We start from the raw sequence: 60,948 nt of genomic DNA on the forward strand, positions 1-60,948 counted from the left end.
AATGAAATGAAATTTAAAGAGTGGACTTCTATTTCTGTATTATTTGCCACAAGTGTTTGCGTTGGAAATATTGCTGAAAAACATATTTATTTTCCTAAAAGAAGTGTTCAATTTTTTTTATAATAACAGAATTTCTTTTGTAATTTCTTGAACGATTAATATCAGCTACATACACATTGATGATTATATATTTGGATTGAAGATTTGATTAATTACTGACACAAGAATAATGAAAATTAAAATCAATTTGTGATTAAAGTTTAGAGTCTTTTAAAGTAGGCATGACTATTTGTTGTTAGAGTTGTTAGTGGATTAATTGTTCATTCGTAATACGTTGCTAGCATACAATATTGATATCAAAGTAGTGTACATTTTTGTAAATTTTTGGAATCTCTCTGCAAAAATCAAAGTTTCTTCGCGATTGTTGCTAAGCTTGACAATTAATGAAAAGCTTGCAGTTGAAAAAATATGCAAATGCAAATTCGATACTTCATATTGATAGCAATTTTTCAAGTAGAGTCGCCGTTAATTCGTTATTGCTATCTCTATACGAGTATAATTTCAATTTCGATATGGTAAAATACGATTATTTCGATTTAAATGTTTTTATTATGTTAAATATTGATTATTGCATGTCACAAATCAACTAACAGAGTCGCGATAAAAAAATCTATTCTTGTTTCATCTTTGCACAGAGACAATTCATTTTTTGCTAAAATTAATATTTTGCTTAAATTCATTTCTTGCTTAAATTCAATTGATTAATAGTAGATTCTACCGTTCTAGTAAATTCGTTTTTTTCGATAATAAAGACTGATATTGTTAATATTTTGTGTGTACTAACCCGTTTCCTTTTCAGCTTCTAACTCAATGAATTAGTCTGTTTCAGATTATCTACATAAATTCCTACAATGAACACAAGTTTGTCAACATGAGAACATAATACATTGAATTTTCTGTTTCAAATTAGGTATCGTCGTGGGATTAAATTTCAATTTGACCAAAATAAAATGTCTACAAAACTATGTTATTATATTATGTATTCTTATTATGTATATGTTGTTATTGAAATTCTTATTGAAATTTATGCAAAATGAAATGTCCGTAACCATGTTTTATTGTGATATACATTTTGAATATCGATTATACAACCAAAATATGTATAAAAATATATCGATATACTTTTATGCTTATTACATGTTGTTATTAAAATTGTTATTGCAATTATTATTTAAATTTGTGCATAATGAAATGTCCATTAACATGTTTTGTTGTGATCCTCTGAATTTCTATTTCAGGGATCGCCGTATTATCAAATTTCTTTGACTTTTCTGTTCCAGGAATCATCGTGGATTCAAACTTGTAGTACCCACACCTAATAATAATGTCTCGTTCTAATCTTTCAGAGTCTGTTTCAGAAATCATCGTAGTAGTACCCACACCTAATAATAATGTCTCGTTCGAATCTTTCAGAGTCTGTTTCAGAAATCATCGTTTGAAGACATCACATATGAAGACCAATAATAATGTGTCTCGTTCTAATCTTTCAGGGTCTGTTTCAGAAATCATCGTATGAAGATATCACATATGAAGACCAATAATAATGTGTCTCGTTCTAATCTTTCAGGGTCTGTTTCAGAAAGCATCATATGAAGACATCCCTTCATTTGATGATCACATATGATGAGTTCACGCTTCACATGAACTTCATACGACGATTTCTATTATCTAATATAAAGTTCACGTGACGAGTTCTCTTCATATAAAGATCGTGGGGGCTGTTTCGATTAAATCAACAACTAGAATTCGATGGGGAAAATGTTGCAAAAAGCACAAAGGGTGGGGCGGTGTAGGCGCGATGGGTGGTGGGTCTCCATTCGCAGCAACCTCCACGTGGTGAGACCTGGGCAATCATTATTATTTGGTATATAATTGACAGTCATAATCACCTATGAGTTGACGAGTTATATAGCAAATGGTATGAGCTAATTGGCTGCGAGGTTGTTTCTTTTGATCAATTGATTCTTGTTGGTAGCTTCTTTACTGGCTATCTGTAAACGGCAAGAATCTCTTGTTCTGAATATGAATCCAGCATGATATGAAATGTAGTGGATTTTAAATAAAAAATCTAAAAACCTTCACCCGCATTTTCTGGAATGAATAATATGTGAGTCAACCGCGACATGTATTGCGTCCTGGACGTAGGGTTGAATCGATACCATCAAGGTATTGATACTTTTACTCATAACTATCTTTTTAAGTATATTTCTCGTATACTTTTCTAACTTTGATACCCAACACAAAAGTTGTTTCTGCGTTGAGAGAGAATAAAATACAATACTATACTTTATATATTTATTTAAATATTTAATATAAAATATAAAACATATAAACATAATCGTATGTATAAACAATATACGATATACGTAATATAAGATATACATGATAAATAAATATGTACATGTATTTCACACACACGGGGTCTCTTCCGCATACTCCAGGGGTTCTATGACCCCACTCGCTCACCACACGGTGTCTCTTCCGTGTCCTCCGGGGGCTCTGTGACCCCACTCTCCCACCCACGTGGTCTCTGGCGCCTCCACCGGGGGTTCTATGACCCCCCGCTCTCGCCACACTGGTCTTTGGCGCCACCTGTGGGGGTTCTGTGGCACCACCCGGGGGCTCTATGACCCCACTCTACCGCCGCATGGGTCTCTGTCGCCTCCACCGGGGGGTTGTATGACCCCACGCCCTCACCACAAGGGGTCTTTGGCGCCACCTGTGGGGGTTCTGTGACACGACCCGGGGGCTCTATGACCCCACTCTCCCGCCGTATGGGCCCCCGGCGCCTCCACCAGGGGGTTGCATGACCCCACGCACTCACCACAAGGGGTCTCTGGCGCCTCCACCGGGGGGTTCTATGACCCCACTCTCTCATTACACGGGTTACTTCTACATGCTCCAGGGGTTCTACGACCCCACTTTAAAATACACACGGGTCTCTTGCGCATACTCCAGAGATTCTGTCTATATCAAATTTCCTGTACAAAAATCCTTCTCGCAATCATCATTTTTGTTAAAAATCAACCTATTTCGAGAATTCATCCGATTTGGAGCATGGGGATTTTCGGAAGTACAGCCCGAAAACGCAATGTTTATGTTTTTACCGCCAGATGAGATCTCTAATTCGTCTACCGTCGCGGTTTCGCTACCAGTTTGAACATTTAGCTACAGATGGTGTCATAGTTCAAAGGTGCTACTTTTATCGAACAGATAATTCTTGTCATTATCAGCATTGAATCTAAAGATAGTATCGGAAAACATTACCGATCTTCAACTACTAATAGTCTCCAACTTCGAATATGTCATAACACTGATCACTGATGTTTTTTGTATTTTAATATTTTGAGATCTATAATATTTATTCAATCAGAATGCAACTGAAATACATGAATAGAAGGAGTGTGTGTAAATTGTTTCAAATACGGGAAACACATGCCTGAGTTGAACTTATTTATTTTCACTTTTTTGAATTCCCCTCCGCACTTAGAATCGAATTACGCAAGGTCATTCGCATTGTCGAAGGTCATTCGGTGTAAGGGGTCAACGGCCCCGGCGTGTCACCGATCCCACGGTGAACCACATAATCGAGGACTATAAAATTCTATCGCGGCCATCCGTCCGAAGATCCTCGAGAGGTGGCTTGGATCCGTGACTCGTCTAGTTTGTCTGGGGAAAAGAAAAAAGACAAAAAGAAAGGAAAAAGACACCGACGAACGTATTAATTGACGAACCGCGTACGTGGCAAATTTACGAGGCTATTACGGATGAATATGATCGTCTGCAATATTTAAAAAAAAAGAGCGAATTTACGACCTCGAAGATGTGTTATCGCTCGCGAGGGCATATAAAACACGTAACAGTTACTCTCAGAAATATTCCGCCCGGTATGTTTTCGTCCCGGACACGAGCGAACGTAGTCGCTTAATTAAAACTCGTGTAAATCGAGAAGCAGCGCGCGCGCCACCGCTACGCCAATTAACTTTACACCGGAACCGGCGAAGAGACCGGGAGGACTCGGGGGAAAAATAAGCGGACGCGCGCGGCACGAGAAAAAGGGTTCCTTCGGAAAAAAAAAATGCTGCAACAAATTGGTCCGGTGACGCGAGACGCGAATCGTTTTTCATAATCCACGAAAATCGCGGAGCAACGGGGGCGACTCGATTTACATACTGTCAATCACTCCGAAGCCACGTTATTTCCTACTCGTCCTGCTTTCTGACAGTAATCGAAGAGATTAAACTCTGAGAAACCTGGCGGAACGAACTTTAAGTCAGCCATTGTAAAACAGTCGAAAATCTGATCGAGAAACATTGGTCGACTTGATCTCGTGCGTTGTCCATTGTTGAGTAGGATATCCTTGTTCATTAATACCTGTAAAATGTAACGTTATATGGTATACCTGTATTTCCAAGATTAGTCGAAGAAACCTTCTTCAACATCATAAAAAATGTTAGGGCACCTGGACGTTTTGTTGCTTCTATTCTAAAGAAAATGGAAAATTTAATACCATTCTTCAAAGCGGACCTGGACAATTTCCTGGTCGGACAATGCCGCAAGGGTTGAAACTCGGTAGAACAGAGCAGCATAATTTTCTGCTTTCTTTTCTCCAGGATATCCAACGAAAATCTGGCACGGTATCTTTTGTCCTTTCGAGAATCTGGCTGGAATACAAACCCTATCTAATCTCTCCCTTCCGGATTCCGAGGGTTCAACGTTGACGGGGTCGGACAATACAATTTCTCTGCCCTCGCTTCCACGATGATTCTCCTGGGATTTTGAAATAGTTCGGGGTATCTCGAACGGAATTAATATCGATCCTATCTTTCTTAATTCGCCGCATTTTGAACGGTATTAGACCGAAAACCTCGTGTCAAGGAACTTTCACAATTTTCAGAACCACCCCCACCTCTCGTGAATCGGTCGACGGGGGTATCGATCGAGGCGAAAAGAAAATCACCGGTCTCGAGACTTCCGGTGCGCAATGACGAACGCGCATACTGGGGACCGAGGTGAAGCGAGGTCGATGGAAAGTGGCATAATCGCGGATATGAATCGACTCAAGGAGAGCAGAAGAGATCCTTTACCTTACTTATGTAACGAGAGGCCGGTCCGTGTCCCCCGTGTCTTCGACCGTCGCACGAGGAACACGCAGACCCTTTCTCGACCATATTCCCCTACCTCGATCCCCACCTTCGTCGAGTCCACTCTCCTCCCTTTTCTCACTGTCCCCTTTCCACGCGACTCTGACTCCGCTCTCGAAGCTGGTGTCCCTGAAAATCCCTCGGTCTTATTGGGTCACCGCTGCGGATCACCTCCGTTTCTTCTTCTTCCGTCACCTTTTTTTTTTTTACAAACCTTTCCACCAACCATTCGCTTCGGTTCGAGCTCACGATCGCTTCCGGAGGGACCAGAAGGGATTAAAGGCAGCATGATTATATTTCGAGGGGGTTGAACGGGGGATATTTCGAGAATAGATAGCTATCTTAAGATGTGTGATACTCTTTATTGAAAGATTGTACAAAATTATAGTACACGAGTCTATTAAGATTTTTGGTTTTTGATTTCGATGCTTGAAGTAGAGATATCACCCCATGTTTTTGTACAGAGGGAAGGGGTTGAAACGTAGGTATCGAACATGCAAATGCAGAATGATCAAGGGCATTGTCCTGTCGTCTTTATTTCTCCAAACCGTGACTCACAATTGATGCAAATGCATCCGAGCTCAGTCACCGAATTCGTTCACGAACCTCGGTCAAGATCATTCGACTCAATCTGATCCTCCCAGAATTCACCAGACGTAACGCTACATCTCGAAGGGGTCGCTTCCTCGGACATCCTAACCCTCTTTCCGTTAGTTTTTTTTAGTCGAATATTCACTTTTTCCGCGATCGATCGTGGATCGGTGACTAATTGGGCTTAGTCACTTGGGATGTTCGAATACGTTATTCTTCGAAGTCTGCTTCCTGGATCATGGTATGGTCCGTTGCTACCTGAAACATGACAACAACACAATGAACTTTCACCGATGAAGTTTTGTATTAAAATGTGAATAGTAATTCGGCCATTGACGCGTTGTTAACACGTTGACTGCCACAGTGGAAAGGGTCGTACGTAGCCAGACACATATTCCTTTCGTTCTTTAAGTCATGAATCATTGAAAATATATGCGTTTAGTTAATAGAGGCTGGTGGTCTTACTTTCAATTACACTACAATATTAATTATACAGAAAAATTTCTAACGACGTTTCAATAATTCAATCCCCTTTGCAACGTACGTGTCATATTTGGGTGTCGTGGCAGACAAAGTGTTAACGAGAGAACTTTACATCTAGACCTCAAAAACCAATGCGATCAATTTGGTTATTTAATTCGACAAAACGACCCAGTCATTGTTTCGCGAAAATCTTTTTCACTGCATTCCAGTGACACATCCCGCGAGTCCACAGTTCTTTTTTTCTCTCTGATTTTTGCATCCGAAACGAGCTTGGAAGCTCAGGTGGGCCGAGACGGGGATTCGTTTAACGGCCGCTCGTAAAAGTCACGGGAAGCACGAGGCCGTAAAGGCGCGTGTATTTCGGCGCACCGGTGATTTCGACATCGAAAACCGAGGAGGCCTCCGTTGTTGTCGGAGGTCATTCGTCGGTTCAACGTTCCCGGCCGTTTACCCGAACCCGTCGCCGGCCTCCGAAACCTTGGCCATTGACGTACGTTCCGCCATGCGTCGGCATTACCATTTCTTCCGCGATCGTGTATGTATTTATAGCGTTTCCGCGCGAATCTCTTCGATCAGCCATCCATCGAAAGAATAAAAACGGACAGGCATGGAATCGAAAGGATATCGAAGCGATGATCTGTCGCGAAATCATAATGTGAACCTAGACCGAGTAACCTAAACGATGGACCATGAATTTTTTTGCGAGTACTCGAAGTGATCACGGAGTACCTTGACCCTGACAGAGAAATCCGTGGTGATGAAAAGCGCGAAGGAACCGATGACTCGAGCGCGATTCAGGCCGAGCCACGTCGACTTTCCGTGGCGTTGTTCGCGCAATAACGCGAGAGGAAGGATGGATGAGAAGGATGAACAGTGACGTAACTTTGGTGGAACGTACCCTCGGAGTGCCATCCGAGACTGTAAAAAATCGACCGTGAAAAGAAGCAGCGTGAGTCGACTCGTGAATTCGAGAACGATCGGGGGGGGGGGGGGGGGGGGGGGGAATGTATCATCCCTTTCGATCTTAAAAGCGTTCAATTTTGTCGTTTAATCTTTCTCTGAACGATCGTAGACTGTAGTGTTTGACTTGTTTCGCGTAACAATTCTAATTTCCTCGATCCTGCAAAAAAAAAAACCGATTTCAATTACGTTCATTCACGATAAGTAAGCCTGTGTCTGATTACGTTCGTCGATTGGATACCACTGAATCGAAAAAAAAAAGTTCATTCCGTTCCTCTTACCGAACAGATTCTAAACTCCTCCGGTACGAGGGGATCAAAGACCCCGAGTACCGGAACGAAAAGAAGAAGCGGCGATGTTACGACTTATCGTCGGCTAACGCGGAACCATTTCCCTTTTCCTCGATCACCGTTATAATAGCTCGTCGTCGGAAGGTCGATCGAGCGGGTAGGAACGATTCGATCGGCTTTCGGAATTCGAATAAGTCACGCCAATGAAAGAACAGCGTCGTCCACGCGTACGGGAGGAAGGGGAACGAGAATGCCGAAGAAGGAGAAAAGAGCCAAAGGAGCGCGCGGGTGGGGACCGACTGGACGTTGTGGAGGTGGCGAACCGAGGAGGAGGGGGGAGGAGGAGGACGACGACGGAATCAGAAACGAAAGGAGAAGAAGACAGTGGCTGAGGAGGAGGAAGAAGAGAAGCCTGGGTGGCTGGGGAAACGTGTAGAGGTGGCAGGAAGAAGGACGAAGGAGACGAGGAAGGAGAACCGAAGGGAGACGACCGGCGAGCCGAACGAAGACACAAGTTCATATCCAAGGAGATGTGGGACGATGGCCCGGAGTAACCTCCATCAAGGATGGACTTCCATCCACCGACGGCCGGGACGTACTATACATCCAGGCCTTTCCTCGCCAGTTATGCGAGCCTGGATAATCATCCTGTAGCGAGCGGCCCCGATCCTTTTCTCGTGCGTTGCCTCTGCACGTCGAGGCAGCGATCTTTGGATTTCTTGTTTTTTTTTTCACCCCGAGCTTTTTTCGCCAGACTTGTTTATTAATGAAAATCGAGGTTTTTTTAAAGATGTTGAAAGGGAGACCGATTTCGATGATCGTAGCGAAACGTTTGTCCTGGGTGACATTTGTGGAAGCGATTTTTTTATAATGACGAGTCTAATAGGAAGCGAGTAATATAGAGAGCGGAACAGGGGGAAAATATTTGTATTCTAGAAGCGGGATCAATTTCTATTTTCAAGACAGTTTGGTAAGGAGACCAGAATTATTGGACCTGAAAATGGTCGTCGATCGTCGCTGCGAGCAACAAGCTGCTGCAGTACGGTCGATGCACCGTGCAGAACACACGTCGTATCGTCGATTAATAATTTGTTTATCGACGGCACGAGACACGCGGGTTCGACGACCGTCGAGAAAAAAGTATTGTTGTTTTCTTTCGACGGTCGCCTCGGGCGAGAAACGAGCGCCGAGAGCGTGGTCGGTTGAAATGTGGAACAGGAATCGTAGAAAACGAGGGAAATTCTCGTTTAATCTTTAGACCACCGATCCGTGATCGTTCGTTCCAAATTTTCCGAACAACCACGCGCAGGGCATGCTCGGTTAAAGATCGAAAACAATGATTTACTTGGGATGCATCGTCGAAGCTGTCGAATTATCGTGGACTGTTACGGCACTGTATCGTCGAGACGAAAGTGTTTCGACGAGGTGGGGAACCTAATGATTCACGAACACTCGAGGAACCGGGCACCACCTCGACGAAATGGAACCTTGCTCTAACTTTCGCTAATTGGCTATCGAGATCAAAGGCCTTCTCGCGCTACACCGTGTTCGAACCACCAGGCTCTTTGGCGACGCTTTCAAGCTGCGAGAAAAACGACAATTTCGAAGTAGTCGAGAGTTTGATCGCACAAAAGCTCCCCTCGAAGAAGGTACAAATATATATACTACGGCGCCCAGATTCAGTCTCGTAAGCTACCTCTAAGCGTATCCTCCTTAAAATTCAACCCGAACACCATAAATCGCTGATTCCGCGGGAGCATCGAATGCCAAAAGAAAAGCTGTCTTGCGCAACAAAAAAAGCCACACGCGTCCTAGTAGAGAAGACGGTCGTCGTAGAAGGAAATCGTGACAAGTCGGAACAATTCCGTGGGCATTCCGCGAGATGGTCAGGCCGACGAACCCAGTGCGCGTTCGTGCGCGCAGAAACGAACGCATACGCGTGAAAGTAATGGGTTGTCGTCGGTTGTGTGCGTGTTTGGCCGGCCGTGTGTGTGTATGTATGTGTGTGTACGTTGTGCACGACTCGTGTGTACCTGCAACCGCGTCGTCACATGACTTCGCCTTAACCCAGTGCCAGTGGCAGTGCCCATGGAACGAGCGAGCGCTTTTTGGGTCTAGGTCTATCGAGGGCGTTCACCCTGCTCACGTTGTTAACACACTTACCATACTACTTCGCTCGACGAAGCAGGCCTCGCCACTGCCGCCGCCACCATCGCCATCGCAACTGGCCGCCAACCAGGCGAAGAGAGTAACGTCTGCCTACACACCTCTATGACCTCCGGCCACGTGGTCAAGAGGCTTCACTTTTAATCGCGCCATTGCTCGGACAAACTCCATCCTGCCGGGTTTTAGCTGGTGTGAACCACCTGAAAATAAACATTGATGAATTTTATGAGTTTTTTCGGACCATCGAATGATTTTCTAGATATTCTTATTTATAGACTTGGATGATATTGACGATACTGAAAGAATCGGTGTTTTCGGAGGTTTATTTTATCGTGTAATAAGATATCGAGGATACTAGGGAAGATGCGGTGTTCGAAGTAGATCGATGAAAAGCGTATAACGTCGGTCAAATTTTATGGAGAGGTCGTTGTCCGGAGACGGTGACGGGAGATCAGGACGTTCATCCCGTTGGCATTGTTATGGCGGCTATAGCGATCGTCTTTGCGCCCAGACGCGAAAAATTCAACTGCCTACGCATACTACGCCTCGAGAATCTGTCACCTTTGGTTCTTGTCCGGAGGTTAGATCGTTATTTCGAAATGAGTCACGATTTTCGTTAATATTCCGAGGAATCGTCGAATTGCTATGAAATTGTTACTGGAACGATTCAAACCAGTTCCTCGATCGCTGGAACTCGTGTTGAATCGATCGTGGTTCCATCGGTTCTCGACCGAGGAATCCAGCGGTGAACGGCCCACTCGGTCGTGTCACCTTCGCTTCGGGCGGCCGTTTAACAGTATATCTTTCGGTTGTAAATTCGGTCCGGGGCCGGGTGACGAAATTCACTCTCTCGTTCTTCGCCCCTACGCACAGTCACGCCGCTACTTTCGTTTGGGCCAGGTGGAGAGGAAAAAAAAAAAAGAACGTTTCCTAAACGTAATCGGGGACGAAATGACGCGCAGTCGGGTTACCGTTAGCCCTCCCAGCGATCGCCGACGCGCACGAGTTCCACGCCTCGGAAGGCAGAGGCGGGAAAAGGGTGAAAGCCCTTTACGAGAAGGTTCGTGATGAATGAACGAGCCTGAGAGGACCGTTATCGTTATCGCCATCGTAACACGGAAGTCGAATGTTGCAGGTACAAGGAAATCTATAGGTATACACGACCGATCAACGAAAGAACTTTCTAATCAGCGTGCAAATGACCAGCAAATTTCCGATCGATTAGACGATCTTCGATGTGTACGATTCCGAATGTAACATAGGAGATAGAATTATTTGGTAATGGGTTGAACGGTATATGTTGCTGTTTACACGAATCCTTCCAGCCACTATTTTTCCGTACACCTAATCAAAGTCTCGAACATTCGAAATTTTCACGATCGAGACACCGTCCAGAAAGGCGAGGAAGGGAACCCGTCGAGCCGGCGACTATCGTCGAGCCTCTCTCGATCGAGTATGCGTGCCGCGTACGGGGGATGGGGGAGGGGGGGCGGCGATGCACATGCACACGTTGAAACGCACACGCAGCCGCGACGGCGCACGTATAGACGAACCCGGCTGCCTCCGTTCAGGAACTGCGATGCGTGACCTAGTGCCGTTGCAAGCGTTCTACCTTCGAACTAGGTCTTCCTCGTTCCCAACTAAGTCCGCTGGCGCGCTCGCGCGCGCACGCGCTCGCATGCACGCGGTCAACGAGCGTATATATGTACACATTGTCAATGTCGAGAATGCACCGGCGCCGAGCGGTGCAATCCTCTCGAGGCGAGTCCGTCTGGCACGAAATGTGCAGACGCACCATCGGATGCACCGTTCGTTTTGTTTCCACGGGGCTCGATGCGCGGAAGGATGATCCTCCGTCGATGGCACTCGATTCCTTGGTTCAATCGATCTAGCTCGGCGACAAAAACCGTGGTTTGGTTCAAACTTGGTTCCCAACTTTGTTCCAAACTTTGTTCCAACTTTGTTCCAACTTTGTTCCAAACTTTGTTCAAACTTGGTTTCTACTTTGTTCCAACTTAGTTCCAAACTTTGATCTAACTTGGTTCCAACTTGGTACCAAGTTAGTTCAAACTTGATTCCAAACTTTGTTCCAACTTGGTTCCAAACTTTGTTCCAACTTGGTTCCAACTTGGTTCCAACTTGGTTCCAACTTGGTTCCAAGTTAGTTCAAAATTGGTTCAAACTTGGTTCAAACTTGATTCCAAACTTAGTTCTAACTTGGTTCCAAACATAGTTCAAACTTGGTTCCAAACATAGTTCTAACTTGGTTCCAAACTTAGTTCTAACTTGGTTCCAAGTTAGATGTTCCAACTTGGTTCCAACTTGGTTCCAAGTTAGTTCAAAATTGGTTCAAACTTGGTTCCAAACTTGGTTCAAACTTGGTTCCAAACATAGTTCTAACTTGGTTCCAAACATAGTTCTAACTTGGTTCCAAACATAGTTCTAACTTGGTTCCAAACTTAGTTCTAACTTGGTTCCAAGTTAGTTCAAACTTGGTTCCAAACTTGGTTCCAAACTTTGTTCTAACTTGGTTCAAACTTGGTTTCAATCGATCTATCTCGCCGTCAGAAAAGCACGATAACGAGATCTAGAGGACTGAATAATGTCACTGGTGGTTTATGCGAGAGTTAACCTTCTCCGAAGGAATAAACACTGCTGTCCGCGAGATACACTAAACGATGACTGGCCAGAAATGCGTAATACCTTGTGGCGTCATCCTCTTGCCCGCACGGGTCCTCGTAAATATGTAACTTAACGCGAGGAACGTTTGCGGTTGGACGTATGGCGTATTATATAGAACTTTGGAATGACGATAAACCATAAAAAATTCACAAAGGTATCTATGATTTTCAAGCAATCAGGGTGGGCTAACTCCCTAACACTAAACCTACCGAACCCTTAAAAAAAATAGGAATTTGAACGGCAAAACCGTAGTAGGTCTAATGTTAAACAAGAGCTGCATTTCCGTTCAGTACCACCCCAATCGAGTATTTCTAGGGACGTGGTAGCAAAATTCTTCAAAAAATCTCCATTTCTTCGAGTACTTTCTCGTTTGTAGCGTTCACCACAGTGAATTCGGCATGATACCGCAACGGGTCGCGCCAAAATCGGCGATTACGTAAGTCTGTTGTTTGTCGCATTGGCCCGTATTCTCTAACAAGGAGAATGCTATCGGGGAGGCACCGTTAGACGTGGATTTGTCTACGCGAACGAATAGGTATACACATGCACCTGTTAGAGGAAAGAGGGCCGCGATTCCGTAGGAGCTTGGCGAGGTGCGACGAAACCCAGGCAGCACGGCGGGTCAATGCCTCGTATACGGAGCAATATACGACTCGCCGACTTTCCGTATATGCCCAGAAACCACCGCTGAGATTCGTGGCCGAGCCGGATGGTTCGATAAAAACGAATGTGTCACGGGAGAATTCCCTTTTCAATGCGGAATCGTTTTCGCGCCGCCGACGTCGTTCCTCCTCGCTCCCGTTCTCATCCCGACAACTAAGCCGGGAACACTCGACGTTCTAATTCGTTGCATCTTGCGTTTAACGGATCCGAAACTGCTATTCTTAAGGTTCGTATTTTTAAACACACTCTAGCGTCTTCTCGATAAATTATCGTTTATCCGTTTCCGAGATTTTTATTGCTTCGGAGTCTCTGGCCAACCAGATCCGTTCCACCGGTTATCGATTAAACCGTCGCTGAGATTTCCGAAACGAGCTTTTTTATTACATTATTGCTGTCGTTTATTCAAATCGACACGATAAGCTCCGAAGGTAATCGATGATCGCGATACGCAAAAGTAACGAGAATAAATTGCGAGTTGAACGATAACGGGTCCTTTTTTTATCTGCAAAAATTTTCGCGAAACGTCGGTGAACGTTCGTTACCTGGACACCGTTCTGGGTCACGGTGTTTCCGTTATAACAGTCGATGATCCACGAAGGCGTTAAAAACGATCTTTCGCGCGTACAGACATTGCCGGCGATTTAGATCTTGCGTCACGTACGCGCGTTTCCTGGTGGACAAACCGCGCGACAGGAACGCGGAGGAGTTAATGCGGACCCTGTTGGCTCGGTATCTCTCGGGTCCCAGTTACGAAACAGCCTGACGATGAAGCGATCGTCGATACAAGACAAATGGAGAAGGAGAGGCTTAGTCACGAGCTCGGCTACGAATTCGACAGGTTGGAAGTTTCAGGGTCGGGCCTTTAACCTCGAACGTTGAACCGTCCGCGAGAGAGGGCCTCGATTATGGAATAAAACGGTGATCGTTCGTTTTTATTAGTTTTTTCTTTATTCGTTTTTCAACACCGATCGATCACGGTTCCATGATTTTTATTACGTGGTTCTAGCGATCGTTGCGACGTGATTCTAGAAGCTTCGTCGAGGAAGAAAATCAACGAAGTTGCATTTTCCAGCGAGCAATGACTCGACCGTTGCGTGTGCGCGCGTTTTGCATACAATCGGTAACCGCAAATCCACTGGCCGGTGAAGAGGAACCGGTTATTAAAAATATGATAAACCGGTCGCCGAAAGTGGCGAAAAAAATCGTTGACGAATAAGCGTCGTAACCTCGTGGTTTCCTGATCGAACCCACGGCTTTTGGCCTGAGTTTCTGGAATCGACGATGACGACAAAGGTTAGCCGATCGTTTGCGCGTCGATTGGACTCTTGACCGCGAATTTTTTAGTCGATTGCCCCACGCGGAGGAGGAAGACCCACACAGAGAACGATGACGTCAAGGCATCTCTGCGCTAATCCAAGGAGACCTTGGGTAGTCGTGTTCATTGACGCAATAGTATCGGGCAGGTTAGCCAATAAACTCGAGAAATGGAATGGCCCCGAATCACGAAACCGAAAATTCCCGACAGAAAGAGTGGCGAAAACGAGGGGGAGAAAAAGTAAATCGAGTCAACGAAAAAGCAACGAAACGGAAGAGGATCGAGGCAGCCCGGAAAAAGTTGAAGGACAAAAGAATAAGCGATTTCGCGGTTCGTCGGTCATTGGTCGCGTTCGCACGTGAGCGATTCGTCGTCGTTGGTTCGCCAAGGTTTCAGGGTCGAGGGAGATCACGGAGGAAGAGAGGAGGGAGGTAAGAAGGGCGTGAAAAAGGAAGGGGGATCCGATAGCGATGGGCCTGATCCAATTCCAACGATACTGCTCATCGATATCCACGGAATCTCCCAAGTATTTGCTTCGACAAAGATTGAATTCCGACGATCGATTCGATGGAACTAGAAAAAATAACCCCGAACTTATAATTCACCCAAGGCGTACAGTCGCAAGATTAAAAATCGGCAAAAATAACCGCGAACGAAGAACGGACGACCAAAACGACTCGTGAAAAAATCCCGTTGACTGGCCCGGAGCAGCTCGGGTGGTCCACGTCGACGAAAATCCGAGCGGAGCGGTACGCCGCGCGGCCATTCGCGGTTTCTCGAGAGAAGAGTCGATACCGTTTGGTTCGCGGTCGAAGCCATCGCTAGGGACAGCCTCGAGGAAGCAGAGCGGTCGTCGACCCCTGAAAATACTCTTACGCATTGTGTGCCACTTCACTTCTGAGCGGTCTCGAGGCGAGCGAGGACGAGGCACGAGCAGAGCGAGCGTGCGAGCGAGCGAGTCGGCTGCGTCCCTCGCTCCAGGCGAGCGAGGACGAATCTCGATGTTTCCGACTCGGTGTTACATTATGGCTCACCGTAGGATTCCACGCGAACTCGACCCCTCCCCCGCGCCCCACCCTCGTCGACTGACGCCTCCTCCCTTTCTTCGACTCCTTCTTCTTCTTACTCCTCCGCCACCTCCTCCTTTTCTTCATCGTTTCTCCTTTCAGCTCCGACGCCCGACATCGGGGGCCCCAAAGCTAACAGTACTTCGGTGCCTAGCCTAGCCAGACGTTGAGACTGTCAGGGACGTACCGCTTGAATTTCCGGGCCCAAATGAAAACGAACTGGCCCCGGCGAAGTAACGTTACCCACGGAGTCCGACCCCCCTTGTTCCACCCCGGTCGCCCTTCGAGTCCTCGGTGGTAACCGTTCCGGTCCGCAGCATTTTTTCCCTTTCTCTCCGAGATCAGTCCAGATTGATAAAGAATTCTAGAGACCGTCACCGAGCGTCGAATAAAAAAAAAAAAGGCGTACAACGAGACGGTGCCAACACTTTTCAAAATTGTCATTCCTAATGGATCCCTTCGTTCGAAGTTTTACGATTCGCTGGGCGTTTCGTCGACACGGATCGAAAGAACTAATTGCGAAAGAGGATACAAGAACCGATAAGCAACAACCGTGAATTCTCCGACGTGCCCGGTTTTGACGGCGGAGGTGACAATAGGGGGGACCGTCTACCAAGGACACGCTGACGAAATTGTTGAACAGCTAGCTACGAGAATGTCTCAAGGATAGAGTCTATCTAGCGTTCAAGGACTCTCGTAGGTTGTTGGACCTTAATTCCATGGGAGGCAAATTAGAATTTTTAAACGGGGAACGGATCCTCTTATCCAGTGGCTAGCAACAGGTGTTATAATGGAAACGGAATCGATGCTAATCTTGTGTAAATCGTTTTCATGAACATCCACAGTGGAGATATTCGTTCTGTGGGTTTTTTTTTTAGGGGAACGCTGGATCGATTACGGAATCATCATCGTGACAGACGCTCGTCGCACGCAAATTCCAGATCTGTCCGCTAATCACCGCCTGTTCTTATCGAGAACATCGACGGCCGCGACCGTAATTACTCGTCGCGGGGAAACGCGTGTTCCCCGAATGTAGGTGAAGTAGATTTTCCATCCAACGGCTCGCAATCAAGAGGAATACTTTCTTTCCGTGATTCGAGATCCATCGAGATGCTACCCCGAACGAAAGCAACTGTAACGTTTCTCGACGAATACAATAATTGCTCCGACATTACACGCTTCTGTAACACCTGACCGGAACAGATTACGCGTAACTTAAAAGTCTAACGAAAGAAACAAGTGTTTATAGATTAAAATTATGAAAAGAATATAAACGAAAAAAATTAACGAAACGGAGGGGGTCTAACAGATTGTTTGAAAGAGAGTGTAAATATATTCGACGCTATTGAGGATGTAGCGGACCCTTATATTTTTGCCTAGCAGGGCATAACGTCTGTACGGCGAAGGTTCAGAGTGGTTTCGAAGATATACAAATCGCCATCATTCCACATGGTCAAACGAAAACTTTCTCTTTTTCTGTGGAACGTTCGGGAAAAAAACAGACATGTGTTTTTCGGGTAGCTGCCGGAAGTCTATGAAAATGAACAAAAAGATGGTTACTGTTCGGTTATTTATATATTACGAGTATTAATTACTTCTACTAAATCCCAAGCTGTTTTATTATTGTTATCATTGAAATAGAACTGTATTGCAGTTAGTCTTCAACACGGTTCATTTGCATTCACCGGAAACAGGCAATAAGCAGTTTTTCTGACCGATAATTTCAAGCATGACCCCATCGTCCAATCGTAAACAGAAATCATCGTTCGAAGGAACGATAAAAGGCGAGAGGACACAGACCTTTCGCGATCCGTTCGCGATGTAGGTGAAGTTTCTAATGCGAACTACCGGTGAAGACTTGCGCGTCGTCGTCGGCCGTGCACGTACGTGCACCACCGCCGTCGCCAGGACAAAACCACCTCCACCACGCCGCGGAAAGAAGTAAACTAGTGCATCCCAGTGCACGGAGCACGCAACCACGACGCAAGAGAGTATTTTCAGGGGTTAACGAACTCGCCGCGGACATCTCTCGCCGGTCGTGTCATACTTTGCGCTTCCCCGAGCCACAATCAAGAGTAGCCGCGGGGAAATCGGCGATTTTTCCTCCGAACGTGATTTCAATTTGATCTTCCGCTGGCGTATCGAAAGGTCGATGATCGATGCGCCCGTATATTTTCGTACGATTCCTTCGTTTACTTTCGAATTTTCATGAATCACTTCTCTTCGATAAATCGAAAGACTTATTTCAATAACAAGGGTACGTATCGATAATCGAAGGTTCGGAGAAGAATCGATTACGATTGACACGCGTCTGAAATATAAATGGGACCGTGTACAGGCGAAAAAACGTTGCAGACGAGTGATGGCAAGAACTAACGTTCTCTCGACACCGGCTGTCTATGACACAGATCGCGCGGACGCACTTCCGGTAGACGCTGCGAAACGCGCTATTGGCCTTCCGTCGTCTGGTCGAGCGGAAACGGCGGTGAGGAGAGGCAGCGGGGTGGTGCGCAAGGTGAAGGTAAAGGTAACGCCGTAACGCGCCGAAAGGTGTACACACGGCCGAGAAAAGTGGCGATTTTCCGTGATCGGTCGCAGAGACCGGTGTTCTCGCGCGGCGATAGGCAAGCTTCGCGGTTGTAACGACGAGCTAGCTAAGTAGTGCAAGCGTAAGAGTGCTCGATGCTGGAGGTCAGTAACCACTCGGCGAACGCTCGGCTCCGCTCCGTTCCGTTCCGGTTACCCGCTCCGCGCTGTACGGCCGATCGCGTTCTTCTCCTTCTCAAGAGAGACTATCTATGAATTTTTTTTCCCCTAGCCGGAACGTAGAAAAGCAAATCCGGACGTTTCAGTTTTCTTTCGTGTTCTCGCATCGCCGAGAATCCAGTTTCCCTTTCCTCTATCCCAGACGATGAGTGGAAGACGATTTTCCGGTAAAATAAAAATTTACGATACAGACGGAAGCCAGACAATAACAATGGCAGATTTCCTCGGAGCGCCGTTGCACGTTCGAGGATCAAATATCTTGATCGACGATCTTGGTGCAAGGCCCTAACGACGGCTGTATGTATATTTAAACGCGTCGACTGTATCTCGCGGACAATCCTACGTCGTCGCTTCTCTCGCGTCGTCGTTCGCCTCCTCTTCCTCCCCACTTCCTCCCCCGCTAGTTCTAACACCTTGCATTTTAATCGCGACAAGATGCATAGAAAGACGGTTCGTGTGGCGGGATAGAACATTCCTGAATAAGCCCGCCATCGTCGTCCTGGCAAACGCGAGTAATTCGACAGGACACGGTCGATCGATTTCCGAGGATTGTTTTACCACCGTCGCGTGTATTATGTAAAAGTAGCCGTATCCTATCGTTCTTCGTTATCGCCCGTGATTTCCTGTACTCGCGTCGTATCCTTCTTTCACGATTTCACGCCATTCCGCCGCGTCGCGAATCGATCCTCGAACGGTCGCGATTTCGATACGATCGGGAAAATAACAATTCATTCACGGACCAGATATCCCCAGTGGGAGGCCGTATCGCGTTACTTTCGATCGACTTTCAAATTCACGATTTGCGTATTCACGGGGACACCGATGTGTCGCGCGCGCGAAACGTATTATTGGACCAAGGACCTCTTACGCAACGACTTAAAGCACGCTGAATCGACACGGTCGCCGAGAGAGCATCGTATATCTCGCCCGGAGACTCGGGAGATCTACGGAGACTTTAACGCCCGCAACAGGCGGTTCACGGTGAACGCTCGCTACACCGCCGACGATACCTCTGCGGTCTTCGATACGAAGTCTCTTCGTGCCTTCTTGCTACGGAATTATCTTAATTAACAAAATGTCGCCTTTTCGTACAACCCTTGAAACATGAATCAACAAACTAATATAATTAACAATCATCTGTCCCTCGTTTTCCGAATTTAATTTATTCCTCGGTGTTAAATTGACACAGTGGTGAAAAATTAATATAACGAAGAGATGAACAGTTAAATTTTTTTTTTACCTTTTTGTAAAATGTGTCAAATTGACACGAGGGACTGATGAGGGTTAATCGATGAAGTTTATCCTCTCGTAAACATTGATTTCCTAACGCTTTACAAATTCACTTTTTTTTTTTTATTTTGTAACGCTACCTATTAACGTTTCATTTATGTTAGACATGTTTAACGAAATTAATCGGATATTCACACAGCGGATAATGTAATGCGGTTGCTCTAGCAACAGCGAGATATCGAGGCTCCTAACGGTAGCCATGTTCCTCTCCCCTCGCCGTTGATAATTATCGTAGCAGCGAGGAAAGGAAGGCGCGAAATCGATCCGCGAGTTTTTCCCGGTCGTCATCGACACCAGATTCCCCGTCGTCGCTTCTCGGCCGTTAAGAACGAAGCCGAAGAAACACGAAAAGAAATCGAGTGCCCGGCCGGATAGCTCGGATTTCCGAAGGTCAGTAACCAGTGGCAAGAAACACGGAAGAGAGTCGGTGGCTTGTAAAAACGATGCGCCGATTAAAATTATATAATTGCTCGCCGCCTGATCCCCTCGATGTGCATCGTTTTGACCAAAAAAAAAAATTGGTTCTTCTTGCGTGACTCGATACCTTCGGTCGAGCATCTTCTTTCGGTTTCGGATGATGTTTGAGTTTTCACGCTCGGCCTCCGTGAGGACTTTGGGACGCGATTAAAAAGTGAAAGAGAGAAGAACAGGTGACCCCCATGGAGGGAGGGGTCTCATTCCAGAGGAATGTCTAACTCCTCGACGAACCTTTCGTCTGATATTTCCTAGCTCCCAACGGTCCAATCAAAAAAAAAAAAAAAAAAAAAAAAAAAAAAGGAGGAATTCAACGACAGACTGTGGAAAAATACATCCTTCTCCACGAGATTCTCACCTAGATCGTCGTTAGCATCTCGAGTGCTGGGGACGGGGAAGACCTTCGAGGGTCCAAAAAGATCTACGACTCGGTTCTTCGACTCGTATTTTCGGAGGTCAGTAACCAGTAGAAAAGGAAGACACGGTCGTAGAGGCGAGCTTCGAGAGGGAGACGGAAGAAGCGGGGCCCTACACGCGAGCGAGTCGCCGCGTGTACGTACGAGGGAACACGCGAGCGCACGCTCGGAGAAAAACAGTGAGAAAGAGCGGGAGCCCGAGGGAAAGGGAGGAGAAAAGAGAGACCCGGTGGGTTCGGTGGTCGAACAGAGAAGAAGAGGGAACACACACACCGGGTGTGTAGAAAAGTAGAGAAGGAGAAGAGGAGGAGGAGAAGGCGGTAGCGTTCTCGCAAGAGGAGAACTCGAAGTCGAGCGCGAGCAAAGGGGGTGGGGAAGAGTACCGTTGCTTCTGTCGATGGGGAATACTGAACCGAACCGAACCGAACCGAACGAAACGTACCGGCGAGTGGCGGCTGCAACATCGTCGTCCTCCTGCACTGTCGAGGAACGAGCCGAGGAGTATAGTTAGTTCGGGCGGGAAGGAAAGAAAGGAGAGAACGAGGAAAGAAGTCAAGTCGAAGGAAGAAGGAACGAGGGGATCGAGGAGGAAGGAGCTTTGGTTCCCGGTGTGTACTCGCGTTCGAAACCCGCCAAGAAGGACAGAGTCGAACGTAGGGGCCATCCAGGTAACAGGAAGGAGAAGACCAGATAGAAGAGAAGGGAAGAGCAGAAGAAGCAGCAAGTGAGGATAAAGGAAGACAGAGAGAGAGAGAGACTCGTCGAGCCGAGCAAAGCGGAGGAGAGCCCAGCCGGGGCCTCCTCTTCCTTCCTCGCCCTCCACCAGTCCTCCAGTCGACGCACACGAACGCACCACGGTGTAACGTGGTTACGTTTAGTGCGTACACGCGCGCACACCGCGGGTTCGTACACAAGGAGACACCTAGACTCACCTTACCCGCCGTGCTCGTCAGTTCGAACCACGCGGCTTCGCACGGACGGTGTACACGACCGTACGTCAAGGACGAGGCAATCCTCTCCGCTTCGCGCCGTTCGCCCGAACAGTGAGGTCCTAACCGCGCGTGATTACCGATATCGTTGCTGTCCACTTCTGGTTTTGTTCTTCCCTGTGGACGGGACTTCCTCGAACGATATTCAGCGAGAAAAAGACAGTGTGCCGAGACGAGTACAGTGACCGAGGAACAACAACCAAAGATCGGACGTCGTTTGAATTGTGGGGACAACGTTTCCGTTGATCTTCTTCAGCCGAGTTTGGTCGCGTTGAACTTTCTTCCCGTGGAAATCACTTCTTCGTTTCCGCGAGGTTCCACCGTCCCGGGACCCAGAGAGACAGGAGAACAGGAAACGACGTTCAGTGCCCTCCACGGTGGAACTTGCTTCGAACTTGATCGTTTTGTAGTTCCATTCGATGACATTCAGTCGGTTCGCGGATGTATGAACCGTAGCCGTGTGTGGATCGTGGTAAGACCGTATCGGGGGCTGAAGATATGTCAGTGACTTCGGCTTGTGAACTTTGACAGTTTGTCGTGGTCGTGACAGGATTCGCCGGCTTCCAGGGAATCGACTTAGGTGAGTGATGTTATTTATGGATTTTTTTTAGAAGTAATTCAATTATAGTGTCGTAACGATATCCAAAGAAATCAATGATCAACGTATAGGCGACGTCCACGTTTAACGTACGGTCGACGTACTTTCCAATTCCGGTAATAACAGTCACATAGTCGAAAAAAAGAACGTGTAATATACATCATATATTATAGTTTACCGTTAGAAAAATACGCGTATTTTGTTAATTATCTCGAAAGGAACCGATAGCATTCTGGAGTGTTCCGGAAAATACTCGGTGACCTGACATAGTTTCGATAGCAAACGGCGCAAAACTGCTGCGAGGAAAGTTCGGTTCCAGGGAAACTTTCGTTAACGGTGAACACCGTACCGTCGAATCTTTCCTTTAAAACGGGCGAGTTAGAAAATCATATAGTTCACGTTTCGAGTAGACAAAAAATGGGGGAAATAATGCGGAACAAGAGAATTCAAATTTATTGAACCGTCGAAAGAGAATTCGGTCCGGAGGGTTAATCGGAATGACAGCGAACAGAAAGAACGAGAATATAATACAGATAGATGTTACTTCAAACGTTCGAGACCCTTTGGTGCGCGCGGCGTTACGTCAGAGAAGGTGCTCTTCGAATACAGAAAGTGTTTCTTCACGCTCTTTGAAAGCCTTGTCCCTAACGGTACCGGGACCAAAGTTAAAGCCTGAAAAAAAGAAGAGAACGGTAAAAGCAATAACGCAATCGGTTTTTTTTCCTCGAGTGCATTGCTCGCGATTCATCGTGCCCTATCAATCTCTATGGATTATTCACGAGCAGCGACGTATCGGTTCCGCGAACGGATCGCTGAGCCAACTGCGCGTCGATTTCTTTCCCGAATCTCGAAACATACACGTCTCACGATACAGAAACAACGAAACACGCAGGTGTAAATTCGTCGATTGTTTCTACGGTTATTATCGAATCGTTGTTAACTGATCGAAGCAATTTCGAAGCATCCAAACAGCGAATCCTCTACAGAGAATCACCGTTAAACGCGCGTATTTCCTAATATGACATAACGGTGCACCGTTGGTCCCCCCTCCACCGCTGTTCGTCCATTCGAAAATCTCGAAGAAGATTCCTCGAGAATACAACGAGTTTCCGTTTCTTTTTTTTTATACCTGTAACCCCTCCCCGAGATGAACGAAACATCGTGATCACAAAGAAGGGAGGCGTTCCGAAGGAAAACGCGGCGAGAAAAGAAAATCGTACGAGAAGACTTTTTCTGGTTGACCTCTGATTTTCTTTCGAAACTATAATCGAGGTTAACGAAATCCACAGAGGTTCGTACGATAAAACCACGAGGATCGCGTTTAATTCGATGCTGAACGATCACGAGCATCGAAGTGTATAGTCGAAACGAGCCGCAAACGATGCGAGGAGAATCGATTTCTGTCGGGTTCACAGAACGAGCGGTTTTCGATTTTGAGAATGGCACGCCGCGGGAGAGGATAATGACGCCTGCAGGTGCCTACTAATGTGACATAACGGGATCCGCAGACCGCGGGCTCGTAGCCACGGTCATTTCGAACTCGCGTGTATGTAATGATTTCGGGGTGGGGGACACGGGGGCGGTCGATTTATTGGAACGGTCGTTGCACTTTTCAAACGGGCCACTCGTCGACGGGGTCGGCACGTTTCCGCGGTCAAGAAAGACGAACGGATCGGGGCGAGTGGATTGTCCAGGTGACCGCCGAACGGTCGAACGATTTTTACGCCGGTGCCCTTGATTCGTGCCGCATCTGCGTTGATGATACATTCTTTTACGAAAATTAAAAGAAAAGAAACGGAACAACTTTTCCTTGAACTTCAATTGTAAATTATATTGTTTTATGGTCTTTAACGGTAGAGAGGGAAGACAGAAAGACATAGCATTAACGTGTAGAGATAAATATCGGGCAAAAACCTGTTCTTACATTTAAACTCGAATTCTCTCGAACACCGTTTGGATCACAGAAATACGACTGTATTGGAATTGCATCATTGATTCTCTAATTTCGAAAAGTATTAGATTAGAAATCAATAAATTCCTCGATCCTGTCATAATCTAATTAGTACGTGGCAGAAGTAGCGTCGCTTTCTCCGTCTTTGAAAAAAAAAAGAAAAAAAAGGAATCAAGGGTGGTCGATGACCGTGTCGTTCGTAGGCCTAGCCTAGATTCGTTCGCCGCGGGCGAGCGGCGAGGCTGAAAGTACCGTAGCGCCATTTTCCATGCAAAAATTGCGCCTGTCCTGCGATTCCGCGATAATACATACGCCGAACCGTAAAGTATTACGCGCTACCGTAACGATGACCGTCCGGTATATACACGGTGTCCCGTTTCGTACAGTCCGCTCCTCTCTGTAATTGTCACGCGGATCGAGACGTTTTAAAAATTAACCTTCAAATAAATATTGATTCACTCTCACCCGTAACGATTCGATCTGGAATAATCGTGCGAATATTATGCATCGGTCGACTAATAAAAAAAAAGAAAAAAAGAAAAAGAAACCTGTCCTGAATTTTTCGCTACGTACAGGCGCTAGACCTCGATGTATCGCATGGTACCATAACCTCGATTGTGAAGACTACGGCGGTTAGACAAACTACGAACGCTACAGCCAGCAAAAAGATCGACAGACGCTACGGCGAGTTCGTCTTTCGCATTATCGTGAACGAAAAAAAAAAATGTTTTTAACACCACCTTAAACCTCCCCGAAAATTTTATCTCGACGAGGACAAGATTAATTAGACGCCGTATCGTTGTCAAACGGCCGGGTGTACGTATCGTAATTATCAGCGTCATTATTTTTATCGTTGTCCGTCGTTATTATTATCGAGAGAGGCGCGTAGGACCGGTTAAAAGCGAGCCTGCGCGAACCACCGTCCGCGTCGATGCGCCCCGCTATAAAGGCCATTATACTCACTTCCTCATTCTCACTTACCCTGTTCTACCTGGCAAGAATTCCCCGCGATAAAATTCGCGGCTCTGCGGCCGCGGCGGCGTAACTCTTCCATAAAAATATCGTAAAATTCCTGGTTCGCCGGATTCCAAGGTCAAACGACGAAAAGAACGAAATAAAAGGAAAAATGACAACAACAAAAATGGAAGAAAAGACACGAACGAATAAACACGTCCACGTTCCGCGGGGAAACGCCATTAACACACGAGGGGACACGTAGCAAGTTTATATCGTCTCGCTCGGTACGTGTTCATCCCGATGCGGCCGTTTTATCGTTTCCCACCGAAAGATTGTGTTGTACGCGAAACGAGCCAGATATCGGGCGAAGGAGAAAGACAGAGAGAAACAAAATTATCGTAACTTTCTGACCGTGCTCGGTGCACCGAAAAAGCCTGAAGTATCACGGCTGCTCCTAAGGAGGTACGGGCGTTCCACGTACCGGGTGGCTGATTTCGAGCCGGCACGAAACTCCCCGGTGTGTGTGTGTGTGTGTGTGTGTGTGTGTGTGTGTGTGAATGGCGAACGAACACGTACGCGGATAGGGGGCCGTGAGTCTAGCGCAAGGAGCCAATAACCGTCCTACATCGAGGCTCTGTTATCCCATTAAACGTACCATTCTGTTTTGTTCGGAACGACACGCGTCAGATTTACCAAAGTTTGCTGGTATCAACTAACAGATACGGAAAAGAATACATAAACAGAATCTCTGGTATTTGAAATGAAAAGTTTCGGACTGTATTTATAGATGCTATTCGGTGGTCTCGAGGTAAGCAACACAGGGAATGTCCACTGAAGTTGGACACTTGAACAATGACGAATTTTCGGGGATTGAAAGAAAGAAGAGAAATAAATAAACGTGGCGAAAATTTTAGCCTGATTCGATGATCGCTCGAAGAAGGCCGAAGTATCACGAGGAACGGCAAAGCACGTAGAGCCACGTACCGGGTGTCCGCGTCGCGCAGAAGCAGGAGTGCGCGCGCGCGTTCACGCTCGACGACTGTCTCCGCAGAGAAAGAGGAAGGCTCGAGCTTGCACGTATATAGGAGGCTCGCGGAGCCCGAGAGTCGAGCCGAGCCGAGGCACCAGGAGTCAATGACCGTTCTACATTGACGCGTTGCGCCGGCCCGAGTGCCGGCTGAGTTGAGTAAAGTCACGGCCAGCCATCAGCCGTGAGATTCCCTCCCTTCGCTTCACTTCGCTTCGCTGTATAGCCTTGCTCTACCTGTCGACGGCACTGAACGACTCTAGAGTACGATCAAAACGCGCTTCTCATCGCCTCGATTGTCCTTTCCTCGTGATTGCCACCCAAGAACAAAACGAAACGGACGAAACGAACAATGGTACATTTTGTTGCAAAGAAATCCAATCGACAAAATCGAAAGATCAAAAGGCCAGCATCACCGGTATACACGATGGTATTCGAGCAATGCTCGTGGTAACGTTTTCAAAGGCGCGCAACATTGCGCCGAGGCAACGATCTTGCACACACTTCCTGGATCACTTTTTCCAACGGCGGCCAGCCGAGAAGGCAATTACGTATCGAGGCTAAATTTAGTGTTAGAACCTACGCTATCCTTTACTCTCTCCACGGCAATAAACGCGTTTTACTATCGTCGTGCTACCAACCAGGAGGAGGAGGTGAGGTACACTTACCTAGAAAAGATACTTCACGGAATTTCCATTTTCTCAAGTATCCGCGAAGAACGGCTTTGAATAAGCAGCGACAGGTTTAACAGCCGTCGATCGCCGCCGAGGAGCCGGGCGTGTGACGATTTGCAATTCAAAATGGTAGCCCGGCTAACTTCTAATTTCGTCGCGATACCATTCGAGATGATTTCGATCGGTTATTCGGTTTCGTTTCGAGTCCCTAAAACATTTCCGACGAAATCTTCTTTGATTCGAAACGACGAATAACAGATCGACCGTGTTTCGAATTAGTTCGGCTTTATTGCCAGCGTTCGACTCGCGAGTTAAGCCGGGCGCTACGCGCTGCTGTCAGGAGCGAGCGGGCGAGCGTACTCGTTCGTTATATAAGGTGAAAGGGCGACTGACATTGACATTGAAGTTCATGCTATTCAATGCGGAAACGGACAAACTCCGTTATTTAATCTCTTTCACAACGATTACGAGGGGACGCTTTATCGGTCGAAGGTATCGACCGGAAGCGCAAATGCGCGTTACGTGTTCCGTCGAACGAACCCGACTAGAATTCTTCGCTCGACGCGTAGGTACCCGAAGCGGAATTTTTTATTCCCGTCGCGTGATAATTAAAACGTAGAAAATTCAATCGTTACTTCTATCGTCCGACTGTATTTAACGTTTTTCCATCGGACAATCGAAATTCAATCTGTTCCCAAAAAAGTCTGTCTGTGTAATGGTTCGACGATTTCTATAAACAACCGATGAAACGCAACTGACTCGTCCGTTGAACTGGAGCACCGAATTTCCATGACCCTTTAAAAAGTAGAAGGAGGAACGAGAGATATAGGAGTAATACCTGACCTGCCTTACGCCACGCGGCCGAAGCACAATGCCCGAATAACCGTGGGCTCTTATCTGGCCACGACAATTATTTCTCCGACGACGTAGCGCAGGTCGGCGCTCGTGACGCGTGCATGCTCCCCTTATCAGGCTCGTCCCCGTAATCCGAACGCTAATAATTTCCCGTGTTCCCCTTTCAACCGAATTTATTCCGCGCATTGCGACGGCCGCGTAACGTACCGGAATGAAACGCGAACGGGCGACTGTACACCCCAACATCGATTTTCACTTTTTACGGATTATCACGATTATCTGTCGTCAGTTTTTTTGTTCCTCTACCTGTGTAGAACAAGAATGAATTTCAAGGAAATGGGTCACGCGAACAAAAGGAGAGTCGAAACGTTCGCGGGGGAAATTTTCGAAATTGGTACGAGTGCTTTATCGCGAATCGACGAAACGCAAGTTGATCGCCTATTCGTTTGCTTCTTTACCGTGGGTTTTGGTTTAATCGTCGAACGAGAAACAGGCTGCCTTTTTTTGTCCCGTCCCTGGTAATCCATCGAATCGTCAACTCGCTTTTTACGTCAGACCGGAGAATCACCGGTGATTCGTGTATGCGGGCTTTTGTGTGTCGCGAAGGAAACAGCCCGCTTCGAACAAGGACAACAATGGTGCAACCTATTTTGTAATAGAACCTGCGGGTCGAGACGGGTTTCCGTACGTTACAAAATAGGTTGCGGCGTTACGCTGAATGTCAAGTTCATCGACCGAGGTAGCAAAATGGGAAGAAACCTCGTCTACGAATCGAAAAACCTAACATAATAGAAACAATAAAATCTGTGTGTGTGTGTGTGTGCGTAAGTTGGATATTTAAAAAAAGCCCATTGAATTCTGGGAAAGCAAGCTGTTCATAAAACGTGGACGAGGCCGCGTCGCTGGAAGTGTGCTGTTACAAAATGGGTTATGCAGCGCGCGAAGAGAGTCAAGTTCAATAACCGACGAGAATGGAAACCTGCGACCTAGCACAAATTCATTTCACTCGAGCCCGTAGAAAAAATCTCTACGAATACCGTTCTCTGGGTCTAACCACAACTTCCCTGGCAACGACGTGAAGTCCCGCCATTACGTAGAAAAAAAAAAAAAATAAAAACAAAACAATTTTCTCAAAATTAAAGATTTTCAAGGTAAACTTTCCTTTTTCGAAGTCAGACCGATTTCAACGAAATCAAGTAGAATGAGAATGATCGAATACACACCCGTCGCGATACCTCGTTCGGAAAGTTCATTTTGCCGTAGACAATAAAGGCCAGACAGACCGCGCGAGAACTGGGTGGGGGTAGACTAGAATCGGCACGGCGACGGTCGATTTCGGAGAAGGATACCGGTACCCCGTCGTCGGTGCGATTCGAAGTGTGCTATTACAAAATGGGTTATGCAGCGCGCGAAGAGAGTCGGGTTCAACAACCGACGGGAACGGTGAACCGAGGCGCGCAGGCCGGTAGCGAAAATGATATAGCGGTCGTCCGTGACTCCGCGCGGCGCGCGGCGTAAGCGTAGAGGAGGAGGAGGTCCTCGGCCGAGAGAACAGAAGGAACGGAAAAAGAGAGGGAACCCACCCGTCGGCGGCGGCGAACACACAGCCGGTCGACCTCCACCACTGCCCGTACTCTCTGCCGATCACGTGTCCCCATTGAAAGCGGCCCCGGCCACGTACGGCCAGACGTCGACCAGAACCACTCGGAGAGCGGCGTTCCACCACGGCCGACCGGACACCCTCCGTTTCCACTTGTACTTTTGCGAGAACGCTCCTCCGGCTTTAACGGCACACACGGCCTGTACTCTGTTCTTTCTTCCTTAATTTTCTTTTTTTTCTCTCATGATCCCCCGATTTCAGACAATTTCAATTCGATAGAACTTCGACATTCGGTACAGACTTCCAATTCGAAATTGTGCAATTGCGAATTTTCGAATGGAATTTCTTGACAAGCTACGATATCACAGCTTCTTCCTTAATTTTCTTTTTTTCTATCATGATCCCCCGATTTCAGACAATTTCACTTTGATAGAATTTCGATATTCGGTACACACTTCCAATTCGAATTCTTGAGTGACAGTTTCGAATCAGAAGTGCATTCCGAATGCCACGATATCAAGAAACGATCGGCTGAGCTTCGGTCACGGTTCCCGTTTCGTGACTTCGTATCAACCGACGAAGAATAGTCGAGACCGACTATCATTGTCCTGTCGAGGATCGATGGAAAGGGGATACCGAAGAGAATTCAGAGCCGCCCGGGTACGATCGGGCTCTAATCACGATCGACGGAACGCTACTCTACGTTCGGCTTCTGCTCGATACTCTATGAACTTTCAAGGTTCAACGAATTCCCCTCCGGTTGCGGGGTCCTGAACCCGAGAAAGAGAGAAAGAGCACGGAGCCAGGACAACGATGTCTCTGACCCGGCAGAGAGCTCGATTCATCTCTAGTCTTTCGGTTACATAAGCGCCGGAGGAGGATGCCCGGCGTTACCTTTTACGGCACGTGAACGCTCGCGCGCACGATGTTCAAACTGCGTAAATGCCTGGCTATCAGGAAAATTTTCAACAGTCCTAGCGTTAACATAAGAAAAATCTGATTATCCACGTTGTATCAATCTTATACGTTGTTTCAAGTCCAATAAGAGGTATGTTCCTCACGATGGACGATGAAACGGAAGTGGAACGTAGAGGAATAACGTGGCCAAGAGGGAAAGAATGAAGGAAAGAGAGATAAGACGGAGGAGAGCACGGCCGGCTGGAGTCCTACCGAAAACGAATTCGGTTTTACTTTTGGCCGCGCCTTCGCCGCCGTTCGTACCGGCGTACAACGGTGCTTTTACGCACCTGTACACGCATAGACCACGACGAGGGCCGTGCATAGTGGCCCACGTGTAAACGTCTTCACGTATTCATGGTTTTACGACCGTTTGGCCGCGTCGTACCTGTACGGTACCTTCGATATACACACAAGCCTATGTACAGTTAGGCGAGTGACGCGCGGTTCGGTTTCGACGCCGGTACGTGGCGATATGCAGGGGCGGATCGCGCGACCGTCTCTCCTCCTGTCGTGTACACGTCCCGGGCCTAATTCCGTCAGTGTCGAATGTTTCGTCGAGTCACGCGGTGGTCGATTCCATTTTTCTTTTTGCATACGGTTTGAATAACCCAGACGGAGAGTCGAAACAAGATTGCATCGATGATCGGTACACGAGTAATTAATTGGACGGTAACCGAGTGAATACGATGGTCTGCAAAAAGAAAACCACGATAGAAATCATCCTGTTACGATGAATCGAATAGAGGTTAAGCTACGAATTTGAAATTACACGTAAAAGAATTCTAGAGATAAGAAGCAAACGAAACGGATTCACGAGGGAAGTGAGAATTCATCCTGTTACGATGAATGAAATAGAGGTTAAGGGTATCCGAATGAAATTCTCCCGTCGAATTTGAAATTACGATGCACATAAAAGAATTCAAGAGATAAGAAGAAGCAAACGGAACGGATTCACGAGGGAAGTGAGAAGTATGATCGCGATACCGCTCGTTTAGGAAGATTTTCGCGGCATACCTGGGAGCACGGGTGCGTTAAAGTTCGTTCACCGCTCCGAACACTGTCCCCTGCCTCCGTCCCTGTCTCTCTGTGAACGGGCGGCGGCGCGGGTACGTGTTGCGTATAGAATATATAGGCGCAAAAGGGGGTCCCCTATGGGGGTATCGGAACCTCGTTACTCAGCGCACCATGCCTATGGTGTGGTCCAAGTCCAAGTCCAAGTAGACCTCCAAGTGGGACAATGACCGGCAGAGACCTTCTTTCAGATCCGTGGCGAGAGAGAATGGAAGGTGGCCGGTGAACGAGGAGAAAGAAGGACGAAGCGAGGAGACGGAGGAGGTGGCGGCGGCACTGAACGGGGGAAAGAGCGAGGGGAAAGGGGAGGGCAATCGCGAACTCACTTCGCTAATTCACTTGCTCGTTGCTTTTCCGGTTTACATTTTGCTACCAGCCAAGAGTACGTCGGCCTTTAAAAACTTAGCTCACCGGGGGCCGCGCTAGGCGACGTGAAACGTGCCGGAAACGGGACTTTGATTTTCGCGAGGTAACCGAAAATCACCTAACGAACACAAACGACCTACTCGCGTGTGATCGCGAGGAAAATAGAAATACCTTCGAGTATCGTAGGTAATTTTAGCCAAAGAATGTCCTATCGTTCTGTTACATCTAATTTCAGAATGGCCGATCGGATCGCGTCGACGGTACCACGTCGGTCTTAAACACGAGACGAACGTTGAAATTTTGTCAATATCGTCATCGATCTATTCTCGGCGGGAACTGGTTCTTCGTGATTCCCAGAAAAAAAGCGAATGGCGCGTAAATTATTTTCGGCCAGGGTGGGTTCGCGGGGAAGCTCATGAAAATTCAAATCAGTTAACGGAACCGACTGTCCGAAGTCGACGTTCGTTCTTTTTCTCAATTCCCTCTTCTTCACCGTCTTCGGGGACGCGTACGTAAAACAAGGGACCGCGGTTTTTATATCCCCGTGACTGAGGAACGAATAAAGTTCGTTGTTGCGAGCTGTATTATTGGAGTAACAGCACTTTCTACAAAAAGCTTGGAGCCGCGCAACATGTCCCGGTTCAAAGCCTTAAGGGTCGTCGACCCCGGAGACTCCGCGAACCATCGACCTTCTTACGGGCGTCCAGACCTTTCTTAACCATCGGCAGAAACACGAAATGAATATTTGATGCGACAACACCGGCCCCGACGTGGCTTCTCTCGACCTTCGGAACCTTCGAGCATTTTTTCCCGCTAATCGTTGCTGTCCGATTAAAAGCATCCCCGTGCATCAACCTCGATCTCTAAACTTATGTTCATCCCCCCCGAGTAAAATGATTTTCCGCGAAAGAAAAAAAATCGTGATCACGTTCAACGAAAAGCAAAGTATCTCCTTGAAGATCTGTCAGAATTTCGAAGAGTCTTGTAATCCGACGCGTGGAGTGTTCACGAGTTCGTTGAACCTATCATCGACGCGAATTTCTGGCCTTGACGATGAAATTCGCAAACACGCAACGAATAGTCGTTTCGGAGCAGCTGCGCGGCGAAAGGTATCGTTCTAGACAAATTTGTGCCCGTTATTCCTGGGAAGCCGTGTGTACACGCAATCGCCGCGATATAACACACACACACGCATACACACGTGCGCGGCCCGTTATTCTCCAAAGTAACAGTTACGAGAGCGTAGTACGAGGAGAGGTAAAAGCACCTTACACCATGGAACACACGGTTCGATTCGAATGGGTTCCATGAAAACGGTATTTCCGGTTCACATTCAGTTTTCTATCCCGATGGCGCTCGGCGGTATTACGCGCGAGTTTGCTGATTAGAAACTCGCCCCGGCCTGCGCGCGACTATATTTTACTTCCTCGGAGTCGTGTTTCGCCACGTACTCGGGACAAAGGTGGGGAAGCTTTAATTTCCCTTTCGACGGGGGCTAAAAAGCACACGGAGCTGCGGCGAATCGATAGAACAACGGAAAGCGTCGCGGGAAAGGCAACGAACGAACAGGGTACAATAAGATCGAACGTTTATTTCGAACCGCCAGTAAACTCCTTCCCGTGAAATTTCACGAATCAATTAACACCGCTGATGAGAAGTTCATTAACACGAGGATATGGCTGGAGTTGGCCAACGGACGGGATATAAAGGAAAAAAGGTCGATGACATTGTGCACACGCCAGCCATCAAGGTGTCTAATAAAAGACAAAAGCTATTTCGAAAATCTTGACGGATCGTCTCGAGGATGGTTGATTCTTCGCGAGAATCGGCCACGAAACCGAGGGAAATTAATATATCTGGTACAGTCGTTCCTCCGAGGAGGGAAAAGATCGACGACCCGGGGAACGTATCTGGGTTAGTAGTCGTCGGCGATTCACGCGGAAACATCTTTCGCTAGGAGGCCTCCGCTGGCGCGCGGCTGTGGAAATTCGCAAGGTGAATCCTCCGTAGCGTTCGTTCGCTCGTTCGTTGTCCCGTACACTCGAGTGACCCTCGAAAAGTGAAATTTCGGACGGGTGCCCGTGTGCCCGTGTGTGTGTGTGTGTGTGTGTATACACACCCACCTGACGAAATTTCGTCACACGAATTCATCGAGAGATCAACGACCTCGCCCACATATACATTATACACGCGACGTGTATCACTCTCGAGGCTGCGTATCGAAATCGCTACGAGATCGAGAGCCCATTGATGAAAGCAAACTTTGGAAATTTTAAGAAATAAAAATATTTCCGAGTTTTGGATTGTTAGGATCCCTTTTGCGATCCTTGTTCTTCGAGGTGTTCGATGAGAATGAAGTCTGTTAGACGACCGTCACACACACAGCACCCTGGGACAATGTTTATAGGGATGGAGGAATTTAATTATTTTCAAATTTCCGCCTAAAGTAGACGGTTGTTGGTGGGTGCTACGTGGATTAAAGGCGGTCTGCCGTTAAATTTCGCACGCATGGCGGTATTAAAGCAAAATTATTTTATTCCCCGGCGAAAAGAAGAGGGGGGGGGGGAAGGCGCGAACTACACTCGACCGCCGATAAAGCGCAATTACTGCTATAAATTTGATTCCACCGACGCGGAGGCATTTCCATGGAATTACGAATAAATCACGGCTAGCGTGATATTCTATTAATTTCAGGAACACCGCCCAGTGAATTATTGCGAGCCGATACACCGGCGATGCCTCATCGTCGCCACGTCGCGGTAAATATTTTTCCCGGGTCATTGAGTATGCTTTAAAAAAATGCCCGTGTTACCTTTCCTATTCTACGACCGATAATCTATGTTTTATCAACTACACGCACTATTACTTTACAATAAACGACAGTGATTCGAATGATAATCATGTAATACCAAACAAAGGCATACAGTAATGTCTCGATGAGTGCGACGTACTCAGGTATGCTTTGGAGCATTCATGGCAAAGCTGAAAGTGGTGGGAATACCGCGGTTCCTCGTGTTGCATTCATCGAGGAATCACCGTACATATATCCATACATTCCACACCAGTATAAAAACAGAAATATACCAGAAATGAGGCTGAAAGGAATACAAAATGTACTCTCACAGTTTCGAAGCTGTTAATCAATGTCTTTCGTTTCATCACCTTTAATTAGAAGACAAGATTGAATATTTGCACGCCCGTTCACGCGGAGAATTATGTAGAGGTATTCACGGTGAACGGCCGTCTCCGGGGGAACTGAGGTATTATCTCGAGGTGAGAATCGGTCCTTTGTGCGCACGCGGCTGATTTCGTTCACGTAACCTTGCAGATGGAATCGAGACCGGTCTTCGGGATTAGGATCCCGAGGCGGTTCGACGACCCGTCGTACACTTCTACTTATAAGAGGTGTCGATGGTCTCGGGCCTAGATATGTACATACCTACAGCCACGGATGATGCGTAGACGAAAAAACGAGTCACGTGCGTACGACGGCCGTTTAGCCAAAGTGAACGGGGTTACCGATCCCGAGTGGCCGTGACTCTGGCCCAGGGTCTGGGCCAGTCGAATTCCACGTACCCGGTGTTCAATTCTGCCGTGACACTTTGTTAACTATATTTAAGCTGTCTGAGCATATTTCCATTGTTAGGTGATGAAAAAAATAATATAAATATAAATCACTTTTATTATACATTCAAGTACGTGTATGTAAAAACTGCGACGAACGGATCGAAACATTCGGCATTCGAAAAAGTAGTCCAAGAAAGGTACGACTGAGAGATTCATCGAATAACAGTGGAAAAGCTTTTATTGTAGAATGTATTCTTATCGGATCATTGGTAAGGGTTGATTCGAGAATCGACCTTGTATCGTAGCCATACACAGTTCACGTGTCGATGGAATAATCGTTTGGAAAAGAAAATCGTTAAAGGCTTCGGATTCTATAGTCCGGTTTGGATCGATTTCGGCCGATTTACATTCACGCGGCTCGCTCGTGATCGGTGTATGCACCGAGCCGTGAATGGGGAAAAGAGGGTGAGAGGTGGGCAAAGGGTGGCGGCCGGAGTTAAATGCACGTCCCCGTAAAGGGGTTGTCAGAGGACAACGAACGAGGAGAAACCGTGCGAGAGGGACGCACCGTGGAAAAAGCCCACACTCAAAGGAAGAGTAAACAAGGACGGGAGAAAAACACCGTAGGATTTTTGTAGACGGCCGTCTGGCTCGGAAATTTACCAGACTAGAAGAAATTGTTCTTCGATCGTGACGATGACGAGATTTTTCGAAACGATAAGATACGATCGCTGCGAGTTGAAATTTTCAATAATATTTTAATTAATTTAATAAATCCTGTCCCCCTACTTTCCCCTCTGCCGTTCCTTCTGTACTGCAAAGATCGTTCAAGCGATATTCTTCGCTATTCATTGCGCGCAAGACGGTTCACGATTCCGTTCTTGGATCATTCGCCTACTCGCCCTCGTCTTATCGATTCCACGCGTTACATAAACCACCCCCGCCAAAACCGAGAGTCGCCTTACGAATCCATTCGGATCGCCCCCCCGCCCCCGAACGAAAGTCCCGATTGATGACACACCGTGTATCCGCGATGGGCTAACATCGAGAAACGAACGGAAAATTACTCGGTGTCCGTCGTCGGTGTACACGCGTGCCGATTCGCTCCCTAGGTTCTCATTACAAACTGCTCCGAAGCGAGAGCAGCGCAGCGTCTTACGAAACGCGAGAAGTTGTCCGAAGAATTAAACTTAGCAGCGCGATCGGCGCATGCACCCTGTCTCGGGGCATCGACGAACAGAGACAGAGTCCGACAGCATGGAAAATCTACGAACGTGGGAAAAAGAGATAAAAGGAGGAAGCGAGAGAGGGATAGGGGGAACAGTATAACCGAGAGAAAGAATACAACAACGAGGGTGAGCGAAAGAGAACGAGCGAGGGGGGGGAAAAGGGAGACACGGTTGCACGCGTTGGCGTAGCTAGAGGGGTTGAAAGGGGTAACGAGAGCGCCGTTCGACGAAGAGAGATAGAAACGCTAGACTCCCGCCCGAGCAGGACGAAAGAGGGAAATGCACGAGAGGTGCCGTGAGCGGAGGGGGTGGTAGAGGAAAAAAGAGGAACGAAGATAGAACAGGGAAGGGGGAACGAGGGCGGGAATGATCGAACGGAGAAAGGGAACGAGAGAGAATGAGGCTAGGAACGAAAGAGAGGTGAATACATGAGAGATGGTGGTGGGCAGCAAGGGGGTGGGTGGAAGGAGGGAGAGGACACCAGAGGGGGAAAGAGAGAGGGAGGGAACCTCTGGCAACGGGTCGATCGAAAGCGCAGCGCAGAGAAATGCACCACCTCTGCTCTGGTCTGGCAGCTTTGCTGGCACACCACCGCGTCCCCGTGTTCGCCAGAAAGAGAGAGAAAGGGAGAAGGACGGGAGGGCGAGGGAGAGAGAGACGTATAGCAAGCGACCAATACCGACGCAGGGGGAGGACGAGCCAAGCCGACTCGCGTTGGGCTAGGTCAGGTCTACCCGAGTTCCACACACTGCTCTCTGCGTGTGCCATCCAAAGAGAGACCCCGAGAAAGCGGAGAACCACCCTTTCGAAAAAAGGGTTGAAACGCGAAATTTCGACCGGGAACCGCGGTGTGTGTCCGATCTACGCGAAATAAGTGCCCGAATTTTCGCGAGGAACACTACTTTTTTTTTCCTTTCGTCGAGAAAAATATAAACGTTGACTCTCTGTGGAGGGGTGGGGGGAAGGGGATCTCCTGTTTGGTCGAACACGATCGGTATAACCGCGGCATGCTCGCTCGTGAGTAATCGTCTCGGTCCTCTTGTGTCATTAACGGAAAAAGGGCGGAAAGTACGGTGGTATCGTACGATTCGGAATATTTGAATAAAGATCGATCGACGATATCCGTTCCGTGTACACGAGAGCGGTGCTTCTGTCCTCGGTTGTTACACCTGGGAAAGTAAAAAGGGGGTGGTGCAGGAGGGGGGAGGTGGTGGTGTGCGAGACGGAAGGAGGTGAAGTGCGTCGGAAGTGGTTCGCGTGTGTGCATTCGGGAGGAGTGAGTGGAAGAAACGGCGATTCCGTGGACGATTATTCACGTTCGAATCAGGAGCGGCTACTGAATGAAAACATAATAAGAGAATTATTAAACGGTGTGTGGAGGAATATCGCATACGTGGCGAACGGGATCGTTGTTGACAAACAGCGAGAACGAGGAGAGAGAGAGAGAGAGTGTGTGTCCGGACACAGTGGTTGATCCGAGTGGTCGGGTGCAACGGCAGCAGCAGCACCCTGATCCACCAATTTCTTTTTCTCGATGTCCTGATAATCGATAAAGCGTCGTGATCGCCTTGTCGAGAGACATTTTCAAATAAATGTTTAGGAAAACCGGCGTGTTTCGTCCCTCAGCGCGAGGCCAGCCCAGGCTCCCGAGTGTCCCAAGAGTCGTCGGGATGCCGATCTCCCTTAAGAATCACAGGATCACGTAAAAACACGGGCCCGAGTATCCGTTTAACGAAGAACCGATCGTAGCGAACACGACCGAGCGGAAGGAGAAGAGGCGAGAAGAGATCGGGCGAGGAACGCGTCGCCAAGACGGTGCAGGACATTCGTCGACTCGCAGGTCGCGAACCGATGCACCAAAAGGCGTGAGTACTGTGCGTAACGATGCACGACACTCGATAGAATATAATAACATTCGATATGCAAATGGGTAGCGCATCTAGATGTTTTTGATCTTTTATTTTCTAGTCGATTGTCGTTTACCGTAATCGAATTCTCGAGATTTCGCGAATGAACCTTGTAATTTCATTCATTCGATGGATATACTTTCCACTACTTTTACGGGAATCAATCTAGTTAAGGATTTCGGCGCTGTACACGGTGAATGGTAGGGTCGTTCACCAAAAGTTTGTACACTGCCCTGTGCGTTGTAGACGACTCTAAACACCTTGATCCTTACATAAACGGACTAAGTAATCAAAGAAATATCTGCTTTTATATTTCCCATCGATTGTCAATATTGTCTGAATACATGAAAGTTTAAGAATCGTTTACTTTCCGTCTGTAAAGAATAATAAAACGGAGAAATTCCATACACGACGAAGATGTAGCGATAGGGCCGAATGAACGATGACAAACACTGTTCGTCGATGAACCGCGGAAAAACGATTCCGGAAAGTCGTTGAAATTCGTAAACGAAGAAGAAACCCCTTGATCGAAGGGGATGAAACCGTCAGGGGATGGGCAGGGGGGTTGGGCAAGGGGAGGCAAAAAGTTACGCGGAAAGTTAACGAATAGTGAACGGGAGCTGGCAGTGCGCGATTTCCACGGAAATGGAAATTCAACGAGTAGCGAAAACCCCCAGCGGTCGGGGCGACCGGCCGGGGGTGAGGGGTGGCGGAGGGCGGACTTCGGAGTTTATGCCCTGTCCCCCTCCCACTCACCCCTGCAGTCGATCAATGCGTGGACGGGTTTCACTTTCGCGATGTTAAAGTGTTGCACCACCGCTGATTCAGGGAACGGAAAAAGATGCGATTTTCACGGTGGCACGTGACTAATTCTCGCTGGAAAACAAAGAAAGCAGAACGGTACATACTTATTCGCTACGAACGTGTAACGATCATTTTTTCTTTTTCTTTTTTTCGGCGAAATGATCGGCAACACGCGAAACGAATCCGGAACACTTTCGACGTATTATCGAAATTAATGGCTCCGGAGTTATTGATCGTATCGATTTACGGGAATCTTTCACTATTTATAACGCTCCGCATTGTCGAGCTTTATTACGCATAGATACGTCTATCCCGATTCTATTAATACGATGCGCTCCTCCCGTTTCTTTCTTGCTCGCAATTCGACACCGATGAGACAAGTGAATATAATAAAATTGTCCGATAATGATGTCGGTCCCTGTGGCCTTGAAGAATAAAAATTCTAATTTTCCATATATTTTGTCCCTTTAGAGGGGACAGTCGAGTGCAAAGGGTTGAACATTATAGGAAAGAAATGATAGGGCATGTACCGTCAGGTTTCTACATCAGTGAACCGCGATACTCTGTCGGAATGAACACGAAAGCCGATCAAAGTCGCCCGCTGGGTTTAGAATATAACGGCGAATGGGATATGTGCTAAACTTTTAGTAAACAGCCTCTCTTGGATAACGGTACTCAGATCCGTATCAAATCCTCGGGTTCCCAGAGAACGGTGAAACCCAGTCGAACTTTGCTTAAAACGTCCCACCCAACGATTCCATCTTCCGATTAACGAGACAACGAACCTAACATTATTTTATTTTATTTTTTTTTTTCCTGTGTTTCTGTGCAGTGAAGGATGGAGGCTAGTGAGTGGGATCACGCGACCTTGAGGGAAGAGGAATTCGAGCAGCATGCCGTGTATTTGGTACCGGATGTCGCGGCGTCGCCAGGCGATACCAACCGGGCGGAGGCGTCCCTGCCGAGAAATTTGGTCCTCAAGCCTTCTCAGGCCCTCCACGATGTACGTTCTTCCGCCAAAGAATCATTTCTCGAGACCTCCCCGGTGAGAGTCGCGAGAAACCCACGACATTTTTCCGAGTTGCATTCTCGCTACCTTCTTTCGGGTACCGTTCGTCGAACCGGGTTGCAGAAAGCTTTGGAAAATGTTTTACTCGAACCGTGGTTCAGTCGAACACCGATTGAATTCGACCAAAAGAACACCGACGAATCGCGGGGCACGATCGAGCTCGGAAGCTAATTAACTTAGCGAGTGTGACCTAGAGCCGAAGTCAATCGTTACACTTTCCTCGGTGACAGGAATCGAGATCGTGAGGAGAAGGGTCTCCGTGCGATTCTTGAATCGTTTGTACGGGATTCGAAGCGCGTTCGATTCATTTCTATAAACCGGAAGAAGGATATAAACAGTTCCTTATCAATGGAAAATCGAAGAATACTTTGCCGAGAATAAACTAAATAATTATTATCGAAAATAGACGAAAACTATTCCCTCGTTAGTCTGCTCGTGAATGTTTTAAATAATTTGTTCGTATCCCGAGAACCTGGTGGTCGAAAAGTTGATCGAATCTTTTTACACCGAACGAGTACCAAACGAATTCGAGTAAAGCAACGCCGATCAAATCGACAGGTGGCAGAAATTAAACGAATGTTTCGTGTGTATGCAGGTTTTGGGAGTTTGGAGCACAAGTTATATACCGAAAGGGACACGGTTCGGTCCTCTCGTGGGCCAAGTATACACCAAGGACTCGGTACCAGCTGACGCGAACCGGAAGTACTTCTGGAGGGTAAGGATCAATTCGTATGGCTATTCGAAAGCTTCGTGGCATTTATTCCGCGAGCGTCGATTATCATCATCGTCCAGTCTCTCTCTTTCTCTCGGATGATGAGACGAAAAAAGTAAAGAAGACGGAAAGGGAAAGAGGAAGGATAGAGAGAGAAGCCAGCAAAGATCAGAAACTGGTTTCAACCGATCTAGCGAGCCTTAAAGCGAAACCCGCGAAGCCATTGATGCCTCGTAACGAATTGATGAGTTACGATAGAGAACTTGGATTCCCTCTCGATCCTCCCTACTAAATCGTTGATATTTTCTAGCCAGTCGACCATTCGACTGTTTCGAATATCCACGATTTATGTTGTACATATCGTTTCAACGAATGATCCCAGGCGAGACAGCTTTGTTGCTCGTCGAGATTGAAGTTAACGTGATCGAGTGATAATCACTTGGACGCGTGAAATACATGAAACATATATAGCCAGTCGTGTATTGTTCCACCTAAATCGCGCGTTTTTATCGACAGGTGTACAAGAACAACGAGCTGTTCTATTACATCGACGGTTATGACGTGCAGAAATCAAATTGGATGCGTTACGTAAACCCGGCTTATTCGTCCGAATCACAGAACCTAATAGCATGCCAGTATAAGGTGAGACGAAACCACAGACGTTCGTACTTCTTCGTAGTTGTGATCGATTCGATGCTCAGCTTGTTCTTTCGGTTTCAGATGAACATTTATTTTTACACAATCAAGCCGATACTACCGAACCAAGAGCTTTTGGTGTGGTATTGCCGAGAGTTCGCGGAAAGGCTCAATTATCCGTTAACGGGCGAACTAATGCTTCAAAGAATACGTGAGTATATACCCGTCAGCTGATCCCTACGTATACGTTCTCCCGCGAATAAATACATGACAAGATCGTTTCTGATCGTCTCAGGACAACAAGTACAACAATCGGCGTTACCGAACGAACTCCCGCCCACCGTGGACGTGGTGTCGCCGTTGAAAGACTCGACGATCTACGAGAGACGTTCGCAAATGACCCCGACGGACGGTTCCGTTAGATCGGACGAGGGCTATCATTCGAACGGCTATCACGACGAGATCCTCACGCCCCCGGAAGAGAGCAGCGAGTCCGACTCGGAGAACAATTACGTGCTGGACTTCAGCAAAAACTCGAAAACGTCGGTGTGCAGCAACGAGGTGCTCAAGCAAGACAATGCAGCCGCGAAGAACGAGTACAGAAAGGTGAAGATCAAGATCACAAAGACGTACGGGAATTTTCAGACGACGAAGAGCCTGGACGGGAATGGGAAGGAGAAGGATCCGGAGCTGTCGAGCAGAGCGGTGACCCCGGAACTTCAAAAACCAATGTCTCCGATCGTTCTACAGAAGAACGCGGTTCTATCGACGGTGAACGAGGATGATATACCGGAGAAAAATCCGAAACCGTTCTACGAGCCCGAGGTGAAGGGAAATCTGCCCGTTTCCGGGAGACCCGCCTATTTGGCCAGTCCAAGCAGTTCCATTCTCGAGAACATCCTTCTTCGTAGCAGTACGGACAACAACAATAATAACAATAACAGTCACAATCACCATCACAATGCTACCCAACAACACCATCAGCACCATCAGATCCACCATCAAACTCACGTGGAGTCGGTCACTCCGCCGCCATCCAGCCCGACGGAAATGGCTTACTCCTACAAGAAGTCTCATCGTTACGGGAACATTCTACCCTGCAGCCCAGACTCCAGCTCGAACCTACCGATGCAAGCGGACACGTGCGTCAATTCCACCAGCGGTAACAGTAGCCTACCGATGCAAAGTCCGACGAGTAATCTGCATTCGAGCACGGGTAGCCTTCATTCCAGTACCGGAAATCTGCACTCTAGCACCGGTCCGAACACCATCTTACAGTCTCATCCGGGTAGCATACATTCGTCCAGCAACACAAATAATCATCATTCGAGCCCGAACGTGTTGTCGTCGTCCAATACGATACTGACGTCGACGAGCAACCTTCATTCGTCGACGACCAGCAACAGCAGCTGTCCACAGAAGAGGAAGACCAAGAGCCCGTCGCCCTCCGGGAATCCAACCAGCGCGACCACCTCGACGATCCTCTATTCCAGTTCCGGCGGTTGTCAGATCGAATCCAGTCCGGTGTATCCGAATTCAGCACCGAGCAGCAACCAGAGCGTCTCACCCATCTCGCCCATTCAATCACCTTCGTCCTATCCGTACGGTATTTATCATCAAAACGGCACGTTGCATCACAACGTCGCCCCGTTGTCTATCAATTGCACCGCCTACTCGCCGACTCCGAGCGGAAACGTGGTCTACGAGAGAGCCGACGGAAGACGGCTGGAGGCCGCGACGAGCAGTCACCAGTTGCCCACCTCGTCGACGATGCAAATCGACAGCAATCAAGCGTTGATCGCTGGCACGCACAATCTACACCTGGGCCATCACCCAGGCCTAACCATTCACGCGAATTCATCGTCGCTGAACCACCGATATTCACCGGCGAGCTCGTTGTCCCCGGACGATCACGGTTGTTCCCAGAGCGGTTAGCTAAGCCCGAACTCTCAAGGGTCCAGAGGCTACAGATCGTTGCCGTATCCCCTCAAGAAGAAGGACGGGAAGATGCATTACGAGTGCAACGTGTGCTGCAAGACATTCGGCCAGTTGTCGAATCTCAAGGTTCACCTGAGGACGCACTCGGGCGAAAGACCGTTCAAGTGTAACGTCTGCACCAAGAGCTTCACGCAACTGGCCCATTTACAGAAGCATCATCTCGTGCATACCGGTGAGTATATCTTATACTTTGTTAGATTTGCTTGCGATGGGGTGAGTATACTTAACGAGAATATGGGATCGCAGGTGAAAAACCGCACCAATGCGAGATCTGCAAGAAGAGGTTCAGCTCGACCTCGAACCTGAAGACCCACCTGAGACTGCATTCCGGCCAAAAGCCCTACGCCTGCGACCTATGCCCCGCGAAATTCACACAATTCGTTCATCTGAAGCTGCACAAGAGGTTACACACGAACGAAAGGCCTTACACCTGCCAAGGCTGCGATAAGAAGTACATAAGCGCGAGTGGCCTTAGGACCCACTGGAAGACAACCAGCTGCAGGCCGAACAATATCGAGGACGAGCTTGCGCTGGCCGCGGCCGTGGGTTCGCCGACGTATTACGAATACGGGCCTGACATGAATGTCGGTGAGTAACAGAAAAAATAGAAGCCGCGTGTCTACGCGATCGAACGAACCCCAGATAGCCCATGACGCTTTGAAAACGGCTTAAAGACGACTTAAACCTAAAACAGCCGTAAAATAGGCGCCTTTAAGGCGTCATGTGATACCTGGGACACGAATGGAAATAAATATTAAAACGTGTGACCGTTCGATCGACAGCGAAACAGGGGGTGGCGATGTTAACGGGGGGACGCCGTTTTCTTTCGATTCGCAGGAAACATGCCGAAGGAATGCGAATTGGAGCACATCGATAATTACGAGAGGCACGGATCCACTCACGGGCCGCACTCCACGTCCCTCCACAATCTGGAGAACTCCGTGGGCCGACCCAGCGTCATAGAGACTTCCCAACCTCACATAATCGAGTGCACCTAAAAACAGGGGTATGAGCCCTTTCGCTCCAGCGCAGAATTCAGCCGTGGAATAGTAAACGAGTTGCTCGCGACAAACGAACCGTACTCGTGCTTCCCTTTCGCGGCTCCCGAACAGGAATTTCCGGGACTAGAATTTTCTTAATTTTCACATTCGTCGCGAAGCAGCGTGCAACGATGGAACTGTACATAGAGAAAAAAAAGGGGGGGGGGCTGGAGACGACGAAAAGAGATCGTGTGTATGCGTGTGTGTGTGTGTGGAACGCTTCGAAACGAGCGAGTTTACGTGCAAAAACGATCCGAGATTATTGAACAGATTGTTGCTTGAATTCGAAAGCTTTTTACGTAGATACTAATTCCCGAAAGTTCGATTACTTTCTATCGTACGTTGATCGCGGCACGTAGACGAACTCGATTTCGCGGCCCCCTGGATCGGAGAAGAACGAGTCGACGGGATTCCCAAGCTACGAGCGTAACAAAGTTCCTTCCTTGTAAATACTCGTTTCTATATTTTTTCTAACGGTAGCGCGCCCACCAAAACGAACACGAATCCAAAATGAAACGTAACGAACGCGGCACAAGGGGGAGAGACGGGACGAACGGATTAGAATGGCTGTTATTAATTCTCAGAGTCGTCGCACGCTGCCATTTTGCCCGGGAATCGAATCGATAGAAAGGGAATTATATTGTAAAATATATATATATATATATATATATATATATATATATATATATTGCCACCGAAAAACGTCGTTCGAGCTACTCGATTATCTATTCCACGGTTCCATGCTAAAGCGACGCTTAGAAAAGGTACCGTATTAACGCGGTATCTCTGTGCCGTTTTTCCCTTTTTTCTACTCCGGTATACAAATCGCTAAGCTTCCACGAATACTTCCATCGTCCAGCCAAGCAACCAGCTATTATACGAAACAAAAAAAAAAAAAAAAAAGAAAAGAAACAAAAGCAATCTTTTTTCCCTCGATCGTGACGCGCGCGTTACAGACGTGGAAACGTGATTCAATGGTTTCAATTCAAGGGAACGCGAATATATCCGCGTGCTCCCAACTCCCGAGTCCATATTGCCCGCCGATAACGCGACGTTATTCTTTTCTTCTTCTTCTTATTCGAATTTTTCGTCGCGGTGTCACGGTACCATTTTCTACGCGTTACCAGCTTTTGATCGTGAAAACGCGGCGGATTTCGTCGGCACCCGCCAGCAAGATGCACAGAAAATTCGAGAGAAATGCGCGACGGAACAAAACCGAGCGAGAGAGTGACGCGACGATCGTAGTACGAACAACCAGTGACGACACGACTGCAAACTATACGAGACCTGTACCTGTATATACTAACATTACTATTAATTATTCGATATAATTTAAAAAAGGTAATATAATTCTAAGGAGCTCTAATTTATGAACACCTTTATATATAATTATTATTGTATATGTACATCGTCGTCGGTTTGGCGAGAAAACGGTAGGCTGCGCTCCGCGGTAATACTTTTTTAACCGGGACGAAACCACTTTCAGAAACGTTGGGTAATTTATTACACACACACACACACAGACACACACATACACACACACAGGCGTATTTCGTAGTAACGTTGAAACAAAAGAAGAAAAAAAAGCTTTCGGTGATCGAGTATCTATATATCTATATTTATACACGTTCATATACATAACATATACATATATATATAAATATATATATATATATATTTTTTAGGCGTCCTTTTGTCGTGGAATTTTCGAAACGGAAGCATTGTCTCTTGGTCCACGCGAACGAATCATTTAATTTCCCTTTCACGAACCCTTGAAACGCGCGTCTGTTCTTCTCGTTTCGATCTCGTTCGATGCACACTTTTTTCCGTTTAAACGTCTCGTGATCGCAGATCCAGTGACACGATAAACCGAGAATCCACAATTTTTAATCTGCCACGGCTGATCGTTCTCCGACGACGAAGGAACGTTCTTATCATTCCTCCCGTGTTTATCGCGATCGCGCACAAATTCCCGTCGTGACGTAACGCGATCGCTACAGCCGATTAATTTGCATCGTTAGCAAAATCGGTGAACGCTCTGGAAACGCAGTATTCGAAATGAAGGCATTACATTCGAAATACAGACGAAAACGAAATTTCGTATTTCGTCCGGGAAAGGAGAGGAGGGAGCGAAGACTCGGGCGCAGATCTTCGAATTTGGGAACAAATCGAAAGCGCACACTAACACGGGTAGCACGTCTCACGGGTCGAGAGGAAATTCTCAAAATCATCCGATGAGTGGGAGAATGGGGAGAAAAAATTCTAGTCAAAAAAAAAAAAAACTAACGCACTGTCGCGTCTCGTGGGTAATTTTTTTCGTGTATAATTTAAACAAGATCCGCCCGAGCCTTCACATGAGAAATTCACGGTTCGATGTGTAATGTAAACGATTAGCATGTAAAGAATCTTTCTAAGTGTACATAAGGATCCTTTTAGAAAATTTATCGCAATTCGGCAAAGGATACGATTAGGTTTTTCCCCAGTGAGAGACGATGAAAACGCGAATAGCAATATATGTACCGATCACCAGTCGAAATCGGTTCAGAAAACGGTACGATACACGTTTACTAAAGAAATTTTACTGGAAATATGTGTTTGAACGTATTCCTTTCTTATTCGCATCTTCCATTTGGTTTCGCGCGAGAATTTCGTCGTCCTTCGTACTTCCACTAATTTCTAAGCGCCGAATCGTCGACAGTCCGACAGTCACTGAGAAAGCGCAGCCTACCATTAGATGCGAAACGATAAAAGAAAAAAAAAAAATGATCGTTGTCGATCGGTGATTCACGCGCCTTCCAAGCGGGATTTTTACGGGACGAATCACTGATCGATAATGAGAGCACATTCACGATGTATCGCAGACTGATATACGCACGGTTCATCGATCGTTTACGAGAGGAAGAAAACAAAAAAACAAAAAAAAACATAAGAAACCGTTTTAACCGAAGTTACGCGCATCGCGATTACAGGAGCGGAAAGAAAGAAAAGGGAAAGAAATCAACAATCAAAGAAACAACTCGAAAAACGCGTTCTAGAGAATTCCAGCGTAATTCCGAACTTCCTTGTCTCGAGAGCCTCAGTTTCGAAGAGAACACACACGTCTATCGCGCGCGCTCGCGAGAGCAATAGAAGAAAAAAAAAATAAAGAACGAATCCAAAGGTTCCGCGTCGACTGATCGTATAAAGTAACTTCTACATCCATCGTCTCTATCCGTTTTTAGCCTGGAACGTGACAACTTTTATGGTTCCTGCAAATGTCATGGTGCTCGTCGTAAGATTTCTAATGGAACTGAGAGATGATCGTTTTTATAAGTTCCGTTTCTTCCGTTTCCGCAGTGTTCCCCGTTTTTCCAGCTTTTTCGTGTTTGTTTCTGTTTTTTTATCGGGAAACGATACTTTGGCGTGGCGTTAACATTTTAAGGCAGCTTTAAAACAGAGAGATATGGGTGTTATCATTTCGTATTCCGGCGAATCACTCCGTGTCCGTACTGTACGTAAAATCACGGGAGAAACGAGAAAAAGATTCTCGATGGAGAGAAAAAAATGGCGAGAAATGGAGAAAGTATATAATTCGAAGACGGCGCGATTCGCATGGCCTTTTTACGCTGATATTCCGCGGATACGTTAACAGGCAACGTGGAAGACTCCAGGCATTCTACCGAATGCCTAAGGCCGAACGAGGCGAATCTTTACGCAAATGTATTTACGCTGATCTGTTAGATCTATTCGTCGCTCGTGAGAAAGAGAGAAAGATAGAAAGAGAGGGAAAACGTAAAAAAAAAAAAAACGCGCAGGACGCTATAAACTACCGCGTTAACACAAGGACTGATCGCGTTTCGATTCTACGGTGTGTTAACTTCCGGTAGCGAGTCTAGGCCTGCATATTATATGCACTCGATGCCGCGAAAAACGACACTGGAAACGCGGACCTGCGGGAAAACAGGAAATTCTACGTTTCTTCGAGACAAACCGCAAACGCATTCGTTTTTCTACCAGTTGAATATTATAACATAGATGTACATTCTTAATCGTCGAGTTTAATACTTTCGTGATGCCCGTGATGGTTTTATCGAGAATAAACGACCACTTCCAGACCAATGCACGAAACACGGAACAACCTAATGGACACACCTCGCGAGACGTCCGAAAAAACTATCGCGAAAGTGTTAAACGTCGTATCGATCGACGTCAAGTATATTTTTTTATAACGGTCGAAGTGCAATCTGGAATCGCGGGCGATAGTTTCCAGTGGCGTTTCGTCGATCGTCATTCCGTATATTGCCTCGATTCCCTACCTTGCCTGCATCAAACGCACTATTATAAATATCGAGATGAAGAGTGAAAGAGAGAGAGAGAAAGAAAGAGAGAATGTGTGCGAACGTAAACGAACGCGAGAAAGAAAGAAAGAGAGAGAGAGAAAAAGGGTTACACCTAGCACGTAAGATTTAAACTGCGGAGAAAAGAACAAAAACAAAAAAAAAAAAACAAAGACAGACGGTGTAGTGAAAGAAAGCCGAAAACCAGAGAGAGGATCGTGTAAATACCGCTGAAAAAAACGGAAGAAAGCAAGCGACTAACCGCGTCGACAACAAACAAGAAGCAATATTTAGTTCTTACCATCTCGTAATAATTAAACGATAACTCCAACTCTGTACTGTACACACGTGTGTACGACGCTCGTAACGTATTTAAACGACTATAAATTAAATGTTAATTATCCTTACACTTCGTATATAGTAAAATTGTTACGCATTTATTATCATTACAATTATTGAATAGGTAATGCTCAATTAGCATTTGTTTCTTAAAATAAAGAATAAATATATGGCTGTTGGATATTTATATTGCACAATATCAACTACCTATTATTCGCACCCCCCCCCCCCCCTTAGCGTGTAATACTACGAATTTTGTCCATGCAAATGCTTCCTAAATTCGAACTTACGAACCCGTTAAAGCTCAAATGTTCTCCAGGGACTGGGAAATCCAAAGGATACGTTTTAATTTGGACTGTTAACTAATCTGTTAAACACATCGTGAACGTCTATCCACGCTGTCGCGAAAACGACGATCGGATAGAGAGACGTATCCCTATGGCAGGAAGTATGTCCAAGGATATGTTTCAACTTATAAGGCGTGGTATGTGGTTTTCAACCTTTTATTGTAAATTGATCTACAATCACCATATCCTGGCTCATCGTCGTTTTACATCTTCGTCGTTTATAAATAGGAAAAGAAATGTTACATCAGCACTATTGCTCAATTATCATAGTGTTGTGTATGTTTCGTGTACGTGTCTGCGCATATAACTCTGTTCATTTCTCGCAAACATCAACGTTCGTGATCGTGTCAATTAATTTACGATTTTCTGTCATTTTTGTTTTGTTTTTAAATCACCTGTTTCGTCGGACCGAATGCGTCCCCGAATATCTTATTGTACAATTTATAACGATTACACGTGGCATCTTTGTCGTCGAGGAACGAATTATCCTCTCGCGACCACGTCCAGTCACGGGATCACTCGCGGTTGTGGAAACGAAACGGAACAACGAGAGGGGGTAGGGAAAAGCTACCTAACTTACGAGGGTAAGCACTTTTCCTTTCTTTAACCACTTGTATCGTCATTGCCCCGGATGTAAGAAGTATGCGTAAAATTTTCCGTGCACACGCGCCGAGGATCATATACATATTCCTATATTAATTAGAAAAATAATACAGATTTTGCCTTGTTAATGGAAACAATTAGCTATACGTAATGGAACCACATGATTTATGCGGGTATGGACATTCGAGTACGTTGTCACAGCTAACCAAGTCCCTGAAAACAATTTTAAGAAAAGTCTTTCATCTCCCGGAACAACGGCACGTTTCTACTTTGTTCTCATATTTCTCGTAGGAACGACATTATTTAGAATATGCTCGCGTGTAAACGCAAATGTTCGACGAGAACACACGAATCTCGTAACCAGAACATCGAAGCAACGTTAACAACACTAAGGAAGAGAAAAAAAACTAAAGCGGCCGAATAAAAATGTCACGTAACAAATAGCGTTAAAAGTTCTAATCGCTGTTACCCGTATTCGGTACCTTTCGGACGCGTCGTTTTCATTCACGCGACTTTAAAATATTTAAAACTGACAATAAAACCAGACAATGCGTATCCATATATCGTAAAGTCAATCCGAAAGAAATTGTCTTCGTACGAAAATATTGGATCGAGGTAACGAAAATAATATATTCTTATAGACGTACTTGGAAACGATAGATCACAACTAAAAGCACAAAAAATGGAATTCTTCTCGTAACGTTTGGCTCCTAACGGAAACGAAATATTAAGAGGCCAAGAACGCCGAATCACAAATAAAATACCATTTCAAACGTTAAATTATAGTCAATTGGTACAACATTTTATTATTGTAGGATATGTTGCGTTCACGAATTAAAATGATAAATCTAAAATATTTTCGTCAGGACATCAACCGACGAAGAATAATGAGGATGTGAAATGTCCTACCTTATCAAGGTACAGGACTGTCTGTGCCGCTTCCGCTGTTGGTCCCGGCTTCCGTTTTCGTTGCAGCCACTCTGTCACCACGTTTGGAACTCTTCGATAGGGAGGCAACTTCTTTCAATAAACTAGAGATCTTGTGTTGCATGGTCGATATTTTGGTGTCGTATTCCTTCTCTGTTGCCTTCATCTTGTTTCGTAATTCCGTTTCTGACGTGAAATTTTTTGCTTTCAGATCAGTAATCTGTGAACAAAGACGATGTCCCTCGACCGTTGACAATTTGCTCCCAGAGATTTTGAAAGTGCTTCGAAAAAAATGGGACATTTACCTGTCTATCCTTAGCAAGTAATTGTCCATCCTTAATAGAGATTTGCTTCTGAAGAAGGGCTATTTTCTCTTTTAGTTGCGTCACTGCGACCACATGATCCGAACTGTTTGGATCGTGTGGATCGTGTACACCTACCATTCTCGCTGCTTTCACCGGCGTAGGGCCATTTGTGTCGACAATCTCTGACTGAGGCGGTAACTTCGTTACGTCTACTCTATGTGGTCTCTTATTATGACCTTTCATTCTGAAGCAAAATTAACAAAATAACTACAGGGTCGGCACAAGCTGTGCACACGTGAAAACGTTACCCGAATTGTTTTAGATGGAAGTAACACTGAAATTGTGATCAACACAATTAAAACTACTAAGCACAAAGTTACCTTGTGACATTACGTATTTGAATAATTACTTTTGTTCTTTGTGCTTTGCTGCCCGCTGTTGTGCCAGTTTCAAATGTGCCCTCCTTTCTGCATCCGACTGTTTTGTTTTCGCCAATGCTCGTTTGTAAGACAATGTACACAGCCAACATAACAATTTTCCATCAACCTTGTACAAAACACGATGTAGTCAGTATCAATAGAAGAGGCCACAAAAGATCATTGGATTATCATTATTCGTATACCTTCTTATCTTCATCTTGTCTGTCAAAGGCACACTTTTGTTTGCATTGTTCACAAGTAACCGGTGGTCCATAACGTTTCTCAGAATTGGTACACCGTTGACATTTGCTGCCAATAAATGCAGCTATGGTATTGCAATATTCACAGGCCGATGGTTTACCATAAGATTTCACATTTTGCTCACATTTTTTACATATAGTGCTTGTATTACCCTTTCTATAAGACAGAGAGCAAAGTTGTTTAATATAATCAGAGTGAACCAGTAGTTTTGAATACAAAGCAATATTTATGGGTGCTTACATTGTTTGTTGAAATTCTGACCTACAATATGTACATTTCACCACTGGATATGCACCTCTGCACTCCTAAATAAGCAACATAATATAGTGAAAGTTTCCGAAGAAGAAAAACATATAAGTAGATAAATTTCAGTGTTCGCACATTGTCTGTGGTATCGTATAAAACACAAATAATGTAAGGAGAAGTTGAAAAATAGCGTTTCAAAGTAATATTAAATTTCTAAACAAAAGCGATCGTAATTAACGATACTTATTTCACTCTTCAAAACAAGCATCACGTAGAATCGGATCTGAAAATTTGACCGTGAAAAAGTGTGCTCGTGTATGATAATAAATAAGATGACTAATTTACTTTCTAGAGTTTCAATCGTTACGGAACAGCATCGATTGTACGCGGAACGCGCGTTTCAATTGAAAATTCTATTATTAGACCTGTGTCTCGCGAGAACGAGAAGCGACGCTCGAAAGGAATCTGTCGCAACTCGGAACAGAATTCGGGGGAGAAAAGCAGGAAAACCCGAAAAACGATACCTTGCACAATTGCTGTCCCGGGGAAAGTTCCTCAAACGGATGCCTCGAAAAACATCTGGAACACGCGAAGAGTGCTTGCACGTTGTTCGCGCTCATCGTCGCGCGTCGATTCGTGCTTGCCCTCGGTACGCCAAAAAACCGTACGTCACCGACGATAAATACCGATTCGTGACGACAACGGCGGATCGTGTCGACGTTTTGCTTTTCACTGCTGATTGAGGAACAAAAAGAAACGGAAAATTTGACGGTAACGGCACTCACAATAACGGCTCCTTACATGTTTTAAGACGTTTTCCGCATTCGCCGCGATTGTTTTGCGTACATAACCGCGTCACCACACTCGTTTGCTGCACCGGTTGTTGATTTTAGACGGCCATCTGTGCCTTCTTACGAGAGAAACGTTTTCACCAGGTTCGCGACAACGACCAGATGTCGCTCCTATCTGCGTCAAGCACCTCGGTGGATATGCCACAAACCAATCGAAATTTTTCTAACCATATAAAAAAAATCTGTGTAATAAAAATCTGTGTTTCAATTACGTTTTTGATACGTATTACTCACTTATATGTAATAATATAGAATAAAAATATACTATCAGTCCGATATTTGAAAATATGCATGCGTTCGTTGTCATTGTTAAACTGTTGTAATAACAATGGAATAATAAAATAATTTACTCAAATGTACATAATAATACATATACATATCCATAAAAACAATATTAAACGCAATAACTTTTTTGTACGCGAAGAAAAACTAATATAGGTCCGTCGGGATTAGAACCCAAGACGTTCACGACCATGGTTCCTTCTTAGATTTAGCGTAGTTCACAAATTCACCGTTCTCATAACGTAGAGGGCAGCAGAAGATCCCTGACTTTTTACACTATCGGTATTTCAGAATATGAGACACGAAGTCCCATAAGATGATAGGTCTATCCTATACCTAGTCGGTGCTAAAACTTCTGGGCTGAATGGATTTTATCCAAACGAGTTTCCGTTCATTGGCGTACGAATCGAATGTCCCTAGATAAACTACGCTCCGCACATGTACTGTAGTACCACCGTAACTAGCCTACACCACTTTTTCCCCTAGCGGTGCAGAGTTTGCTCGTGAAGGTACAATACACAGTTTTTTAAACGTACCAGTACCATCAATATAAACATAACCACAAACCGCATCAACGTGTATCATTGCAATAAACATGTTCGATCTTTCTTTTAAGTACTGAACGTGACTATTTTAAAGAAGAAATTAGGTTAACAATCCAAAGATGCGTTGTGCGAAGAAAATATATCGGAGGCGAAAAGAAAAGGAGAGAGCTTTATACGTTCGTTTGCCGCACGTGATACGAGAAGAAGAAGATGTGGCTAAGTTATTCACCGGTGACTTCAAAGTAAATCTTCCTCGACAGTCTAGTAGACATTGCTATGTGATATTTGCGGATACCGAGGACCAATTGAAAAACTTAAAAGCTGTGAAGAACACACGGATTGATGGTAAACGTGTGATTGTAGCACCTGCGATTATAAAGCCCAAAAACAATAAGCCAAAAGGATTTAAAAAGAAGGTTGTTATACCTCCAGTAAAGGAAGATCCAAGAGTGACAAAGACGTAAGTATTCCTTGTGATTTTATTATTGTTATTGGTTTTTTAAGTGTATTAAAAATTGTTCACCTTATACAGACTATTTGTGGCAAATATCAAATGTGGAACCAAAACCCAAGACCTAAAGGGAGCTATTCCTGGATGTGTGTCCATTAGATTGTTAAAACCATATTCACAAAAGTGCAGGTATTTCTTATTCTACCATTGTATTATTCTTCAAATATATTATCAACAAGAGTTTATAAAACTTTAAAATTATATATTCAGGGGTGCAATGGTTAAAATGGAAAGTGCTCAGGTAGCATCAGAATATTTGTCAAAGATAAGAGACTGGCCAGTTGTCGAAGGACACAAATTAAGATTAAACCCAGATACTAGAAGAAGAATAAGAAATCGAAAATCTAATGCTCCATTAAAAATTTATGACGGAGAAACAGAAATACCAAAAGAACCGAGTAAAAGAGGAAAAAGTGAAGTTTTAGATCATATTGTACTTGAAAATAAAGTGTAAATGTTATTGTTCTATTAAAATTTTTTTTGCATATATGTAGTAATCATTGCATACCTTACATTAATTATGTATAATCTTCTGAAGGAGTTTACAAATGAAAGTGGCATGAATTTGCATGCTAGTTCATCATAGATCTATTATTAGTGTGAGACTGCTATGAATGCTAGGATTATATTATCATTCTTATTCAGCAATACGATGGTCTGATTTCCTGAATAGTACCCTGTTTTACTTGAAATAACAGTCAATCTATTTGAAGTGCTGCAGGAAAGATATTAACATTAAAGAATCATTAAATACAAGGAGAAGAACTCACGATATGTCATTAGAAATAATTGTTACACATTTGCGTCTACTTTTTTTCGAAAGGTTACGCAATATCTGTCATAGATAAGTGCAAAATCTATATTGAAAAATGTTTATCTGCAGAAAGTATGCACTGATGACACATACTTAGAAAAACGGTCGGATGATCAACGATCAAGGTGAAGTCTCCGTGTCTTTATATTAACAGAGTAATAGTCGACGTGAAAACAGTTCGACAATTCACTCGAGTGAGTAAAGTAGTGCGAAGAGCGTTTTCGTAGAATAAGATATAGCAAAGAGCAGAGGAATATTAAGTTTCACAGACGAAGCAAAGTGACATCGAATTTCAACAGTTCCAGACATACGCGATTTCAGTGAATCTGTAAAAGTTTATGTGTAAAACGTGCGCTTGATTTGATGTTGTTCAGTGAACACGCTAATTCAACAACCATTGTTTAACATCCAATTAAATAAAAAATTCAGGAAAGTAATCTGTTTATAAAATGTTTAAGTTATTAAAAATGTTGCTCAGCGAGAAGACTGTGGTCATGAAAGATTAAGATTTCTTTCATTGTTGTTTCCTTGACGTACAATGCTCCGGTAATAAAATATTGCAGAGTAAGTTTCTTATTATAAAAAATATATCCCGTTTAATGTGGAAACAAACATTCGCATGAAGTTTTACATCTTTTTATCAATACATGTTGTACGTAATATAATAACATATATATATACTCAGTTGGACGCACGTTAGCCTTGCGTTAACCTGCGTGACTACTTTATAGAGTATTGATTTGCAATAAAAAAATACGTGCTTTTAATAAATTTAATCGAAGCGGGAGAAGCGGCTATAGAGCTTTATTGGTTCACCGCTAGGTAGCAGAATAACCTTGATCGACACTTTTGTTTAGATTTGCAGAAGTATAGTTCACGGTGTTTGATACACGCACACGCGCATACACAAACTTGAACCGTTTCTCGAGTTCTCAGCATGAAGTAACCAATAAGCGATTTGCCAGTCTAATCGTTCCAACGTCATTGCATAACTCGCGTTGCTTTTTAAACCAATTATTTAATGCGCTGCGTGCAATGATTTTGCACTTGGAGGCGTTTACCGATCGATGTCACGCGTGTGTAATGACGCCGACCGAAAATGTGTATGGGCGTAATAACGCCGGCGAGTTCTGCGAATTGGATGTACATCAGAACTAACCTAACGAAAAAAGGCTATTCACTGTGTGGTTCTAACCAGGAGAATATATCGTCCTGAATAAGTATGAACCATTATTCGTCGCCGATTCATCCAACTTCGATTTTAACACGTACGACGTTGTCGCGTCATTTGTACGACGTCCGTGATAATTCACGTATAGGTTAACTTTCTCGACAGGCGTCCATCGACCGTTTACAATCTGTCATTTCGATTCGACATTTTGTAAATCGTAATATAATTGTATAAACAGAAATACAGAAGTGATGTTTCTGTGGATGTAGCACGTTTCTTGCCATGTATTTTATAATGAACAGACCTCTTGACACGTTCCTGTTGATAACTAATATCGAATCATTCGAATTCGAAGGTAACTAAACACGCGTTTCATTTATCTGCTATTTTATCATTGCTACTTTTGTAAGTAGGCCGTGTAAATGTTATTTATTATAAAAAATACGAGTGATATCGTGACTCACACAAAACCGTGAGATAGCAATGTACAAAGTTGCTTTATTAATTTGTCAGATGTGCATGCAAAACAAAGTGTATACGTGTTAACATTCTGTTTTATTTTTATTTTGTTCCAGCAATCTTTAGGGATGAAATCAGTACCATTTTGGAGTGACTCTTGATTTCTGCATAAAAAAAATTGTACAAGGAAGAAATTAATTATAATGCATTTATGATTAAATGCATCTCTTCTGTGTATGAGAAATAATGTTTGGAATTAATGTATATTTGTGCATAACCTGACTGCATTCAAAATGCAAGCCAAGAAGCGCTATTTATTATTATTCGTAACATGCGCGTTTCTTGGTTACTGTTACTTTGGTGGTTATAGGTTAAAAAGTGAAAAGTGGACAGGCAGATCTCAGTTGCCTTACGAGCGATTGCCTTCATATTTAAGTCTAAATGAAGAGTTCTATGACAAGGATTTAAGAACATCAAATGGAAATTCCCTTATGTCTCAACGTACAAAACAATGCCGTATGGAGACTTGTTTTGACTATACCAGATGCAAGCAAGGCTTCACAGTATATGTGTACCCAGTTGAGGATGTGATAAGCCCACTATACCAAAAAATATTAAATGTTATTACGGAATCAAGATATTACACATCAGACCCAACTAGGGCATGTATATTTGTATTAGCTCTTGATACATTGGATAGAGATCCATTGTCAACAGAATTTGTACACAATCTGCCTGCAAAATTAATGCGTTTACCTTACTGGAACAATGGAAGAAATCATTTGATATTTAATTTATATTCTGGTACATGGCCTGATTACGCAGAAGATTCATTGGCTTTTGATTTAGGCTATGCTATGCTTGCAAAAGCTAGCATGTCCATATTTAGACATAGACCAAACTTTGATGTGTCTATACCATTATTTGGAAAACAACATCCAGAACGTGGTGGAGAACAAGGTCAAGCTTTAGAAAATAACTTTCCTAATAATAAAAAATATGTAGCAGCTTTCAAGGGTAAAAGATACGTCCATGGCATAGGATCTGAGACTAGAAATGCTCTCTATCATTTACACAATGGCAAGGACTTGGTCTTTGTCACAACTTGTCGTCATGGCAAAGCATGGAGAGAGTTTCAAGATGAGCACTGTCAACAAGATAATCAGGAATACGATACGTTAGTATTAGTATTTTTAATTACAATTATTTTTTTAATAATTATTCACGAGACAAAAACGAATAATTTGTTTATATCAGGTACGATTATGAGATTTTATTGATGAATGCTACCTTCTGCTTGGTACCACGAGGAAGGAGACTTGGTAGTTTCCGTTTTTTAGAAGCTTTAAGGGCTGGATGCATTCCAGTTATTCTAAGTAATGGCTGGGCGCTTCCTTTTCACGAACGTATTGATTGGACACAAGCTGTTATATTTTCTGACGAAAGACTGTTACTTCAAGTAAGTGATCTCGCGTTGCAACTTGTTATAAAACTGCATAAGAAGCAGAGTACATTAAATTATGTTTTTCAGATTCCAGATATAGTACGGTCTGTGTCCAATGTACAGATACTTAAATTACGGCAGCAGACGCAATTCCTTTGGGAACGATATTTTTCCTCGATTGAAAAAATCGTATTTACAATATTCGAGGTAATTAATTAAAGTAACGAAATGTTTGACGATACATCCGCCTATGCCACTGACTTATAAATCGCAAATTAAACTTTCAGAACATTCGCGAGCGTTTACCATGGGAAGGTACTAGAGAAAAACTTGTTTGGAATACTAGTCCTGGCGCATTAGCGATATTACCGCAATTCGCCGATAGTCAACAAGAACTTCCGTTTTCAAAAAGCAATCCGGGTAACACTTTCACTGCCATCATCTACTCGCAGTTAGGGTCTACTGCCGTACTTTATCGTTTGCTTAAAAGCGTCGCGAAAAGTAAATACCTAGATAGGGTGAGTATACGAGGTAGCCTAATCTGTTCTTTCTCATTTTGTCGTTACAAAGAAATGAAGATTACGTGTTCTATGTTTCAGATTATACTAATGTGGAATTCGGATATTTCACTACCAAGGAGGCCACGTTGGCAAGGGATCAAAGCGTCAATACATGTCATCACGGTCGATGGCATATCTCAACGTTTTTATCCTCATCCGTTAATCAAAACTAGTGCCATATTATCGCTGGACGAAGATGCCACACTCAATACTGACGAGATTGATTTTGCATTTACGGTTTGGAAATCGTTTCCTGATCGAATTGTTGGCTACCCAGCAAGATCACATTATTGGGATGACTCGAAGGTAACTAGAGATTAAATTTTCTTGATACCGTAAGGCTTTTACAGTTTATCATCTCCTTGATGTTACTTTTTGCTTTACAGCGTTCGTGGGGTTACACAAGCAAATGGACAAATGATTATAGCATAATTCTAACTGGTGCCGCTTTTTACCATCGTTATTATAATACGTTATACACCGAATTATTGAGCTCGACTCTTCACAAGACTGTCGAGCAATCGCAAAATTGCGAAGACATACTTATGAATTTTTTAGTAAGTCATGTCACTCGAAGACCACCAATTAAAGTGACGCAACGGAAATTGTATAAAGATACTACAGTGGCTGGAATCAGGTATGTCTCACTTATTTTTAATGTAATCTGCTACGCAGGTGTACATCCGATCCTCCTCAACCAGACAGTTCTTGTGATTTCTTCGATTTACAGTTTCTTGAGCCACTTGTAACTGTGCGTACACTTTTTCGTTTGATTGTTCAATATTCGTTGATGAAATACATTGGTTATCAAATTGTGACATTAATTCGGTTCAATGAATATCACACTATTCGTACTTTGTTTCTTTTCTTTGATTTTTGGAGGATTTTTCACGTGTATTTGGAAAAAATTGGCGTTTTTTTGTATCAGTTCAAATGTATAATTCGTACGTATACCTGCGTAGCGAAATATTGTATCAATTGTTCAACTCTCTGCCTTGACACGGTAATTTTCAGATCCCCTTGGAACGATCCAGACCACTTTATACAACGGCAAACGTGTATGAATACGTTTGTAGCCGTTTTCGGTTACATGCCGTTGTTGCGATCCAATATGAGGCTCGATCCTGTTCTGTTTAAAGACTCTGTAAGCAACTTGCGCAAGAAGTATAGGCAAATTGAATTAGTTAGTAATTAGAATTGTACGAGATACATTATCAGTTACACAGTTTATCTACCCTTGAAACGAGCATCCTATATAGCCTCGGAACATTTTGAAACGATAGCGGCGCAACTTGCTGTTAGAGCCGCGGTTTTGCTCTCACGCGGGCGGCTATTCCAAATATATAGGGAACACTTACATAATTGTAAGTTATAGGCCGCCGTGTTGTCGGTGGTCGTCGGGCAGCGAATCAAGAAGGTCTTTCATTCGCGAGGAATGGCGATACTCTACGCTTTTATGTATTCGCAAATGAATTTTGTACAAAATAATTAATAGGGTATGTCACGATATTGTTCGAATTCGAAAATTGGGTCGAGGCGCGCGTCTTGTCGTGCGATCACCGTAATAAATTGATGTACATACGAATCGTTTCATAGTTATTAATAAAAACGAGCAAAATATATATTAAAAAAAAGAAAGAACGAATAAAAAGGAAAAATTATTTGGCGAGTTCTTCGACTTTTAAAACCGGCCTTTTGAAGCTACGTCAGGTGTTTTAATTATAGTCAATGAATTGCTCGAAACCAAATTTACCAAATGCTTGTCTCTCTCGTTGAAACGGATATTTTATACAAGCCTCAGGGATGGTATCTACTGGCGTGAAGATCGGAACGCAATGCGCGCGATCCTGGACTGCCTCTGAGAGCTTTCGAGAATTAATTCTTTGTTTTCATGTCAACTTTTATATCTTGATCACGCTCTAATTGTATAGTTTAAGTATGTCTTAGCGTAAGATACGACAACTAATATTATTCATCGCGTAAGCTTTGAAAAAGTCAACGTTCGCCTCGTTTCGCTAAACGCAGGTTCACTCCATGATAATATTTCGATTTGTTTCTCAACGTTCGTAGTTTTGCTATGTATTCGGGGCACAGATTATTCGTAAGTTATAATCATATACGCAGAAAGTATTCCAAGGTTTTGCATATTACTCCATATATAAGAACGTTCG

The 60,948-nt window shown here is 45.2% G+C and overlaps 4 protein-coding genes across 6 annotated transcripts; 3 read left to right on the plus strand and 1 right to left on the minus strand.

Annotated features, from left to right (window-relative positions):
* Positions 1-9,841: 9,841 nt before the first annotated feature.
* Positions 9,842-53,029, minus strand: LOC107194481 (protein FAM76A). Of its 3 annotated transcripts, none has more exons than XM_015584119.1 (7): positions 52,665-53,029; positions 52,135-52,199; positions 51,837-52,050; positions 51,624-51,760; positions 51,215-51,458; positions 50,892-51,129; positions 9,842-9,894 (listed from the first exon to the last, which is right to left on the minus strand). In XM_015584119.1, exons 1-6 carry the CDS (start codon positions 52,758-52,760, stop codon positions 50,896-50,898), a joined length of 990 nt encoding a protein of 329 aa, XP_015439605.1. In that variant the 5' UTR covers positions 52,761-53,029; the 3' UTR covers positions 9,842-9,894; positions 50,892-50,895. The 3 variants fall into 3 exon arrangements, with proteins under 3 accessions (XP_015439605.1, XP_015439604.1, XP_015439606.1); XM_015584118.1 differs by lacking the exon at positions 9,842-9,894 and adding an exon at positions 50,012-50,195; XM_015584120.1 differs by lacking the exon at positions 9,842-9,894 and adding an exon at positions 50,650-50,692.
* Positions 21,808-44,532, plus strand: LOC107194480 (PR domain zinc finger protein 1). The gene is given in 8 exon segments (XM_015584117.1): positions 21,808-21,936; positions 39,755-39,925; positions 40,587-40,706; positions 41,220-41,345; positions 41,424-41,550; positions 41,635-43,509; positions 43,584-43,925; positions 44,175-44,532. Coding segments are annotated over 7 exon segments (2,916 nt in total). The 5' UTR covers positions 21,808-21,936; positions 39,755-39,760; the 3' UTR covers positions 44,336-44,532.
* A 786-nt stretch (positions 53,030-53,815) lies between the features above and the next one.
* On the plus strand, positions 53,816-54,783 carry LOC107194458. Its single transcript, XM_015584081.1, has 3 exons — positions 53,816-54,278; positions 54,351-54,458; positions 54,540-54,783. The coding sequence occupies exons 1-3, from the start codon at positions 53,938-53,940 to the stop codon at positions 54,781-54,783; spliced, it is 693 nt and encodes a 230-aa protein (XP_015439567.1). The 5' UTR covers positions 53,816-53,937.
* A 2,283-nt stretch (positions 54,784-57,066) lies between these two features.
* Positions 57,067-60,215, plus strand: LOC107194467 (exostosin-1). The gene is made up of 7 exons (XM_015584093.1): positions 57,067-57,950; positions 58,031-58,232; positions 58,305-58,424; positions 58,505-58,735; positions 58,817-59,083; positions 59,164-59,414; positions 59,792-60,215. The coding sequence occupies exons 1-7, from the start codon at positions 57,067-57,069 to the stop codon at positions 59,970-59,972; spliced, it is 2,136 nt and encodes a 711-aa protein (XP_015439579.1). The 3' UTR covers positions 59,973-60,215.
* Positions 60,216-60,948: the final 733 nt, after the last annotated feature.

The sequence above is a fragment of the Dufourea novaeangliae genome, unplaced genomic scaffold (assembly GCF_001272555.1).
Source record: "Dufourea novaeangliae isolate 0120121106 unplaced genomic scaffold, ASM127255v1 scaffold47, whole genome shotgun sequence".
In the NCBI taxonomy this organism is placed as follows: domain Eukaryota; kingdom Metazoa; phylum Arthropoda; class Insecta; order Hymenoptera; family Halictidae; genus Dufourea; species Dufourea novaeangliae.

Coding starts and splice junctions, on each gene's coding strand:
- LOC107194481 (XM_015584119.1), bottom strand. CDS start 52,760: ATGAGCGCGAACAACGTGCAAGCACTCTTCGCGTGTTCCAGATGTTTT. Junction 52,200..52,664: donor CGGGACAGCAATTGTGCAAG/GTATCGTTTTTC, acceptor TTGCTTATTTAG/GAGTGCAGAGGTGCATATCC. Junction 51,761..51,836: donor GACAAGATGAAGATAAGAAG/GTATACGAATAA, acceptor GTTTTGTACAAG/GTTGATGGAAAATTGTTATG.
- LOC107194458 (XM_015584081.1), top strand. CDS start 53,938: ATGCGTTGTGCGAAGAAAATATATCGGAGGCGAAAAGAAAAGGAGAGA. Junction 54,279..54,350: donor GATCCAAGAGTGACAAAGAC/GTAAGTATTCCT, acceptor CACCTTATACAG/ACTATTTGTGGCAAATATCA. Junction 54,459..54,539: donor CCATATTCACAAAAGTGCAG/GTATTTCTTATT, acceptor TTATATATTCAG/GGGTGCAATGGTTAAAATGG.
- LOC107194467 (XM_015584093.1), top strand. CDS start 57,067: ATGCAAGCCAAGAAGCGCTATTTATTATTATTCGTAACATGCGCGTTT. Junction 58,425..58,504: donor TCGTATTTACAATATTCGAG/GTAATTAATTAA, acceptor TTAAACTTTCAG/AACATTCGCGAGCGTTTACC. Junction 59,084..59,163: donor ATTATTGGGATGACTCGAAG/GTAACTAGAGAT, acceptor TTTGCTTTACAG/CGTTCGTGGGGTTACACAAG.